Here is a 63,691-nt window from a genome sequence, read left to right as displayed (position 1 = left end):
CAAGCAGACGGAAAAGCTGATGGCACAACAGAAGAAACGTGGTAAACTCGGTTCTGAATTTATAACTCTTGCTGAATAGAAATTATCTTCCTGATTCCGTGGTATTTAATATGCGCTATGCATTCCTTCTTGACTTTACAGCGAAGCTGTATATGGCTTCTATACCTTTCTCGTCCGTCAACAGAAACACACTCACCTTTTTGAGGAAGAAGGCGCCATTGGCTCCCTCGATTCTTGGTAGTAGAGCTGCGGGGCCTGTATCATGTTTAAAACGGCCTCTGATTTCGATAATGACAGCACACACCACGATGTTTGTTTCGCTCGCGGAAGAAGCTCGGAACTTAGGCTCGAGTGCGGCGCACGCTCAGAACGCATCGAGAAAGCATGCATTTTATTCATGCTACTTACTTAACTAACGCGATGAATTCGTCCGAGTTCGGGGCGGAAATTGGCTAGGGTTCCGTGCGTTTTTGTTCCGGTGTAAAAACGCCTTGCGGCAGGGCCAACCTTATCTCAAACGCTCAGCAGAAAACGGTTGTAACTTTAGTTTTGTCCAAACTTTACTCAAAACAATTACATGAAAGTTGGGCGATAGGATGCCGCGAACCAGGCCTCCTGCTCCGTTTGGTTTACGTATGTGGTTTGTTCTAAGCGTCTGCCTGCGCTCGGCTGCCTTGTCTGTGCTCCAAGCTAAGCGCGTGCTTCCTTCCCTTTCTTATGTATGTCACACAGGCTACCTTATTTAATAGGGAGAGTGTTTCGCACGTAATCACTAAGGTAGAATCTTCTTCTTTAATCACCAGTGTTTCTGATCTAATTCGATGGTTCAGGAAAGATTAACGCGGAGAGATTAATGCTTGCATTTTAAACGCCGACGCATTTCTATTCGCCGACGCTTACTTCACGTGTCGCTTTGTTGGCCGCTCCTTCGTAGCTGGTTTGTTCCGGAGCACAAGTTAAGCCTTCTTTGCTGAAAGAACCCCGCATCGTTCTTGCCTCTCATTACGGCGAATTTCGTTTATTTTGGTAGTTCGCAGTGAATTTCCGAAGGTTGTGGAATTCCCACCTGTTGTCGATATATTGGTTTCTACGGGAAGTAAATGGGCAGCCTCCCCGTGTTCGCCTGCAGGATAACACTACAGTACTTCCACGTTGCATTAAGTAATCCCAAAAATACAGCCACTAACATAGTCAGTAGGTGAGACAAATAAAAGCCAATAAATTTTATAACCATTTGTGATATGTTTTTTTTTATACGGCTTCGCTGATCAGCCACCTTCGCGGAGTGCGACGAATACCTTTTTTTTTTGGTGAAGTCCCTTAGGGGCTGGGGCTGTTGGCGTCTCCTGTCGTCGTCGTCGTAATCGTTGTCTCGTGTAGTCACGGTACTAAAACACCAGGAAACTCCTTTACACTCGCGCTAGAATGTAACGCGTACTAAAAAACACCGGGACACTCGTTTACGCCTCGCGCTAGAGAGCTTCGTGCTTCAAAGACAAGAGACTTTTACAGCAAAGCTGTATATATTGCCCCAGCAGTTTCATCTCCATGGCAAAAACGCCAAGGCGCCGAATACACGTATACACTGCATGCTTCGCCACTCCCCGGGTTTCACGTTAGTGGAGTAGCCCGGGAATTTTTTTGCAGCGTGAGCTACACTGGCCGAGGTTGAGCAGTTTCGCGTGGCTCCTGGAGAGCTGTGCTGCGCAAGCGCAAGGAGCAGTGACGTCACACGGCGCACACAACGTTGCTCGCTTCCCGGCGTCTCTCACACACCCACGCGACTAGCGTCTTCTTGGACGACCTCCGTTCCGCACGTGGCGGCCCGCCGGCCCGGTCCACTTGATGATCATGCGAGTGGTGGCCGGGTGTGGGACCGATGGCTCCTGCGTCGCAGCAACACCGGCGTGCGCCTGTGGAACCAGCTTAGCTCTGGGGCGTTTGGTGACGCTGCACCGCGGAGCCGCTTGATAAATATACATGTGTCACATAATGCGTATTCCGTGAGTGTGTGATTGAAGCAGCAGTAAGCATGATAATCAAGCTAATCCTAGACAACCAGGAAAGCTAAGAGTAACCAGCTGAACCTTAGCTCCCGCTTCGTATATCCTGGCATAGCCGAGCTAAGCTGAGCTTCGTATATCCTGGCATAGCCACTGCTATTTTTTTTTTCTTAGAACTGCCGCGCCTTCAGTCCATGATGCGTCGATGTAAACGTACGTAAAATTTGACTCACTCGCAACACTTTAGAAATCGTGTGTCTGTCTGTTACGCTTGATGTGTCACAATTGCGCAGCACAAGAAAAATGCTCATTATGAAAGGCACTAGGGCCTTCATACATTCGATATCAAACTGTTTATATTTCCCCTGAAAAAAAAAAGTCCCATTGAAGAGGGCTCGCTGTAATGCGCTCCACGGGGAATTGGATACATGAGGTCTCATGTCCTAGGACTTTTACACTGATATCAAACGTACAGATTACATTGCCCCTGATAGATGTCTTCCCGCAATGCATGTATGTATAGTAGTGAAGCTGAGTTTAACTTTGTGTAAAATATGTTTTGAGAGGAGGTTTAGAGCAACGTATCAACGTAGCTGGAATGCACGAAATATTCTTACACCGTGGTGGAATGCTAAAGTATTTAGGAATCAAAAGCATCTACACGCAGTGGTCAAGGAAAACTAGAAGACTAACGATGAAATACGGAAAGAACAGTGGAGAGTCCAACACAGCCAAGGTAACCAAAAATGAGGCAAGGCAGATAGAAACGAATAAATGGAGAGAAAAAAATGGCAGCTAAAACTTTGTTAGAGATGTATACAGGGCTGAGAAATTGGACATCAGACAATTTCTACGATAATTCCAGGGGCAGTGCTTTGCTTTTTTGAGGCTAAAGGAGGTTGCTTGCGAACTAAGAGCTTTGTGGGGAAGTGTACACAAAATGATGGAGATGCGTGGTCTATGGAGAGGAAACAGAAACTATGCGGCACATTGTGTTGCAGTGAGAGTGTATCCATCTAAATCTACATGAGGGAAATATTCGGCTTCCAGAAGCCCTAGGATTTAAGGGTAGCACAGAGGGAGGTAACTTCAGGGCTGTCGAAGCGACGAAAAGATTAAAATACTGGTGGATGAAAAGAAGAGAGGGGAATATTGCCTAGGACAGCTACCACCTGTAACAGAAAAAGTAAGTATTTTGTGCCTGTCCAAAGAGCAGCGCTAGTATTAAACGAAGAGTATAAAACATAAGTATATTAGTTTTTTGGCATGTCGTCACCCGGATACAAAGGGGATACCGCTAGCTATCATCATCATCAAGTGGAGTTTTATGGAGGCATTTATGAAAGCCCCTAGGTCCTTCATGCCTCCATATCAAAATGCTTATATCCCCCCGAATAAATGTCTCAGCTAAGCATTTGAGTATGGTAGTGAAGCCCGCTTTAAAAGGGCTCAGTGTATAGCAAACCTGCTTCATTCATCCGGCTATTCCCACGTGCAAGTTTCCACAATTTCGTTCGCTCATTAATCCAGCAGCTAGCCATCGGCCTTCCCCTAACAACTACCGTCTCTCGGTAGCCGCAGTCGTTCATGTAGTCCACCTGTTATCGGTCTCCAACTGGCACGTCCTGCCCAACTCCACTTTGGTCTCGTAATGTCCAACTCGAGTTGTTCCCTAATCCAAAAACGCTCGTTTCCTACTCCTGAAAGCGTCACCCCTGTCATCTTTTTCCTTCAATGGCTCGTCGGCGTCACTTATAGAGTCCTGTATGATATTTACCGACCGGTACCAGTGTTACGTACCGCTCAAGGCGCAGAGTGGCCGCTCCCAAAGGAGGCTTTCCTCAAGCGCTTGCGTTTGGCTATGAAAACGGCCATTCACGGCGAACAGTCCCACGAGTTGACGTTGAAGCCTCCTCGGCGGCGGCACGGGCCGTTGTCGTCAACGCACGACACTGGAGAGCGTGTCTATTTAAGCGAAGCTTCTATGTTTAGGATCTGGGATTTTATGGCATCCCCACGCGCGCGTGGGAAACGCAGTGTGGGAAAGCCAGCTTACAAAACCAAGCTTATCGCCAAAGCAAACGCATACCATCACTCGCATCGGAGATACATCTCTTCGTGAAAATATGACGTAGTGCGTGACGTAGCGCGCGACGTAGTGTACGCCTGATAAGCCGACCGAGCACGTGGCGTTGGAAAACGAACGTCCCGGTGTGTGCGTGCTATTAGAAAGCGACGACCGTCAAAATCGCACGTCGTTCAAAACATGTTTTGGACTTCGTCACTTGGACATGTGTTTGGAGTGGAGTAGGCATTATTAATGGGCACCACTTTTAGGGGCGAGGCACCTTAAGGCCGAGCCATGTTCGGCGTCCGTGGTCACGACACAGCATCGTGTATGTAAATCGAAACATCTGTGAACAAAAGGTTCACAAGAACAAAATAAGATGTTCACAAAAGGTTAGAGAGAGATAGAGAGCTTCTGGAGAGACGTGCTGCGCATGCGCGAGGAGCATTGGATTGTATTGAAATGGATTGGATTGGATTAAATTGAATTGTAATGGATTGGAATTGTATATACCGTACACACGCGTTGTCACTCATTTACACGCGCGAGTGGGCAATGCCACGGGTGATTTACGGTAAGAACGATTCCCAGTGCTTCGCCCACTCGTCATGATTCACTTCGTGGAGATGCGTGAATTTTTTTTTTATGATCAGTAGAGTCAAAATAAAAGTGTGCGTGCGTATGCGTCCTTCTTAGGGATTGCCACCGTCAGCGCTCAAGTGAAATAAAATTACCATGTACCTTTCACCTAACGTCTGTGTTACCTATATGTCACGTTCTCGCTGGTCATCTAATTTTGCAGGGCGACCCCTCAGCGACGTCCTGCTGAGGGGTCGCTTCGGAAAAGGTGTGCTGGCGCCATTTCCGTGACGGATATGAGGTCAGTTAAATCTTGGTGTATCCCGGCATAAAACACTTTCATGTTACAATGTAAAACCCGAAAACGAACAACCCTAAGTACAACGTACTCTTTGTTCTAAAAGTTGCTTCCCCACAAGAAGACCCTGTGTGCAGGGGTGCACCCTTTACAGGCAACTTGCTTCGTTGTACTGGCGTCATTTCCGTGACGGATGTGACGTCACTCAAATGTTTGTGTATCCCAGAATAAAACGCTTTCGTGTTAAAAAATTAAAAACGAGGATTTCTCTTTAGAAGAACGTCAACGGTTGAAAAGTACCTGGTGTGGCCGCAGAATGCGAGCAGACACTGTTTTATCAAAGCGCGAAGCCAGAAAAGAAGCGACAGTAGCGGAGCACACGGCGCGGAGACGCGTCTCGAACGCGTGATTTCAGCCGCTTATAACTTTTTTGTATGAACAAAATTATGGAACATGTTTTTCAGCCGTACTGTTGACCCTCTTGAGGAGTCTCTTTTTCCCAACTTTGAAGAAAATGGAGACCGGTAAACTTACGCTTTTTCAGAAAAAGCACAGCAGTAAATCTTTTTTTTTTGCTATAGTACTTATATTTTTTATAGACAAACAATATTTTACAGATACGTTTACAAAAAAAAATGAAGGAAGCTTACACTGACGCGCAAGACTTGAAGGTAGCGAAGCTGTACGCAACCTGCACGCCATCACGCGACGGTTTAAGTCCACGATTGCAGCCGATTTGCTGCTGCTTCGCTGCTGCAACGACCATTATTCCATCATTGTTGCTATAAGTGTGGGCTTCTTTCATTTTCATTTTTCTTTCATCACCTTGGAGAGGCGTACGCTAAAACGTGTCTTTCTCGTTCCGAGCAGGTGTTGCCGCGATTACGACGAACGCTCCAGTTTCTTTTTTTTTTTTTTTGTTTACTAATCTTTGCCAATATCCATAAGTGGGTATGCTTGGCTTGACGAACGTGCACCCGGGACGCTGGGTGGTCGCCGCGAGGCACGCACACACGAGCGCTCGACCTTTTCTTGGTTTTGTCAACTGCCGGGCGATCGCCGCAAGGACCGCGCCCACGTGCGCCCTTCGGGCAATTTCTTGGTATTTTGAACAGCGGACACGAAAAATTACGATTTGCTAAACAGCTTCGCTGTTAGTATCTGGTCGACATGTTAGCTACCACCTACAAGTTGGTCACAATTACAGATACGGAGATACGGGGCTTCAAAGTTAGCGGCAATCCAGCGTCTGACGCGATTTCACATTTTTTTCTTCACGGAAGAACACAAAATTTGTCATTTTGACCTGTTTGACATTTTGGTGGTTTTTTTTTTTAAGCAAATTTTTGTAAGAACAATCAATCCTTGCCGTGCGCAAAGCCCCGAAGTTGGAAAAAAGTGCAGTCGCCGGAAATAGCCCGCGCCACCTTTGCAAATCTTTCTCGCGAGGCATGCATGCTAGAGGAATACGGATTGCAGTTTTAAGCTATTCTCTGGCTTGCACATAACTCATAAAAATATGGGGAAAAACAAAAAATGCGCGAGTCCACGCATGTTCGTTCCCTCGTGGAATCATTCATGGTTAAAGCGCGGACATACAATACACAAGTAGAGGACAACACGAGCGCTTATTGTCCTCTTGTGTATCGTCTGTTCGCGCTTTAAACATGAATCAGACCCAACTAGCTGAACTTTCCGTTCTACTGCGTGGAATCATCCTGTGATGCTTCATCTCCCGATGGGATCAGCAAGGGTGGTACCCTTGGTCCGGGGCTCCAATGGCCTCTGCTGCCTAGTGTGCCCACTGCACCTGCCCAAGCCGGTCTTCACAACGGTCACTGGCGAGAGGTGCCCTCTACTGCTGCACGTTAGGGTTTCTTATTTTTGGGACAGCCTCACTATGGCGTTCCCACGTGGATTGACCAAGTGTCAGCTTTCGACTGCACTGTGGACGTGTATACGTATCGTGGACACTTTGCTATAGGTATGTTACGAAATATACCCGTCCGGAGCTGCCTAGCAGCCCTCATAAGTCATTCATGTGGCGGAGGGGGATTGGCGTGCGTTCCTCAGGAGCTAGGTTTGTAGTATAGCCTCAAACTACCCTCTCCGCCTCCATATTCCTAGTGCGCTATCCCCACGTGCCACAGTGCACCTTTCGCCTCAATAGGTACACGGAGAGTGTGTTGACTTAATCTCCTATTTGGAAAAGGCTGTTTAGAAAATGCCTACAGGCCTCTTGCGGGCTGGGAATTATAGTAAGCAAGCATCTTTTGTTGCTTTACCTGAGTCACGTGCTCTACAGCAGCTGGTTCATAGGAAGGCTGTGGCCCATAGAGAGTTTCGTACCCCAGGGAGTTTCCTCGCATGCAGCACCTAAAAGTGTAGCTTGACTTATATCTATGGATGTTAATTCTCTGTTGGATCAGGCGTGCACACCTATGGACCTATCAGGCGTGCCATCGATCTTCAGCGGTTCTCAGGTGCTCTCCATCATAAGTACTGCTGGAGGTGTGAAAGTAAGTTAGCACGTAAAAACTAGGCCCTCCTCTCAGAGAAAGACGAGAATACAGGTTGTTACTGCTAGCACTGCAGTAAAGCTAGTGGAAACATTTTTTGCAACAATAAGAGAGCTAAGAGAGCAAATCTGCTTTTAGGAGGGACTTTTCTCCTTGGTTGGCAAACGTCTTGGGCCCGTCGAGATATCGGACAAGTTTTGCTGGCAAAGGTTACCCAAATGCATTTACAAAGACTGTACTAGAATTTGCTGAAATTTGAACACCTGGTAGCTGTTAAATTTGATTCAGTGGAAAATCGAGATTGAAAGGCCCAACAAAAGCAAACGCATATTGCCGTTCGTGTCAGAATTATGTGTCTGTGAATCTGTGACACAGTGTGTTATTTAATGTGCACTTTAAAAAGCGGTCAAACAGCCCGGCATTGGAAAACTGGCTTTTCGGGGCGTGTGCTATTACAACATGGTCACTGCCAAAGTCGCATGCCATTCAAAGCAGGATTTTCACTTCAAGCTTATACGTCTCATCACTTGGATATGCATCTGGAGTGGATAAATTATCATTATTAGGCACCATTTTCAACATTTGTAGAGTCAAATTAATTCCTTGTGCATGTATGTCTCCCTCTAAGGAATGACCACCGCTAATGCCAAAAAGAAATAAAATTTCCTCGTATGTTTCACCTAACTTCCACCACCTCTATGTCATGTGCTAAAACACTTCGCTAATCATCCACTTTTGCGGGGCCAGAATAATGAGTTATTTTAAAGTGGAGCAAACCCCAAGTACGACATTATATTTCTGCTTGATTTGCAGAATGTATGTATATATATATACAGGGTGTCCCAGCTATCATGCACCAAGATTTAAAAAAAGAGTAAAGGCGTAACTCGAAGAAAACCTAGTGCATAATGTTTGCAGTACTGTGAAGAAGCGGAGAGTATTTTTTTCGTTAATGAGACTTAATTAACTAATTGTAATTAATTATCTAACTCGAGAAATACTGTCCTAATCACTAAAGTGTCAATGAGGCACTAGTAGGTAACCACGAGGGGCATCTAACTGCGGTATTTTCAGCGATGAACTAATTGCGTACACATTTATTTTGACTGATAAAGGAAACCCGCGAAATATGAAAAATACCACGTGACGGCGCCTCCGCGCGCACCATAAAGCAACGCCCTCAAACAGGCTGCCTCTGAGTTAGCCAGAATGAAATGGACAAAAGAAAGAAAGAAGAAATCGCGACCGAGTTTGTTCCTTATCTGCACACGCGTCCCGCGAATCTTGCTGCTGCTGCTCCTTCCATGCATGCTATTATCAAGGTGATGCGCTGTCTCTTCGGGCGGCTAACAGGCGAAGCAGTTGCTTTCAATCAGCTTTGTTTGGGGACGCTGCTTTACAATGCGTGCGTAAGCGTCGTCACGTGGTATTTTTCATATTTCGTGGGTTTCCTTTATCAGTCAGAATAAATGAGTACGCAATTAGTTTGTCGCTGAAAATAGTGCAGTTAGATGCCCCTCGTGGTCACCTACAAGTGCCTCATTGACACTTGAATGATTAGGACAGTATTTCTCGAGTTAGATAATTATTTACAATTAATTAATTAAGTCTCATTAACGAAAAAATTACTCTCCGCTTCTTCACAGTACTGCAAACATTATGCACTAGGTTTTCTTCGAGTTACGCTATTTCTCTTTTTTTAAATCTTGGTGCATGATAGCTGGGACACCCTGTATATATATATATATATATATATATATATATATATATATATATATAGGCTGGTGATGATATATATATATATATATATATATATGTATCTGCTTTTTTCACTGAGTCCCAATTATGGTAACAAAATAAGTGTTTATTTCAAAACTGAACACACTTTGTCTTCTCGCTACTACAAAAGCAGGCTGAACTCGGTCAGTTTCGGTCGCAGTGCAGAATTGAGCCGGTGTAGCCAACCACGCCATGCCCTTGCTAGGCTAGGATCCAAAAAGGCTCACTCGCAGGCAATGGGTAACAAGTGTTCAATCAATATTGTCACTCTATCCCATGCACCCTCATTTCTTTTCATCGAGACCCACAATGCAGCTAACGAAGCTAGTATCCCTGTCTGAAAGCTATGTTTATTTTGGTACTGTATGCTACCGTAGCACTGTTCGGCGCGTTCTTTCGCAGCTGGCAGGCGCACAACAATGAAGTCTGGATTACCTCACAATGAAGTCTGGATTACTTTGTCATAACCACTGCTTTGCTGTAACCGCCACACATGTCCACTCATGTCTGCTTCAAATACCACAAATGGGAGTCACGATTATGACAGGTATTCAAACATAGGTTAGCTTTCTCATTTTTTTTTTCCCGAGGAGACTTGCCCAACATTAGTGGCAGTCAACCTACAACCTACAAAAGAAAGGTTTGTGTACAATCACAACGAAAGGAGGTCTGCAGGTAGTTGTCCCCAAACATGACTTCGCAAAGATACATTCCTTTTTTTTTGTCCTCACATGGCCTCTAACGTACAGAACTGACCTAGAATAAGCACGACCTTTTGATGACCACCGAAACATGATGTCGAAGCCAATTCCATTACAAAAAGGCCTAATTGAACACAAACAGAAGACTATTTGTGGAACATCACGAACATTACAAGCAGCACCTTACTGCCTCAAAGCAGCGCCAAATAAAAACAAAAAATGACAAATGTACAGCTTTTTTTAATAAAAAAAAAAAAATTTCTTTCACGCAGGTCACCCATCAAGGCCGTCAAACAATTTCGGACTGATGGTGAGAACAGTAACAGTGAGAGGGGGAGGCTGCGTCCCCAGAGCTAGGCGCCCCTGTTTCCTGCGTTGTTGCCCCAGTCAAAGCCCCCCGGCCTGTCCTCGGGCAGTGGGTTGTAGTTGGGGTCTGCCGGCGGTGACTCAAACAGGTGTTTGCTGCAACAAGAGAGAATAATGTCCCCGTCAAACTCGGAGGAAACACCCACCGGCGGTGCTAAGTATATTGAAAATAGTTTATTCAAATTTCGAAACCAGTTGTGCGATCTCTGCAGTGTTGCAAGCATTTAAATTGGCACGCATTTTACGTTTGTTTGTAATAATTGAAGAACATTCACATCACAAATGTTTGTTTTGGTGAGACTGACTTTAAACAGACCATACCACTGCATACGACTTCACTTCAGCCAAAAAATAACCATGGAGTGATAGCAAATATGCCAAGCTTAATACAAGCTACAAACTATTTTGCTAGATAATTAGGGAAGACGGTGCTGTGGTACTGGCTCCCCGAGGCATCTCCCACTCTATCGGTCACTGACCGGTTTGTGCGAGTCGGCCAATACTGCTAAAAACCGATTTATTTATTTATTTTAAATGCTCACCAACAGCGCAAGGGCCTTCTCGGGCGATGCACTGGGCACATAAATATAAGGCATACAAAAGACAACATATAGGAAGGGAAATAACTAAAAATGCTAAAATGCCAAAAATAAAACAAAAATAAATAATAAAAAAAAAAGCCAGGAGGCTGCACCAAGCACGGAGAGGCAAACCAGCACCTCCTTTTTCCACTTTCCGACTGTGCCATAAATGAATGGGATAAGGAGCTAGGACACCTCTGAAGGGGGAGGAATAAACAAACTAGGAAAGAGAAGAAAAACCAGTGGACTATTTTTATGGCCAGCGAAAGGTAACCAATAACACAGCGGCAACTGCATGCACCGTACGGAGTTGAAGCGGCCCAATACCGGCAACCTCTTCCTGCCACTTTTCATCACTTGAGCTGAGCCACAGACGTTCTTGCAACGCAAATCTCCGTAGTCCCGGACAGAAAGTGAAAAGAGCTTTCATTTAGGGAGAAGCAGGAGTTCTTAAGAAAGGTCATTGAGGATCCAAAAAGAAAACGCTCTGTTCTTGCAAACAACCTCAGCCTAGCGGCATCGACTTTGTCCACTTGGTCGGCGGGATCAGATCATGCGAAATAGGCGATGCTCCAACACGGGTGCAAAGGAGGGGAAGAAAGTGCATTATGACATGGCTTACAGAGGTTACTGCTGCTGGGGTGAACATAGCTGGCATGCTCTTTCAGCATTTGCAATGACAGGAGCAGATACGCCGCCAATGTCTACAAAGATAGTCTTTGTAGACATTTGCCAAGGACATGCCCCCCTTTGCTTTCCCGCTCACCTCTCATGCTGTTCCTGTACCGTCGCGTTCATTCCAAGGTAAACACACTAAAGGTTTGCACCAGGGTGTCGAACCGGAACCGGAACCGAACCGAAAACCGGAACCGAACCCGAATTTTTGCCCGGAACCGGAACTGAACCGGAACCGTATTTTTTTCTGCCATTTTGGAACTGAACCCGAACCGGAACGAATTGAAGGAACCGTTCCGAACCGGTTCCGGGGCCTCAAAATTGTGATTTCTAGTTTTCCATCTCGGTACCCTACCTTGCATCCGAAGATATTTTTACCATTCGTCAGTCGGCACCACGCAATATTTTGCATAGTCTGCAGTTCCCAATGCCCATAAGGTTCTCATCTTATTATTACCCTAAATTTAATGTAAAGTCCGTATACACTATTAGTTTGCTTTAGGTATTGCCCATCTCCCCAAATTATCTTTTTGCATTTACAATAACTTAAGTTAGAACGCATATTCCGTGGCAACATATCATGGGGTATTCTTTATGGTTTCTATCTGCAGTGTGTTTAAAATCGTGTGAAGTTTTCATGTTGTTAATTCGAATGCATCCGTGTCCGCTAGTGAAGGCCTTCAGGGACACCATCAACAATAAATCCGTATATTCCACTTATTTTAGTTTGAGTGGGCACTTATATAAAAACAGCACTGAGACACAAACACTCACAGTTCTCTACGTCACCATCACTTTTTCTTGTACAGTGCCGTTGTGTCCTTTGGTTACTACCCTAGCAGAACATGAGAATTGAAAAAAAAATTGGGGCCTTCTCATTTTCACTTTTAAAGTTAATGCGATAGCACTTCGATGCATGGATTTTAGTCGATTAACGCGGATTAGCCGGTAGACTGGGGTGGTTTAGTGAGATGAGTGAATGAACTAATGTGAATTAGTGGGACTGTGTGGTGATTAATATGGATTAGAGGAATTAGCGGGTCAGTTAAGGCGGATTGGAGGGTTGGACCAAACACGATAGATTTGGGGTCCTTGGCATTTGTAAATTTTGCAGCGTTCTTTCTCGACCAATCAGGAAATTTAGTTACGCACAAAATAGCTGGCAAGTTATGTGTCGACCACCTGAATGCTATAAAAGGCCTTTTTTATGCACGTATTGCGCTCTTATGTTATTTCTCGCGTAAGATTTAGATCTCGCAATGAAGTTAAAAACTGATTGCCTAATGCATGTCTTATATTCACCAAAAGGTTCTCAAAATGTGTATATATATCAGGTAAGACTAGGATGCAACTAAACTGAAAGAAAAAAAGGAACGATCAACTGGTTTGATGCGAAAGACACCCGATAGCATTCTCCGATACCTTCTCGTTCTTCGTGCTACCATTCTGCAGCCTTCCACAGGTGTAGCATCTCAACCCCCGAACACAGCCCCTTCCAAGCTGAGGAAGAGGCGATTGCACGTGCGCTTAGCCAAAGGGCCGCCAGAAGTCTAATAACAGACTCTTATCAGGCGTGGCACAACTTTGCCAACAGTCTATTGCATGTTACAACACTTCGAATGAACAGGCAGAGACCACCAACGAGACCAGCCAGGATTGTATGGGCACCAGCTCATACTGGTATCGCCGGCAGACAAGATCACCAACCTCGTGGCTGGACATTTCACCCGCTTAGCCAGCGCTGATGAAGCCGAGTCCAAGCGCATGCATCCTGTACAATAACCAGGAAATTAATTAGCACTATAGGCTCTCCCGTAGAACGTATTCCTTCCCGCACTAATCACTAGCGAATAACCAGGAAAGATTATTCCGTGCACTGCGGATTAACACCTTCCCACACATCACCAGTCTTCACCTCTTTGACCGGACACAATTCTCTCCATTTCGTCGCTTCTGTGGAGAGCCTGGGAACCTCATACACACAGTAGGCGGCTGCGACAAGTCCACCCTAGATCCACCCAGCCTACACGTTTCCATAGAAATTTGGGAGAAAGCCTTGTCCAGCTCCGGTCTGGAAGATCAGTTTCTCTTGAAGGAAACGACTGTCGACTCTATCCCTTGAATGAGGACGCCTCTCTGAAACTTTTCCTCGATTTATTTAACGTTCATTTTCCCTCTCTCTGCGAGGGATAATTACTGCTGCTTGTGACTTCACTCAGCTATTATCTTTCGTCGCTGAAGTGCCATTTAGCAAGTTTCTATCTCCGGTGGTTCCCTATCCAATGTCGTCCTGTACACAGCATCCAATGAGTCATTAAAGCCGTTCTTTCTTTCTAACTGGTACATTAGCACATGAAAGATGAGCAGAAGGAAATCGCTTTAAACGCCACCAGCCACGCTTGACAGTCGGAGGTTGACGCCGACGCGGGGCTGTTTTCGACTTCTAGCAGTGCTAATAATTTCGTGTTAAAGCTAAAGCGCCGTTGAAACAAGGGGTACATAAAAAGCGTAGCAGACCAATCAATTCATTTCAATGAAAAATTATTTGCCTCATTGTGCGAAAACAGGGGTGCATGCGCGCGTGCGTGCCTAGACATTTGGTGGAACCCAAAAAGATGTTGGGCGCTCAGGCTCTCCTGCGCGCCAAAAAGACTTTCCGCTCGCCAGTACACTACCTGCCTGCCTTGGCTGCCTGCCAGGCAGGCGATTCCTGCGAGGATGCGGGATTTCGGGACGAGGGGCGGCCCGCCACGAGAAGCCCGGGCGGAGGGGAGAGGCGGCGGAGACGCAAAATATTGTGCCATGGCGGCACTCCAGGGAACTAAAAAATTTCTGCAGAAATTCAAAAAATTATCACTAATGCGTAGCATTTCTATGCCGCTTGTCCTCAGTGTGAGTTTCTACAGCCAATTTTTTGGTTTTTATAAATCCTGTCCGACCAGTTATCTCAATTGACGCTGCTATAATTACAAATGGAATATTCGCGAAATCTCCATTATTGTGGAAATGCAGGCAGTTATACGGTTCCCCATTTTCCTGAATTGCTTATTATTTTTCTTATTTTATAGTTTTTCAAAATTTCTTTCGACCAATTATTTCCATTTGCGCTATTATAACGATTACATTTGTAACTCCCGAAATCTGCCTTATTGTGGAAATGCAGGGTGTTACACGGTTTGCCAGTTTCCTCAATTATTTTATATTTTTTTATTTTTTACATTTATAAATTTTGTTCGACTAATTATCTCCCTTTACCCTACCACGTGCCATCGAAGAATGGAACAAGCTGCCACACTCTGTTGTCCGTGAACGCAATCCCACGAAATTATTGTTTTCTCACCTTAGACTTTAATTTATATAATTCCCAAGACTTGCCGCTGCTGCCTTTTTTAGTTTATTATTATTTTGGTTGTTGTTAAATTCTCTAATGAAATTTGTTGTTGTTTAAATTGTCTAATGAACCATTGTACCCAACCGTATCTTTCTTGTACCACATATGCACTACTGATGACTCTGCCCCCCCCCCCCCTTATGTAATACCCCTCTGGAGTCCTTAAGGGTTTAATAAATGATGATGATGATAACGATTACAGGTGGAAATTTCCCGAAATCCTCATTATTGTGGAAATGCAGGTTGTCACAGGGTTTACCAGTTTCGGTGATTACTTTTTTTATTTTTTAGTTTTTCAGAAATTTTGTGCGACCAGTTATCTCTATTTACGCTATTATAGCGATTACAGGTGGAACTCCCGCGAAATCGGTATTTTTGTTGAAATGAAAGGGGTTACACGGTCCTTGCTGGGGGCAAAGAATGGTACGCATTAAAACGATTGTGGACGGACGGGTCGTCTGCTTAGTATGACGGGGCAATAGGCAGTCTGCAGGGAGGCTGCCCATTACCAGAAGATTCTGGCGAAGATGCACAAGGGGAAGGCGTCGGAGGCACCCGTGTGCTGCCCACTGGTCAGGAGGCTACCTGTTTGCCTTCCAGAAGACTGTGGCGAGAACGCATTATTTGGAGACGATGTGCGGCCCGTCACTTGTCGGCGAAGGGAGTGGATCACATGGCTGCACAGCGGCTACGTCGAACCATGCGTTAGAGCACAGCCCTTAAGCACCCGCTCCTGTGGTTTCGCGTAGTCCCTTAGCGTTGGACTCATTGTAACCGAGAGAACGAAGACGCCACCGAAGATAGAGCTGGCAGGAAAACGGAGGTTGCAAGTATGACGAAAGTGTAAGGGGGAGGGCGTAATTCCGTGACCGTGCGAGACGTGCTTCACAGTGGACACCCCTTACGAGATAACGACAGAGTATGCCGCGCGCCGTCGTGCATTAGCTGATGACGCGATCACTTCCTGAGTCACAGCTATAGCATCTATGCGCCGTCGCCGAGAAGACTACAGCTCGCGCTGCACTCAAATTTCGCATTAGCGAGTGTCGTAATCGTCCGTCATTTTCTTCCTCAAGAAAACAACTGCGGGGTATAAAATCGTAGTGTTATGATCCAAGAATAAATTAAATTAAATTATAAAAATGAAAGAAACTAAATGAATAAAAATAAACTTGCGGCCATAAAAAGCAGGGCTTACAAATTCAGACAAATACGCAGTCTTATGTGTCCGAGCTAATTTTTCATTTCGCTTCAGTTGATGTTGTAATCGTGGACCTACTATAGAAAACATTTTGCAGTACATTTTACAGTTAAAAGAACTCTTCAACACTTTAGATCAACGCTCTCACTCTTATCTTCGCATCTGGAAGCTCTGCAAAAGTTATAGCTATTGCCAGCACAGAGGAGCAGTGAGGGATTTGCTCGTCCTAGCAGATACGCCTTCCGTTTCTGCTTCGCTGTTGTGGTTTCATTTTAATGTCGCAACTTAAGGAAAGCCGGCATATAGCCGCTACATGGCTGTAGTGACGTCATTCCAGCGGTAAAAGAACGGCAAGACTGGGGAAGAGAAAAAAATATTTCAAGCAAGTTTGTAAGTTATCTAATGGGGACAAAGCAGTACTTTTTGTCTGAGGGACTTTCCGACTCCCTGATCTAAGTACTGGATGTGTTGGTTGACTACTTTCTGCAAGCATTCAAGATTTCGAACGAAGTTGAAAAAAGTGTTGCAGGGTTGCTTATTTTTGGCCAAAACAAAACATTTGCACAAAAAAACCTACATTATGGCTTCGTTTTTGACAAGGAAACCTGACAAGGAAACGAAAACCGAGCACAAAAAAAATTAACAGAAAAAAACACGCTTGCTTTTTTTTTTCTCCGAACCCGTTCGAACCCGCCTGAACCGGTTCGAACCGGTTCGAACCGGAACGGAATGGTGCGCCGGAACTGAACCCGAACCGAACCCGAACCCGAACCGAACCCGAAAAAGTTCCGGTTCGACACCCTGGTTTGCACAAGGCAATTTGAATTTACCGTGTTCCACTGCTACAGGTCTGGCTCCTCGATGCCAGCGCTGCAGTACGGCGGAGATGCGCGTGAATCGAGGCGGCCGACTACAAAATTTATAAAACCGCGTGGCCGTGCTCCACATGTGTTCCAAGCAGAACGTGGAACCTAGCTAGTGGAACCTTTCGTTGCTGTTGCTGCGTGATTTTTCATATGCCGCCAGGAGGTGGCGCAGGCAACAGCAGGTGGCGGTTTTCTGCAGTAGATGTAGAATATCATTTGCTATCGGAAAACCAAGCATACGTAAATTTTTTAATAAAGGAACACTGTAAATATCCCTTGTGTACTAATTTCCTGTCTTATATTTGCGTAATGTCTTGTTCTTGTTCAACAAAGTTGACAAGTATGAACATATAAACCAGGCTTAGACAGTTATGTTTGGCTGTGAGTATATAAGACTATTGCGCAATATCTACTTTACTTTGGCTGGGTAGCTGAATCGAGTCACAGGCAGCCAGGCAGACCAAAATTTCTGGGTTTAAGTAACCCCAGAAAGACTAACGTCTTTAAAAGCCTACAGCATCGCATTATTGCCGGAGTGGGCCCTTTCCAGACTCCGGAGGCTGGATTTACTGCTTCAAGGCTGGGCATGGATTTTCTGGCTTTCTAAATGGCGATTTTGTTTGCTTTTTTGTAACACAAATTTCGGATGATACGAATATTTTACACGACCCCTGAGATTCATATCATCAAGCTTTTATTGTGCATCTGTGTGGCCCTCGTAACAGAGGAACACGAAAGCATCGCTTACTTTATCACAACCGTGCACTGTCAAAATGGAAGAAATAGCAAAAACTCGGAGTGCCCACTTCCTCGTTAGGAAGCTTCATAGCTCAGACAGGCTCAAATTGTCCAACTGTAGAGAAATCTAAACCTCAGCACGGGGTACATCATCTGAAGCTTGCACAGAGCTGATGGTCATGCTATTACACACATGAAATGCTCTACTAGGTTTTGTGGGCTAAAAAACAGGTCTGCCTAATTATCCTTCCATGATTCCTCAAGTTTCCAAGGTTTTCCCTTAGCACCTTATCAAAAATTTCCTGACTGATCAAAGGTGTGGCAATAGCTTAACCACTCGTATTGCTGGTACATGGTTATTTTTTGGTGAAGCTCTCATGGGATCCTACTGTGATCTCGTTTGTGCCCGTGTCATTCGTGGACAAAAACAATTTAAAGTGAGTGCCTTTGAGTCAAGTTTAACATGCTTACAAAAACGTGTAAAATCACTTAGGTTGCTGATTTGTGTCCTCTTTTTTTTTTTACTGAGAGACTGCATCGTTTTTATTTTTGGTTCTCATCTTCATACTGTGCTCACTTTTAAGGCAATCAGCTACAGGCTCAATGTACTGATAAAATAAACACAGAATATCTGTTCACCATGACTAACTCCTGTGGCATTTCTGTCGACATTGTAACATGTAATATGACCTCGGTTAGTCGCATTATTGTAAAGCTTGATTATAAAGCACAAGGTTTTCACCTTATGAGCACATTGTCGATGATATCACCAAATTTATTTGCACTACATGCTTTGAATACTGCAGATGGCTTATGAGGGCTTCGATAAGGAATCTAGAAAGAGTTGCGTGACGGAATGCGTGAGAACTCACATGAAATTTGGTGTGGCCAGCAGGCGAAACCCGCCTCTTTGGTTTGGGAAGACGTCCTCGAGGAAGTAATAAATATGACCCACAATCACGCCTGCAACAAAGCCAAGGGCAAGGAAGTCACGCACACAGAGCGAAGTGAGCGAGACAAAAAAAATGGTCGCGTATCTGCTTGCTTCACTGCAAATGTCATCGAAAGTTGATGCCCCGTAACTCCCTTTACTCTCCCCTTTCCCACCCCCAAGACCTTCCCTCCCCGTTCCCTCCTCCCATGACAAATACACAGAGGTTTGTTAAATCAAGCCAAATTTTCAGCATTTGTTATGTACATTGATGGGACTCCATGCTTTTATTTCCCAACTTTGACATTATTTTTAATGCATTATTTTTTTTACCTGCTATCATAAGAGCCAACCCTGTGTGTCTTTTTTGACTAAAATAACACTGGTATTCTTAGTTATTTACTTATAGTAAACTGTGCCTAAAAAATGCTGAACATTTCCTTTGCACTGAATAACTTTGCTGCTAGCCAAAAAGCCGAGAAGCGATCCTTTGCACTGAATAATGCGGGCACATATGAGCCATGGGAGCAGTACATTTGCAGCATAGATAGCAAACATATACGTGGCCAAATTTTTGGCCGGGCGGCGACTAATCGAGCGACAGACACGCAGACCAAAAATTTTCACATTTAGGGAACCCCCCAAGAAAGACTCTCATCCTTTAAAAACGCCAACCACGCCGATGCTGCTAAGACACCGTATGCTGTTTTCAGTGGGAATTTAAACAAACAATAAAGTGCCCCCAATAGTGCATCACAGATTCAACGGAGTGAATAGCCAATAGCACAACCCATCTATGTACTATTAAAACAATAAATTCGCACTTTTGTCCATTTAACACATTACTGGGCTAAGCTGTATATACATGATTTTGATGCTAATTTCATCTCAGCTGCCTTTATGTCCAAAGCACACATGCCTGATTACCTGTGAAGACACACCACCACCTTTATGTATATAATGGTTCGCTTGGTCATAACGAACAGCACATACTAACCTAGGCTCACACCTGTTTCACTAGGTGCTCTGAGGAGGGCAAAAAAAGTGCCGCCAGACCCTTTCCAATCGTACACCACTCTTACAAGATTAAGTTCCAAGTGCTCCACATAGTGAGCAGTACCAACAGAATTTAAGCAAACACGTTTGTGGCTTTATTGCCGAAAAAAAAGAAAGAAAGAAATGCCTAAATTATTCGAATCTACATAAACTCATGGCAAAGACTACAGTTGTAAACTAATGACACTGCTAAATTTTAGCTGCAGGGCACACCTTACTGCTTACTACCAACAAAATGATGACTTCCAATAAAACTGAGTTTGGCTAGGAAAATGCTGAAGGAGACCATTAAGACCAGGTTGACAACAAACTTGGCCGCCGGAAAAAGCCTTTAAAAAAGGGACTCGTTATATCAAGTGATTGTATAAATTTTGTTGTTTTCAGTAGGCACTGTATGCACGTGTGTCGTCGAAGTTTCTACTGGGTGCCCTGGCCCCGTCAAGCTGCGTCTAGCAGCTTTCACGCCAGGATGACCTTCAACATTGTAAGGCTGAGAATGAAATTGATTTGATTTGAAAAAAAAAAAGAGTGCCGGCTCACCTATGATGTCAACAATTACAGAGTTGCCCAGGAGGAGGGAGAAGCCCAGGAGCACCCAGGGCAGGTACGGTGCTTGGAAGTTGATCAGGCCAAAGAAGTTGAGCCGGAAGTATGGGTTGCGCCGGCTCCAGATGTACACCAGCATCGTGGTGAAGGCGTGCCCCAGGAACAGCTGGTTCACAAACATCCCTATCACCTGCGACGGCAGCGCTAAGGAACACCGGCCCCACAGCTCGAATGCAGCCACAGAAGATCATGCACGTGTAAAACGAGCTAGCTGGATTCTCGAGGTCCGTTCAGAGAGACCACATGCCTGCTAACGTAGCAGCAGGCAACTGAGAAAATCCTGATTTCTCTCTGACAACAGCTAAGCTTCAATCAGCCGATTGCAACAATACTGACAGTGTGGGCCTTAATTTCCGACTTTACAAAGTAAAGGCAACAATTTTAAAAGCCAGTCTTGCAGGGTCACTACCAGAAGGATACAATCATGAGTGTTCCGCCGAGGAGAAACATGTAGAAAAAGTCCGCCGTCCTGCCCCGGAACGATCCCTCCTCGAGCATCCGACAGTACCGGACCGTGAACAGCATGTTGAAGAAGAAGGCAAAACCCAGTGTGCCGAAGAAGAGGAAGGTCGTTATCAGCCTCCATACCTGGGAAGCAGAAAGCAATAGCGGTTTAAGTGCGTAAAGCTAGTAAAGCAAAACGGTGCCACATTCCGTCCCCACCTAAGCAGTCACATGACGCACTGAGCAGAGAATTGAATTCATTATTGAGAAGCAAGATGTACCGTATTTCCGCGCATATAACCCACCCCTGCATGTAACAACGCACCCCCACTTCTAGCCCGGCGGAAAAGAAAAAAAATACTTGCATATTGCCCACACATTTGATACAGGAAAGGCTGCACCAAAGCTACTGCTCAAGCAACACATCACATACTATGTAGACCGAAAAAGCGTATATTTAGCAAGTAGAATACTGCAAGGCAAAAGTCAATTCACTCAGTGTCAATGCTCTCGCTAGGGCTATCACTTGAGCCGCAGTCCTCACTGTTGTACATAAGGTCATCTTCCCGGCACAACGCGCATTGCCGTGAAGCGGCACTAAAGGAAAAATCCCGCATACTATCCGCACCCCTACTTTTCCCCAGAAATTTTTGCATTTTTGGTGCAGGTTTTACGCACGAAAATACGGTAGATTACATTTGAAAAAAAAAAAGAGTATTGCAGGTTGTAAAGTTTGACATAGGCCCTTTTTCCCGGCACATTGCAGCCACGAACTGTTACATACATTCAAAAACAGTTGTGGCAAATTAAATACAAATACCTCACGTCTCAACTGACACTTTCGTCACTACTTTAGCTTGTGTATGGTTCAAAATTCGTCTGGCAGAAGGTTGATTGATTGATTGTGGGGTTTAACGCGCCGACGCAACGCAGGCGATGAGGCGCGCCGTAGTGGAGGGCTCCAGATTAATTTTGACCACCTGGGGATCTTTATCGTGCGCCGAAATCTCGTACACACGGGTGTTTTTGCTTTCCGCCTCAATCAGAAAAGCGGCCACCGCGGCCGGGAATCGAACCCGCGACCTCGTGCTCAGCAGCGCAACGCCTTAGCCACTGAGCCACCGCGGCGGGTCGTCTGGCAGAAGGCTCACAACACTTTTCTGTAGGGAGTATCGGCTGCCCAGTGGTGCTTTATTTATGGAATGATGGCCTTTCGCCGGTTTCAGACCAAGCACCAACGACAGATTTTATTTGAACCATCTTCCCTTGCCCTTGCTCCCCTTTCCCACAAGGGCCTTTGGCTTGAGTCTGATATCTTAAATAAAAGCCATTAACTCGCATTACAGCACGAGGAGACCGGCAGCATTGTTCAGGGCCATGGATGGCCAATGAAGAGATGACATCCTTAATGGCCCGTTAGCTATTTACACGATGATGATGGTGATGACATACCCAGAGGGAGATACACGAACTCATTCATTCATCCATTCATTTCCAGGGTGTAAAAAAAAAAAAAAAAAAAAACTTACTTGATAGTGCTTTATTATCAAGGTAGGGTTGAAATAAAGTTGGAATGGAGAAATGATGTCTAGGTGCTGAAAAAGAAAAAAAGGGAGAATTATTTCGAAAACACTCTGCAACATACACAAGAGACTGTGAAGCATTTGCCACGAAGCATAATGAAATAAAGCTTGTCCTAACACAAAGATAAAAAAAGGACCGACTGCTGGGGCTCAAACTGAGTCAGTTGCATGTGGAAGCCTGAGGTGATACCTCCGTGTTACCCATCTGAATGGCATTATTTCATTATTCGGCAGCCCTTCAACCACTAGATTGTGCTTAGGGAGCAGCAGACTGAAGTTTACGACATCCTACATTTGCACCCGTGCCACACGTACACGAAAAATTGCATTAAGTGTTTAAGGCCTTAAGATACCGAATGAGATTATTCGGGCGGGCCGTGCTACACGCAAAGGTATTAAATGTGTTAGGCATAATGGTGATAACGACCAAAAAGAGAAACGCACTCACATTTTACAAGTTTTTAACATAGAGAAAAATGTCTTAGAAGGGTTCAAAATGTTTTTTGTGAAAAGAAACGTTATGGGAAATAGCGTTTTCTAAAAAATGGTGCGAGCCATTTCTAAAAGTGGCTTCAGCAGCTTACGTCGCCTGCCAGCGGTAGCAAAATCCGAAAAATTCAAAACGACGAGTAAAACGATGTTTTTCATTTTGCCAGCTTTTTAGTAAACTTTGTCTTCTTCAGAACTTCGCAAACAAGAGTGCACAAAAAATTGTCTTATCTCGAAGTTCAGCTACGTTTCCGCATCAACACTCTGGCGCTGAGAGTTTTGTTGTTTCATTTGGTGCTCATCGTGTTTAAGAGTAGGATTTAAGGCAGTCATGAAGGCGAATGAGTTGTGAGAAACTCCTTAGACCAAAAATGACCTTGGAGCGAATGGCATTAAATTTTTTATGTAGAAGCAAATTAACGGCATTAAAACTTAAGGCATTAAGCACTTAATGTCATTTTTCATGTGCGTGCAGCACAGGTATAACAGTGGAGTGTGTGGCATACGCACACTACGCACAGTTCTCAATACCGCTATTGAACTGTGCTTTTATGTTATACCACCTAGACTGCACACTGCGAAACAGCTACCTAAAAAGCAGGCTTATTTATTCAATTTCTACACTTTGGCTAAACTACTCAATTCATACTCAAGTCTCACATGGAAGTCAGATTTATGTCTCAGGCTTGGATGAAACAGCATTTCAAAAGAAGAAAAAAAAAGGGGGAAAGTGGATGCTGTTGACAGTAAAGAGCCTTAAAAAGTAGGCATTTTGTGTTGATTAGTTGTTGCTGTTGGTTTCTGTTTCCACAGAAGAACCTCACTGACAACCTCAATGCCATTTGAACGTAACACCTGAGTTGTACCAAACTTGACCATGAATAAGCCAGCAGTTCGACCAAAACACCTGGGTTTTTGACAGAACAATACCGTGATTCCCTATAATTTTATAGAAAGCAGCTTGGATTACGTCGCCTCTTCAAGCTCTTAATTAAAATCCCCAGGTGCACAAAAGCAACAACCTACACAAGGCAGCGCTTACTAATGGAACAAGGTTTTTTGTTGTTGTAAACAAAACAGTCATTTACTGTTTCCCCGCATGGTGCTAAAAGAAATAGCCTAAAAAATGACATTTCAGTGCGCTAACAGCCAACCAATCTTGTTGGCAAAAATGTCAGCGCCCGAAAAGGTTTATGCAGAAAAACAGTATTACTGCCTAACCATGACAACATGGCTCGGACCGCTGTTTTGACATGTGCACATTTTATATTGAACTACAGCTTTTAGACGGATAGGCGCTAAGTTTTACTCCGTGTATGTGTGCGCGCGAGCTTTAGCGGCAACCTTTTAGTAGTAGATCTCTACCCATTTTTTGCAAATTTTACCTAACGATCGCAATGGGGTAGTTCAATCTCCCCTCTGCACCTGGCAACGCGTGATTTACTACGGCCGTTGCAAGCATTTGAGACAAGCGGTGGCCACCGTGCGGCAGGTGACGCAAAATGCGCTTCATAACAGCTGGACGACGTCAGCTGCAAAAGCCAACAAGCGGAGAGAAAAAAATAAATGAAAACAAAAGGCCAATGACGCGCATAACCGGCGCCACTGCGGTGGCATATAGCGTTCAAAGGTTGTAAAAATTTGCGCCCGGAAACACCAACGAAATAGCTGCGAGTTCAGCGCGATCTGGGCTCGCATCTCCAACAAAAGGCGCAACGGAAACCCTGACGCCTGTACTGAATGCACGGCGAGGCTTTACTAACGTCTTGGCTACTTTCCTGGAATTTTTTTTCCTGTCTTGAGCGCTTGGCTACTAACGCGCGCGTGTTTACCATTCAACTTTTCCCTCAAGTTAAAAGATGGTGACGCACGCACTAAGCGGACAAACGCCGGTCCACAAGTGCAGCATCATCAAAATTGCAAACAGGTTGCGAGGAAAGCTAAATAAACGCTTAACGGCAGTGTAATAGGCAGGAAATTATTAATCGATCCATCGCTCAAGCAACTCCCGTCCATTTACCACCTCTACAACGAGTGTGTGCAGTCGACCAAGTGGGTTTCGTTCGCAACGATATCTGTACACAAGGCGGATTCGGGTCGCCACAATTTCACTCTGTGCGCACGTAGATGTCACCGCACCCTGTACTTACTACTGCCGCCGTCGTAAGCACACACGCCACTGTGTATGTCCGAGTGACGACGGGGATTTGCATGAATTCTTGCGTCAACATACGCAGTGCCATGACGTCTCGCTCAGTGTTCGAAGGGCCAACGAGTTCACGCACATGTGTGGGGCCACGGGCTACAACACGGGCTGTGTCGGTGGCATAACGCCGAAGTCCCCTTCACCACAATCAATACAGACTAATCCACGTGTAATTCACTGCTTCTGGGGACGCAGACCTTCAACCGACATCACACCAGCAGCTAGCCGGCTATCGGCACGGCTACAGCCGTTGCGCAGCCAACACTAGTCGATAGTCTTCTTTGCGAAACGAAAACTGCCAGAACCAGACCATGTCGCTGACGCGCTTCTACCTCCTCCAGCGCGTGTTGCGCGAAATAATGACGAATAAAATATACGCAGAGCATTTACCCGTATTATATGGACAGCGAAGCTGTTGAGCAAATCGTTTGTGTATGGTATTCGCAGTTACAAAACCAAGAAAATGCCGAGCGCTCGTGCAAGCGTGCCTTGAGCGCACGCCCGTCAAGCTAGCATACCAACTTCGTGCACGCGTGCCTTGAGTGCACGTTCGTCAAGCTAAGCATACCCACCTGCGGAGATCGGCCAATGTTGGGCGAAAAAAAAAGAAAACTCAAACATCAGCGTTCGCCGCGAGTGGCAGCGAAGAAGAAGCAAATCGGCTGCAATCTTAAACCATCGATCGTGATGGTCGTGAAGGTTACGCACAGCTTCGCTACCTTCAAGTCTTACGCGTTGAGCTTGCTACATTTTTTGTACTGCTTCGCATGCATCAACGAAACATAAAAATAAGGAAAACGTGCTCGTGACATGCGCATTCACTCGCTCGCGCGCCTTCGACGAATTCGACCAAGGCACGGCACTTCGTTGCACCTTTAGCCTGCCCTTTTAGCGAATCTGAAGTAAGCTGCCTCTTTACCGTAATTATACAAATTCAATTTTTTAGTGTCGTCGATTGTTTGATTCGCTCCCCGTGTCTCGGCAAATTCCAGCGCAGTTTTTTCCATTGAATCACCATGAGCACGAGGTCAACCTGCACGACCGAAAGCCTCATTGTCCTCGCCTCGTTTTACGTGGTAAGCAGCAGAATGGTGTCGATAATTTTTTGTAATACTTAACTGCTATGCAATCTTAAACCGTTTTCCCGTTTCAGGCGTGCAATACCGGCAGCATCATCATGGGTTACGGCAGCATGGTCAGCTACACCGCTACTCTGGACCACACTGGTACCTGTCGTGCTTATCGCAATTGCGCGCAAATTGCTTCCATGTGACCGTTACACAATCGATTTTACAGAACGGCCAGCCGTGCACGCCATGTATGGATTAGTCGTCGCAAATCGGCTCATGAATATTGTCGCCTGCCTGGTCTGGCTTCTTTGCCTCAGCATGGTAAGTGCGCAGGAAGGCGTTTAATTTTCCCTCGTTTTCTAGCAAGGGGCTTTATGTAAAAGTGAACAAAACTCTACTGTTTTAACTGCAAAGGCTCTGAAGCAGAGAAAAACTGCTGTCGTGGCAGAGTATTCTGCCCTCCGTAGTGGTATGGTTCCTTCTTTCTTGACCTAAATCTCGCACTAGGGGGCTAGACAGCGTCTTGGCGCGGGCGTTTTAAATTCAAGTAATCTAGGACCATGGCGGGCCACGCTGTTCGCGGCTCGGTAGCAATGTGCAAAAACGGTTTTTCAAGTTGACTTGCGCAGTTCTTACCTTAATTACATTTGCACACTGTGCTTAATATAGTTTGTCATTTGATGCTACGAGAACGAAAACATGCAGATTAATTTTGAATGGTATACGTACCCTTCTCTCGGTGCTGCTTGTAAGTATAGATCTGCCTTCTTCGTACCATAAAAGCAGGACATAAAAAAAATATCAAAATGCAGCTAACGCTATGCCAATGCACCCATATGATAACACCCAACTCGTGTACAGCTGGTAATTGCCAACAAAACGTGCAAATGAATGATCGTAATGCCATGTCAAAGTGAAAACTTATAGAAACTTTTTATCGCAGGGTTACACCTCAGGACTACGCTGGATCTTCATCTACTTTCTTGTCCATTTCAACACAACCATCCTGTCAATGATTGCTCACTTGTTCAAGGATGTGATCCTGGTAATTTCTAAATCCCTGTCCTACAACCAGAGTAACATGCACTATCCTACATTTTATTATTTCTCATCCTAGTGTTATCATGGCAAACATATCTCTACCTCTTGCATACGTAATGGGGTAAAGTCACTCTTAAAACACTCCTCCACTATAGTCAGCAAATGTGCTCAGCAATGTAATTTAAACAGTAAATATCTGAGTGGCACATAAGTTAACGCTTGATCTTAACTACTTTGCTCACCTTTCTGGCCTTGTTGCGAACACACAAATGAATGAATTTTGTTTTGATGCAAAAGTATTACCATTACCGGTGAAAGTACTATGCTACCAATGTTTAACAAAATGGTTACTCAGTGTTGCTGAAAATTTCTTCTGTGAAGCAAAGTTTGACATCCACCTCAATGCAGCCGTACGGCTACAAAGGAAAGCTATACAGCTTCCTCAGAAACTTCGCAGATGAAGGAAAATTTGTCCTGGTCCAGGATTCGAACCCGGGACCACCGCTTAACCGGAGCAGTCACTCTACCAACTGAGCTAACCAGGAGGCTAGTCGTTTGTAGCGCTCTCGCGCGAATTGATCAACAACTCGAAGTGAAGGACGGGTGTTAATGGAGCTTTCTGTGCATGTTCAACCAGCTTACATAGTTTTCGGGAAAAAAAAAAAAAAAAAAATACGCCAGAAAATAAGGCGGTGTGCAGGTGCTAACTGTTAATTGTGTGAATGATCCCCCAAAGGCGCCCCGCTCACACTACTACACTGAAGACGAGGTTGACACCGTAAGTAGTTTGCGTGCTTTGACATTCCTACTATCATTTGCCAACGTCCAGGATCGATTTAAGGGTGAAACACAAGTGCGGAGGCTGACGTGTTTCCGCACGTTTCCCTCTCTGCAAACAGTCCGGCAGCCGTCAAAAACCCGCATGAAGGCTGCGCTACCGGTTTCAGAGGCAGAAAATGCGTGTGGAAACGCGTCACTCGCTGCACATGTGTACTGCCCTTTAGCCACGTGACAATAAAGCACAGGCACTTGTTGTCAATTGAATAACGTTAGAGTGTGTCTCATGTGCTGTATAGAGAAGAAAAAATGTGCATATAGATGGTATTCGCTGAAAAGTTTAGCTGTCAGTTTCTTCGCTTGGCAACACTGGAAAGGGCCACAAGCATGGCCGAAGCGCCATGGACATAGCGCAGCTTGTGCCACTTTGTCCGCATACCGCAGGAAAAAAAAAAAAAAAAAAACAGCGTCGCGCATTGTCTGCTCTGTTGAAACCCCATTCTCAAAGGTGGTGTCAACAGAGATATTATTAATCGCACTCACATTGGAGTCGAGGCATTACTTTGTGTTCGGTGGGGTAGAGTTTGGAACGTCCAGCACAAATCGTGTGCTTAGTACGGACAAGTACCGCCATCCTGCGGAGCCCAATGTAACCAGTGACGGCGCACTCGCATGGTTGGCTGCATGCGTGCCTCGCCAGTGAATACAACCTATATGTATTTGGCAGGTAATGATTTGCGATAATAGTGAGTGGAAAATAATTTTCTTAACAGTAACAGCTGCTGCTTTGGGTTAAGCATACCAATATATGGTCAATTTGAAGACCTGTGGTAATGTAGTTCTAGATTAAAGTAATGTGTCCTTGTATGCCATGCACTGATTTGTGCAGTGCAAGTCCTCCGTCCTCGACAATTTCCTTTTTGCTAGGAAGCCAAACCTATTGTGAGAATTATTTACAAAATTGAGCTACACAGCGAACTGCTTTTTTTTCAAGAAACAGGCAGCATGTAAAAGTGTAGCTTTTTCATTTCTTACAGTGAGTTATATTTCTGACATTTAATTGCCTACACATATTCTGAGTTCATCAATCCTTTGAAAATTATTAAATGTTTTCTCCAGAAATTAGTTCAACATGAAATAAATAGTGTACCAATCTATTTTTTTAAAACACCAAAATTATTGAATGTTTACTCAACAAATTGGGTCTACTTAGAGCACAAAGTGATCAATTAGGTCTACTTAAAGCACGCAGTGATTATGACAATCAGGTCAGCATGTGCTGGTCCTACCGAGAAAACTCATTTAGGTTCTTTCAGTATATTTGCTTAGTTCGTAATTATGACTCATTAATAGTGCACTAAAGCACAAATCATTGCTTGCACCTATAAAGTGAACAATCACGTCATGCATTCCAACCTAATTTTCAGCGTTTAATGTGATTAGAGCTATGTTCAGTAGCTGTAGTCAGCTTCCGCTAAGTAACAGCAAAAGTAGATGGCACTGGTGATGCGAGTGTGTTACCGACTGTACTCGAGTTTCTTTTGCAGGCCAGCTATTCAGCAGAAGTGGTCCCTACTTACATCTGGATAATTTTAGAGGTAAGGAAAGCATTGCTTATGCTTTGCTAAAATAGTTTGTCATTAAAGTTGCCAAAACAACATAACAGAGCTATAAGAAATGTATAAAGACCAAGAAATTGAGCAACAGTGTTATTGCAGCCCCATCTGTTTGGCTATGCTTGCTGCACATTAACGACGTGAAATACGGTACTAGTTGTAAGCTGAGCTCTAATTGAAGCGGTCGTAGGTCAGTATGGTATTGCGGTATCGTTACAAGGCAACGTTTGCGTAACCTAGCCCTTAATCACAGCTAGCAGTACCGTCCTTGGAATAAGCGTAAGCATGCAAGGTGTTATGTTCACTTGCATAAATACGAAAAGTACTTAGCAAAACCACAGAACTACACCCCTCAAAGTTTTAACTGGTTTCGTGCGGTAATCTTTTCACAGATCGTCATACTCTACAGCATATACACGTACTACTCCAAGCTCCAAGAACTTGAAGCTGAAGCATCCAAGAAAGTCCAGCAACCAGTGTTTGCAAGTTCCATACAGTGACGAACTGGAGTGGTGCTTTGCGCAGAGTGAAATACATGTAACTTTTGCGTGTGGCTGTGACGGTGCTGTGTTTAGTATCAACATCAGCAAAGCGTGCTCCCCACTTGTCTAACAGAGTGATGTGTCATGCCCATGATGCCATGCTGTCCCCTATTTTTATTTGTTTTCCCCTTGTTGCCCTCGTGTATTTCTGGCAATAAAAATTGCATATCCTCGCATCAGATAATCTTGTCTCTCTTTCCACCTGTGCTTATGCTACAGCTGATGGCAAAAAGGAGAATCCCTAGTGACCTTTTAATTGGCGGATGCCTCGGAAGGCAAGATGGAGAATGGTGGACATTGTACTGCTGCTCTTTATGTTGCTTGGAGGGGGCCCAGGATCCCACATTTCTCCTGGATCTGCCACCACAGTAGTGTTTTATCCTCACTTACAGCAACTACAGCCGAAACTCGTTAGTATAACGAAGTAGTATCGGGACAGCAAATCAGTTCATTATAACTGATATTCGTTATAACAGTAGAAGTAAAAATTGGCTATAACAAATCGACAATCTGGCTCGTGCAAAAATACTTGATACAAAAATGCATTTTGCATTGTTTGAGGCTTCGAACCCACTATACGCAGGGTAAAACTTGCTGCATTTCGAGCTCAATGAACCGGAGCATGAGTATATGAAATTACAACAGAACAAAGTTCACTTTTGACAAAGGATGTGATCTTCGTCTGGTGGCTACTCACAGCACTGAGCAGCATGAAGTTTTCCGCAGTGCCCACGGACAAAATGGCCTCTATACTTCTGCAGTTTGGAACTATGGGGAGTTTTTCCAATTAGCTTCTAAGCCTCCTGGTCAAATATTTCTTCGGTATACAGTCGAACACGGATATATCGAACACGGGTATATCGAATTATTGTCTATATCAAACTCATGAATTATCCCCTTGAAAATTCTGTGTAAAAGTATAGGAATTTGTACGTTTATATCGAACGGTATTTTTCCCGACATTGGGTATATCGAACACCGCACGAGCTGGAAGGTGCTCTTCGGCGGTCGCTGCACCCCCGATTTCCGCGGTCGCTTAGTGCCTTTAGTGCCTTCACCGAAACCCAACAGGGACAGAAGCCGGGGCGTTGGAGCGTCACGCTTGCTTTCTCATGGATAACTGCTCGGCCAACCAAACCACCTGCGAGCTCGACAACATTGAGCTCAAGTTTCTGCCTCCGAACACCACAGCCAGGCTGCAGCCGCTCGAGCGTCGTTCAAGGTTGGGTACAGGAGGCGACTCCTTGATAGGCTTTTCATGAACCTCCGCGTGGGCACCGAGCTTAAAGTTGACCAGCTGGGGGCCATACACATGATTACGGGTGCCTGGAACAGCGTAAAGCAGAGCGTGGCCAACTGCTTCCGGAAGGCAGGCTTCGTGACGGCCGAACATTCGGAAGCTTGCGAAGACGGCGACGACGACGAATAAGACATGGTCGACCCGTTTCGCGAGCTGTCGTCCCTTTTCCCGGCTGCTGTTCCAGCCGGACTGTCCGCCTGCGACTTCGTGAACGCTGACAGCAATGTTTAGGCTGTTGCGAGCGTCGGTGACGAGGATATCGTAGCTGCGGTTGCAGGAACCCAGGCTGATAGCTCGGGTGGGGAAGATCGTCCGGACGAGGATGCGGCTACACGATCGTACTCCGCCGGTGAACTGGCGGCTGCGTTCAGCTTGATTCTACGTAGTTGCGGCGGCATGGGAGGAACTGGGCTGTCACACCTGGATAGCCTCGAGAATATCGAGACCAGCATCTTTAATTCCATGTACAGGACGAAGAAGCAGGCCAAGATCAGCGATTTCTTTTCACGCAAATAAAGCATCCTGTTGCGTCGTTAGTGCAGAATTAGTTGTCATTCTTGAATGCGCCAATCGGTAAGTGGTCGTCCGCCACAGGTGAGGTCTCAGAGCCCAATTTTTTATATCGAATTTTTCATATATCGAACTATTTCGCGATCCCTTTGGAGTTCGATATATCCGTGTTCGACTGTATTTGATATCGCACGGCTCTCGCGGTTTCAGTTTCATTATAAAAGAATAAGTGTCATTGAAATAAAGCATTGCCAACCAAAGATAGTATTTAGTTCACTATAGACGATAATTCGCTATATCAGTGTTCGTTATAACGAGGTTCAACTGTACAATAAGGGCAAAATTCACTTCAGAGATAGGGGCAAGCCAGGAACTTCAGGTGCGACGCCAAACGGTAATTAAGCGTGTTGGTATGATGGCTCTGCCCATAAGACGACATAAAAGATACCAAACCACCCTTATTTACGAAAATAAGGCGTAGAATTGAGCCAAGAGAGCCTTTTACAGTAAAATAAAGATCACAGATTTTGCAAAAACCTTTTGCACTGCTGGGGCTTGAACCTGGGCCGTTCGTTCCAAAGCCCGTTGTTCTACCCAATAGGCTACTGAGGCCAACAGGTGGGCTCGTTTAGCATTTGCTCAAAACAACAATAGGAGTGTTCGAAGTGCAACAGATGGCGCTGGGTGCGTACAGGAAGTGGCGGTTTTGTACCCACCAGGGAACGGAATCGCACTCAATAAGGCAATACACATTACCTCTTAAAGGGGCCATCAAGACAAAACAGAAGTTTGGTTCATTCGAAAAATTGCCTCGTTAGAATCATACTGACACCACTTTTAATGCATACTTCGCTCAAATAAGCTATATTATTACGAAAAAAGGGAATGGCCATGCGACACACTAGCTCATTTCCCACAACAGAACCTATGATGTCATATGTTCCCAGCTGCTGTACAATTGGCTGAGGCCGGCAAAAGCAAAATGCAAATTAGGCATGGCTTATTAGCTTGCCGAGCGAGCTATTTGCGCTTAAATATAATGCATATTCATTTTCCAGCAGTATGAATGGTGGGGTAAACAATGCAATTTACGAAAGTGCAAGAAAACATAGAAGTACCGATGCACACTGGTGTTGGTGCTGGATGCACGATGCTGTTTTAGCTACACAGCAGTCTGCCGCTTTGGAGTTGTCTTGCATGACACTGGCCAATTGGCATCAGCGACGTTGTCTTAACTCTTTCGTTACCACACCTATTCAAAATCGTTCAATTTGAACTATACCTTGGGAGCGCCTTTTCATAGCGTTCCAGGTGTTGCTCGAACAAGTAAAGCTGTTTGGAGTTAGGTCAGAAAATGGCCTTTCAAAATCAGTTTTGCTTTCATTTTTGCAACAAAAACGTGATTTTTGACACTCGTTTGAATCACCTGAGTGTGGAAAAGGGGCGTGGCCATCGCGCGTCACTGCTACCAACGAAGAATGTGTGCAACTCGTAATTATTCTGCATCAGCGTTTGTTTTTTTGTTATCAGGCCATGAATGATGAACCAGCAAACGATTTTCAATCGTCAGGTTTGCACTCTGACAGTAATAATCCCAGAAATTGGCTGGAAATGTCAAGCAGTGCCTGTTTGCAAAGGTACTTTATGATTTTAGGCAGTTTTATTGCCTTTGCGGACGTTGTTTTAAGTTGTGTGGTAGTTCTACTTACCCCAGGGCCATTCGCGAACAGTTTACAACAGTTTTTGTTTCGTTTCTGCATCGCGAAATTCATATTTAGCGCTACTACGCAGTTACCCAACTTCAAGGCTACCTGCCATGGCGCCTTGAGTGTCCGCGACTGATCCTCGAACAAAGCCCACAGCTCCTGATTTCCCCCCACCCTAACCCGATTTCTGCGATTAGAACTTCAAATGCAAGTCAAAAGATCACACCCAGTCGCCAGAGATCTGTTCCGATGAGGACAGCGCTTCAAATCGGCCTTACACACTGCCAGCTGTTCGCCTTCCAGTTTTGTTTCCATACGAGGGTATTTCGGTTGTCTAGTGTTGCTGCTTAGTTGAACTGTCTATTTGGACGGAGTCTCCGATAAGTTTTTGTACTGTTTCATTTTAAAAACGTTAGGTGGCGCTGCAATGGAGGAGGTTGGTTGTGCTGATCTTTTTTATTGCGCAACAGCTACTTGGCCAAAGTTTGCAGGGCACGATTCTAGCGCATCGCACCTCATTCCTGCAAGCAAAGCTACAATTGTGAGTCAGAAGATGATAATAAAGCTCAACTTTACGTTTTGAGAGATAACTGACCGCGAACGTCAACAAGCATCAACCACGGAGTTGTTTTCAACTTTATGCATGTTTTTCCGCATCGCGTGCTTGTCCCAAATATTGTGCTGGCTGTAAATGCAAAGTCAGTCATTTACAAGATGTTTTTATGTTATGTGGTGACAAATTGGTGCCTCTCATAATGTGAAAGATGGAACCACCTTCACATTATCAGAGGCACCAGATTTAACATTATCACAGCACCACTTTCACATTATCAGAAACATGCCAGATGGAACCACCCGAAATTGCACATTTTGGATTGGAGGTTGGGCTTCACCGCATGACACGAGCACCATGCGTGCTAACATTTTTTTTATATCTGAATAACTGTTCCGCGCATGTCGACATTTTTTCTAGGGCGTATTTCTGAAATGTTTCCCTACAAAATGTATATTCTAATTTTTTCCTACTACCGGTGGTTTGTTATACACAACTCCTTTTTTTATCATTTTTTTTGACATTTTGACAAAAATTTTGATTTTGATATTTTTTTTTCAGAACTATGATTTATGAAAACATTTAAAAAACTGATGTTATTGGAAAGGCTGTTAAATAATCTGCATTGTGTGTTCTTGTAGTTAGTGCCTAACCAATTTTTTTTAGCAGAAAAAAATGTTTTCTTGGACCCCTAGAAATCAGTCAATTTTACCGCGGTAACGAAAGAGTTAAGTGTCCCTGTTTGTCGACCATACACCATGTTTCCCGAAACGATTACTTTCTACCGTAACAAGAACAAGCCAGGTGCAAATACGGTCAAAAACAAAGCAGTGGTAGACTATGGTAGTGTCATCTGGGATGACTGACAGTAAGCAAGGCTGCAGAGCCTAATGACTCACTGGATGTGCGTAATACCCGCCCTCATGACTTCATGGCAGACGTCACGAAAACACACAATTTGGCGGGTGAATCAAAATTTTAACCTAAATTAATTTCTCAGTGAATACGACACTGTTTGCTGCCAGACAAGCGCTGGGGGAGCTATAAAACACAAAATCTTTCGAATAAAAAAACCTGTATTTTGTCTGAATGGCCCCTTTAAAATGTCCCTTTTCATTGTTCGAAGCTTCGACAAGCTCGATGTCATTTGAAGCGCACCTACACGCGGACCAATACGGACAGCAGTGATGAAAGGGAGCCCACGGAGGCAGCCGTGTATTCTTTGTGTAACAAACACGAAGATCCTATCTTGCGGCAGAGACCGCGTGTCTGTCAGCTGATGTCCTTCTTGACGGTGCCCTGGGCAATGAGGAAGTCGTAGAGCTTGCGTGTCTTGTTCACGTCGATCTTGATGATGGCGCGCGCGTTGGCGAGCCGCAGGGAACCCAGCTTCTGGTACTCGTTCACCAGCAGGCCCTTGAAGTGGATGTACATCTCCGGCACGATGCGCAGGTTCGCGCACAGCTGCAAGCACGGCATGGGAATTCAGGAACACTTGTGAGATCAGGGAAACAAAGTGCGGCACTGGCTTTCTAAATGCATGTACCACTGCTGTCAGAAGCGATGGTGAAGCGCCACAAAAAGAAATGCCAAGGGAAGAAGGGCGACACCAGGTCAAAGTAATAAAAATTGAGAAAAAAAAGTACCTGCACCTTTTTTTTTTATTTGTAGCTCCATTCAATGCACCGTATTTATTCGAATATAAGGGGAGTTGATCCTCAGGTGGTCAAAATTAATCCGGAGGTTTCCACTATGGCGCGCCACATCGCCTGCGTTGCGTAGGCGCGTTGGAGGCCCCTGTCACTCCCATTGTAAAGCAGGCAATGCGTTTGGCATTGAAAAAATACAGGAGGCAGTGGTTGAAGGAACACGAAATCGCAAGAGAACGTAACATCCCACACTAACATCCACAATGTAACATCCACAGCCGGGTGCAAAAGTACATGAAGGCCGGGTTTTCCTTGCGCAGGAAGACCTCTGTGATGCAGAACTTTCCCAGGGTCTATGAAGAAAACCTAATTTCTTTTCAAAGATATGTTACCGGCCTGTGATGCAACCATGACGTCTTACTCGGGCAGACTGGCAAACACCAACAAAACTCCAATTCTTTTTTATATGCCACCGGCCCATACCATTCACCAAAAAGGTGATCGCCCAAAGAGCCTGCGCACTACAGGCAACAGGAAAGCTAGGATAACTGTGATGCTAGCCTGCACCACCGATGGGCAGAAGTTGCCCCTTTTCATCATCTAATGGCGAATTCCATTGGGTGAACAGGAGCAAGTGCAGCGAGCAGCCAGAGCAGCACACGGGAGTAACGGGGACGTGTGCTTTCGTTCCGCGAATGAAACATTCGCGCTGCTCCGGGAGCAGAGAAAAGAGAGGGAGGGCGTGATGTCAAGGGTCATGTGACCAAACTTTTCCCGCGCTTGCTTCCTGAAGCATTTCGCGCGCTCGCGTTGTCTGCACGCAGTTATTCCGCGCCAGTTTTGCCAGATACGTGCCGGTGGTTTTGTGTCTGCCTTCCTCACGGCGACGAATGATAAAGTAGGCGATGAGTGTTAAAGTAGCAGCAATTCCTTCCCTGACGGCGGTGCTTAGCTGCTGCTGTACGCACTGAACGACTATCGTGGCTGCTAGATTGCGCCTGTTTTCCTCCGCCACCCCGGGGATAAAACCAGAAGTGACGTAAAAGAGGTCATGTGACTTCTTCGGCAACCCCTGTTACTCCACCGCTGGCGACGGAGTACCCAGAACTGCTCTCGGCTGTTCTGAGCACCAAAAAAGTGCTCCTCCTCGACCAATGAAACACAACGCTCCAGCTCCTGCCTGACCACTGGAAGACGCCAGACCTCGCGAGAGCACTTTGAGTGCAGTTAGAAGTGCTCCTGTTCGCCAAATGGAAAGCGCAATAAGGTTGCCACCTGCCCGGTTTTGACGTTTTTGACGTTCTGCCCGTTTTTTTAGACCGTGGACTGATTGCTGGTCTGTACTGAAAACTGGCTATTATTAGCCAGTTTTCTGGTGCCCATGCCCTGATTATTATTTCCTTTGCATTTTATAAGTGTCAATTCAGCAACTACATATAATATGTGTCCACAAGCTGCGCAAAGACACTGAGCAGAGAAAATATGCAGGCGAGCACATTCCTCGAGCTGGAGGGAGACCAAAGGGAGGAACAACACAATGAAATGCTGCCGCTGCGGCCAGCAAGTGCTGCCACTGTTGTCGTTCTGCGTTTTTGGCGTATTGCACACTATTCAGCGTGCATGTTTATTTGAATACCCGCTGCGGTGGCTCAGTGGCTAAGGCGTTGCGCTGCTGAGCACGAGGTCGCGGGTTCGATTCCCGGCCGCGGCGGCCGCTTTTCTGATGGAGGCGAAAAGCAAAAACGCCCGTGTGTACGAGATTTCGGCGCACGTTAAAGATCCCCAGGTGGTCAAAATTAATCTGGAGCCCTCCACTACGGCGCGCCTCATCGCCTGCGTTGCGTCGGCGCGTTAAACCCTACAATCAATCAAAATGTTTATTTGAATATCAAATCATTATGCTATGCGCAGCGAATACTATTTAACGTTCACTTGGTGGATTCAGATGCAAAGAAGAGTGAGCTTTTAATGGACAAAGTATGTGCGATTACTTTTCAGGGCAGCACATTCAGAGCAATAATCAAAATCTCAGTCAATGCCCAAGGAAGCGGGTTTGATTCCCGGCCGCAACGGCCACTTTTCTGATGGAGGCGAAAAGCAAAAACGCCTGTGTGTACGAGATTTCGGCGCACTTTAAAGATCCCCAGATGGTAAAAATTAACCCAGAGCCCTCCACTACGGCGTGCCTCATCGCCTGTGTAGCGTCGGCGCGTTAAACCTCATAATCAAACGAATCCAAATTTCAGTCTCTGTCGGTACAAACATTGTGTTGGTTCCTCTCCAGCAAAACCCTACAATAAATGGCATTGCATGTCAAAAAACATGGTGTCTTTTTTCAACACAAATTCAACCTTCTGTATACCATGTCCCACCCCCGCCCTGAAAGGCCAGTTCTTTTTTTCAGAAAAAGGTGGCAAGTTGGCATCATCCTAAACCAAAAGGCTGTTGAAGAACGAGGTGTTCCCGCAGAATGTCCACATTTGTTTTCAGGAGAAATGGTGGATGACGGAGGAGACTTTTCTCAACTGGATAAAGTAAGTGTGGTGCTGAAAACCAGGGGCACTGCTCACCCAAAGGCCATTGCTTCTGCGGTCAATGCTTCTCCAAGGTCAACACGGTCAATGGAAAAGGTCAATACTTCTCCAAACTGCACCGTCGCCTTATCATCGAATAAATACAGTAGTACTGCAACTGCGCCTCAGTGATGGCATTCGATGTTGTGCAAAAACGCACTGCAGGAAAGCAAACTTTAAACATGGGTTTCACAAAATTACGATGATTAGGTATGACAAGTGAAGGCACATCATGAGCCTTAACTCTTTCGTTACGGCGGAAAAACTGCCGATTTTGAGTGCTTCCACAAAACTTTTTTTTTTTTCTCTTGAGGTACTGGACACACTTAGCCTTGCTATGCATGAAATTATAGCTTATAAATTGCTCTTCCAAACAGAAAGCAGCAGTTTTGTTAAAGGTACAATTACCTACAGTTTATTCGTCAAGTAACCAGAAAAAAGTCCCCAAGAAAAGTATACGAAAAACACAAATGGGCAATTTTACCAAGACTAAAAATTATTTCAGGAATTTTAAGATACACAAATTTTTCCTAAGTTCTTTGGCTATGATTCAATATATATAAATCAACAATGTACACCACGTTTTCAATTTTTGAGGGCCCGTCAACCTAGCGAAACTGACGGCTGTACCACGCCGCGAAGGCACTCAAGGGTGGGTGAGTCTCTGTAAAATGCGCATCCAAGTATGCTCTTTTGTGTTCTCGCACAAATCCTCATCAGTTCGGTGGTAAAAAACAAGAAAAAAAATCCAGCGCTCTCGAGAACCGTCGCACCTGAATCTTGCAGTGCTAATCTGACACGTCCGCCAGGTTATCTTGAAGGTAATAGCGCGATATGGTGCGGTGCATTTGGCAAAATATCCTGGCCGTACGTTGTCGAGACCCTAAACACAAAATCAAAACCGCAGTTGACAGATAAGAAGCACGTTTTGTTTACAAATACAGCGCAGAGTCACAACAAAATTACCTGCCAGCGCTTGTTGAAGTGCGAGGCACCTGAACCGGAGCTTCGTCATCCGAACTGAAATCCGAAGATCCCACATCATTGCTTGACCCCTCACTGCTGCTGGACTCAGAAAAATCGACAGCAGGAGCTGCCGAAGTGCTTGCTACAGCAGTCCGACTGTGCGGAGCGCGGCGCGAACCCGACGCCATTTTTTCTCCTGCTCCCTTCCCTCTACCTTTGGTTCATATTTCTCTCGCTACACCGCCACCACACGAGACACATAAACCAACGAAACCGAAATTGAAAGAGAAGTTGCCAATGAACACACCAGATGGTGATAGTTGTCTGTGGAGCGCGCGTTTCAGATTTTGCGGGAGATTTGAAATCATCGAACACCGCCTTCCGATTGCCTATGGCGCCATCGTGAAAGAGCTAAGAAAAAAATGCTTCCTGTGGTCGGAATTTATAAATTATGCGGTACGCTCAAAAAAGAATCTAGAAGTGGGGGACAGTGTACTCACCTCTTTCTCCTCGCTGTTGAGCTTGTCGTAGCCAGGCAGGCCTTCGATAGCGAGTGGTGGAGCAGAACGCCGCACTGGGAAAACATAGTCGGGCACTTAATATTACTCACAGCAGTATGAACCAATGCTAGTCAATATTGCATGAAACTGTTCGCTAGTGTGGCGAGAAAACGAAGAACAGCTCACCCAAGCCCTTCGAAGATGACGGGGATAGGGAGACGTCCTTCACAAGTTGCTTGTGCAGCCAGACTTGCGTCGATGCTTCGTTCTGAAATAAAATGTTTAAGTACAACAAGCTCTCCTTAAAAAATCATCAAAATCGCAAGCAAAGATGGATAAAAAGTGACATCACTTGGCTGGAGTTTCGAAGGCCTAAAGTACCCCCAATACCATTTCCCAAAGGTTCATGATGACTGTGGTCCACTAACATGCAAGGTTGATGCCAATGCAAGAAATTTACTTGTATCGTTTTAACTCTTTCGTTACCACGCCTATTCAAATCGATCACCGGTGATCGATGATTTATATTGCCTATTTCGACATGTTGTAGTCGTTTCTCGTACACCTAATGCAGCCAGTGATTAGTCTAGGCATTGCCCTTTTAGAATCAGTTTAAATTTTCCCGCTCCGGCGACATTGAGATTTTTGGCAGCGTTTTTTGCGAGCTGAGGTGCGCGTGTTTTTGACGAAGGGGGCGTGGCTGCTGCACTTGAGAAAAAAGGATGCAGGTCGTGGTTAGGCTGCATTACCGTAATATTTTTTTTGTCAAAAGGCTGCTGGCAAGTCAAATACCAAATAATGGGGTCAGCTTTGTAATCCGACAGCGTTGAGAGGTGATAATTACTTGAAAATGGCCCCAGCTATTCACTAATTATCTTTGGTTCGGACAAAGGGCAGCTTTATTCTCCCAAAGCTTATTTCTGATGGTCCCCCGCATGTCTAGCAAGTGTGCCTGACATTTTCAACCAGTTTCCAGCAGTTTCGGTTTCGTTTTCGCATTGCGAAATTCATATTTGGCGCTACTACGCAGTTACCCAACTACAAGCTCATTTGCCATGGCGCCTCCATTGCCCGCTACTGCTCCTCAAAACAAGCATGCCGCTCGCGCTTCCACTTTATCTACGCCTTGCTTCTGCGATAAGAGCTTCCCCTGAAAGTCAAACGATAACACCAAGTCGTCGGGTATCAATTCAGACGAGGAGAACGCTTCCAATTGGCCTTGAACACCGCCAGCTGTTCACCAGCCAGTTTCGGTTTCATACGAGGGTATTTCCGGAAGTCTAGTGTCGCTTCTTAGTAGTACTGTTTATTCTGACAAAGTCTCCAACAGCCTTGTATTTGTTTATTTTCGAAATTGTTAGGTGGCGCTGCAATGCAGTAGGCTCGTAGTGCTGAACTCGCTTCACAGCCCGACGGCGGCTTGGTGAAAGCTTGCTGGGCATGATTCTAGCGCATCGTACCTTATTCCTGCAAGCAGGGCTACCATAGTGAGTCAAAACATGATAATAAAACGCAAATGAAAGTTCTGACTGATGAGCGATCATCAGAACGTCAACAAGCATCCACCAAAGAGTTTGGTTCTCAACTCCAAGCGGATTTTTTCACATCGCTTGCTTGCCTTCAATATTGTGCCGGTCATAATCATTGACAAGGTGTTTTTACATCACGTGGAGGCTAATTTGGGCCTTTAATAATGTCAAACCACCAGATTTCTTCTAGAGAACTATCCAAAATAGCAAAACTTGAAATAGAGGTTGGGCTTCACCACATGGCATTGGCACCACGTGGGCTAACATTTTCTTTTGTATCTGACAAATTGTACTGCGCAACTCAATTTTTTTTTTCTAGGACGGGTTTTTGAAATGTCTACCTACAAAATGTATATTCTGAATTTTTTCTACTACACGTGGTTTATTATACACAACTTACTTTTTTCTTTTTTCTTCGACGCGCGGATAAAAATTTCGAATTCGATAATTTTTTTCGGAATCATTATTTAGGAAAACATTAACAAAACTGGTGTCGTTGGAAAGCGCGTGGAATAATCTGCATTGTATGTCACTGCAATGTGTGCCTAACCAATATGTATAGCACAAAAAAATGTTTTATTAGACCCTTCAAAATTGGTCAATTTCCCGCGGTAACGAAAGAGTTAAGGGGGGACACTGGTCTTACACAACTTCTTTTAATTTTTCAAGTAAACTTTTTGGAAGTTATCACTCTTGCTGCTGTTTTCCCACTGATTTCAAATATGACATTATTTTTTCAGTTGGTCAATTAGTTCCCGAGATAATTAGCGATAATTAGTCACTTTTGCTCAAACAATAGACAAAGCAGTGTTGGCCATAAAACTGTAATCTTTATATTTTCCAATGCTATGAACCCTGGTGAATGCAATAATTGAAGCAATTTTTTGATGCATCGCTTGGAACTAATTTTACAGCTCATTAAACTTCGGTGTTTGAAATGGGCACTCAAAATGGTTCCTTGCCAGTGGTGCCACCAAAGTTTAATGAGCTGCAAAATTAGTTCCAAGCGATGCATAGAACCAAAAACAAAACCGGTTTGAATTCTAATCTTCGACATCTTCCAATCATGTAGACCCTTGTATTGACGTCACTGCTGTTAGTTGGTGCGGCCGCCGCAAACCGCACATGGTAGTTTTTTTCTTCTTTTAGGGTTTATAAAATAAATACCGCATTATCGCCCAGCAAAACGATGAAAAGTGTGTTTATTTGAGCCAGTCTACTCAGTTCAAGAAAAAACAGGATTTTGACAAATTCACTTAAGTGCCCCTTTAAAATAATAATCTCGAAACAAAAAAACAAAATGCACTGAAATTCCTCAGGGGCGATATTATATTTTCTCTGGTGCTTTATCTACTACAGAGCTTTAGGAACAATGAAATAAGAGATTAAGAGCCACACTCGTGACGAAAAATAAAAATACCTTCAGGGCACTTGAGTTCCCTAACAGTGCTTTGAGCATTACAGTTTCCACTGGCAATACTCATCAAAGGCCACTTTACTGCTACACAGTGTTGGCACCTCTTTCTTCGTCTGTTGGCCTGAATCATTTCGACAAGCAAACTGAGGACACTTCTTGCCACAGCGTCCCGAGAGTCATCGTTCTCTATGACTGGGATCGACATTTAGGCGAGTTGGTATTGGTTGAACATCTTTGAACAACAGCGTAAAAACAGACACTAAGGAAAAAAAATGACAGGATGAATGACGCTGTTGTCATGTCATTTCCAGCGTCATCCTGTTGCCCTGTCATTTTCTTCCCCTAGTGTATGTTTTTACGCTGCTGTTCAAAGATGTGCTGTCACGTCCATCTGTCGCACTCGACAAACTGTCGTTCTACCCCTGGCAACATGCTGAGGTGACATGGTGGTAACGCATTCGGTTCCTACTCCAGAGACACTGGTTCGATTCTCATACAAACTCGAATGTATCAAATTATTTGTCAAGCTAATTAACTTACTTCATCAAGATTAACCCTCATACGCACTTTGGCATAAGTACCAACGTTTTTGTACACAGTCCAACCCTTTACAGCAGCGGCTATTTTCTGTACTAGACAACAATGACAGCGCTGGTTTTCCACACAAAGGGTGCTGAAGAATTTTGCATTAACCCTTTGATGCCCAAAACATTAATTTTTTTGCTTAGGACTGTGAAAACATTTTTACAATTTAAAACAACTTCCGATCACAAATATGATGTAAGAAAAAAATTTGGTTCATCAGCACGGATACTGGGACCCACTGGGCACTGGGAAACAATGGGCACTGGCTGCCCACATATCAGTTGAACAAGAAAGTTACCTCGATCAGCATAATTTATGGTTCAAGTGAAGACAATAACATAAAGTTTGTATTGCTCTCATTTGTACTAACAATGTAATTGCATAATTTCACTTACCTGTCACTAGCCCATTGAGCCCCCAGGCTCAATGCGGATTGAATTGCATAAATAAGACTTTTTTTAGCACACAGACGTATGTGCTGCTCTCTCTTTTCAATTTTTGAAGGTCCAGGAACCTTTGCCTGTCAACAGATGGTGTTAAATGTAGGAAAAAAAAAAAAAAAGAAAACCACAAAGTGCGAGAGAAAAAAATATTGTCTGAGTTTTTGCTCCTGAGCAATGTTGGGCATCAAAGGGTTATTAATACAACTTTTACGAGGTCACGTCCCTCAGGGCATCTGTCAGCCACCCGCTCCGCCCCGTGTTGGAAGACACGCCGCACGCCCACCTTGATGTGTGCAAGGAGCTCGGTGAAGGCGGTGTGCTTGGGCCGGTGGGCGGCCCTCCACCGGTTGCACTGCCTGAAGAGGGGAATGCTGTCCAGTCGGGTGAGGCCCGCCCGTCGAGACTCCTGCAGAAGGTGCACATGCTGCCGCAGGAGCTGCTCGCCTGTGCACAAAAGAACACGGCAGGGCATGCACTGCTGAGGAGGCCAGTTCCAGCTGGCATCACTCACTACAATGAGGCGCTTGCAGCGCCTTATTGAAAGGAATACTTCGGTGAGCCAAATGAGATACGGAGAAACGGACAATGGGATAGTGTTTTTAATAGAAAACGAGGGTCCAGTATCAGAGGACAAACTAAGGTGAAAGACATCATAGCTCAAAGTAAGAGAGGTGGATATTTGGGCGGGATATGCAATGGGGAGAAGTGACAACCAGTGGAGCACCAAAGTAGCAGAGTGGGTGCCACGAGACCATTAGCAGACGGAGGATGAAATCAGAAAATTCGGAGGCAAATGAACACTAGGGAATCGCAAGACAGGAACGATCTAAGGAACATGGAAGTGGCCTTCATCCTCCAAAGGACAAGAATGGGTTAATGATGATGATATGAAAATGAATGCTCTATGGAACAGATGCTGTTTGTAAACATCACCCGCTGACACATATCCTTTTGCGTGGCTTTTGGAAACAGGGAAAGCTCAAAAGGTACCTCAACGAATGCCAAATTACTGTCAAACAGGTGCCACTGGTTGAATGCACTAAGCGCATGCTCTACATTTCATTTCTTTGGTGGCAATGGTAAGCTGCTCTTCCGTCATGTGGGAGTGCGTCTCAAACGCACCCCACCTAAAGCTGAATTCTTTGCTAGATCACACATCAAGGGATAAATTTCAGTCTCCTTGTTTTACAACAAACCTTTAGTTTGGCTATGTCACAACTTTTGTACCCCCTGTAGAAGATAATATGCCAAGAAATAGTGCAAAATATGATCCTTTCTCATTATGCACTTCAAGCAAGTTACATGCACTGTAAACACACAGTGCCGCACCAGGGGGGCTTCTTGAGTGACCCTTTAGGAAACTGTAATGGCCTTCCACCTAGGATGGCCCAATGCTACAGGCAGAGACACAAGTGTCACTTCTGCTCACCGCTTATCTATGCTTTTTCACAATCCAAAACTACCACATTTACTCACATAATTTGTGCACTTTTTTCTTGCGAAGTTAGGGCTTCAAAATCGAAGGGGTGCACAAATTATGCAGGGACTTCACGAAAAAGTCCAAAATAACATGTAAATGGTCCTGAAGCAGAATATACATTTAAGACGAAATGGAGTATGATAGTACAGTAAAAGCTCGATAATTCGAACTTGGTTAATTCAAACTTCCGGTTAATTCGAACTCACGTCCTGGTCCCGGCACGGCCCTGTATATTTCGATGGGGGAAAACTCCCGATAATTCGAAGGCGTTGGTATCCATAACGGTTAATTTGAACTGTGATCTCCTGGTTTCCATCGCTCATCGGAGAAGAAGTCGGCCCAGAGTGATTACAATGTGTTGTAAATTTAAACCAAACCAAATTTACTAGAGATGCATAACAATGAAGCAGAAAAACAATAGTGTGGCACACGCATGCTACGCTCCTGCAATAGCTTATTTCGCTTCTACAGAGGGCGCCGTGCCACCGGCGCCAGTGCTCTGACACATGCCATTTTTATTTACAAAATCACCTGCCACAAAGGTGTAATAGCGCCTAATTCGTGATAACGAGTTCAGAGGTGGCTTCTTTGTGTTCTGCCCGTGCAGTGTGGTGTGATGTCCCTTTGTTCTAGCGTCCGACCGCTAATTCGAACTCTGCTTAATTCGAACAATTTTATGGTCCCCTTCGAGTTTGAATCAACAAGCTTTTACTGACCAGCGACTGGTACTTTCACCAGTCTGATCCCGTTGTTGTCTAGTCCGAACAGCTGATCGAGAAGTCTGACTAGGAGTCACCATGACGGCAGCCGTCACTGTCCTCCCGAAGCGCATCCAAATACCCCACGTGGCTCCCATTCGCATTGAAGTACTGTGCGGTGTCACAGTTCCCATTTTCCTCGGCAAACTCAATGACACTGACTTTGTATTTTGCCATACAGTGTTTGTAGCCCACCGTTGCTGAAGCAAAACGTGACAGACTGACAGCGAACCATAAGCACCAAGGGAGGATTCTGTCGCAGTGCGAATGCAGGAAAGCAGGGGTGAGGTTTGTGCGACACTGCGGCAGGGCTGATACGCCTTCGTGCACCTCTGATGCAGAAATTCGTGCTTCTGACTCTGCGCCTGCATTTGCATATGTTGTGTGTGAATTCTCGCAGCGGAAGAGAAAGGAGAGGAGACGGGAGGCACACGCTCGAGCAGTTCCAACTCCCCATGGAAAGGATGACAGGAGGGGTGTGCATGTGTCGGGAAGGGCGAAGAAGGCACAGTGTTGCCAGGTAGGGTGCCTGGATGTTCCTTCTCACTTCCGCTCTGTCACGGAGGAGGAGCGGGGGGGGGGGTCGGGGAGCATCCAAGCACAGGAGAGTAAAGAAACAAGGAAAGAAGAAAGGGACTATGCATGCACAGTCTTGCTGTGATTTTCCATGTCGCTGTGCTGCCACCCAAAGCGTGCTTGTTTTTGCATGCCCACCACGGCTGCCTCAGGCGAGACAGGGAGCGCAAAATATGCGAGTTAAAGGCCAACTGCACTCAAATTTCAGCTCGACCAAATTTATTTTTAATGTGTGGTACCTACCACCAAATCCGCTGGGACACGAGTGGTAACCCCGTGAAATGACTCGTTAATCAGTCGGAAGCGATTAAAAAAGCTCCGCCACAGACCACGCTGCACCTGCCGGCAGATCGCGCAAACAGCTATGATGCACCTGTCACGCTCTGGCCAACGGGGGCTTCTTCCTCTGGCCAGCCACACAGCTTGAGAAGCGGTCGAGCTCTGCTGCGAACGCTTTACCCACTTGCTGCCCCGTGCGCGCATAGAGCTTGTGCGCAGGCCTGCTCCCAACCTGCTGGCCGTCCGGCCACTAGCTGGTCGACTGCAACGTCACTTCAATGGCCGCGCTCTCCTCAATTTCAGTTTCAAAATCACCGATTTTTGCTGATCGCTTGCGGCGTCCATGCACGTATATCAGCTGCTGTATTTTGCATCTTGCTTTCTTTTTCAGCAAACTATACGGAAATAGTTGTTTTCATGAGGTTGAAATTTTGAGCGCAGTTAGCCTTTAAAAATTTTTTTTCTGTAAACCTGGATAAAAAACTTAGAGGTGCGCAAATTACGTGGGGGCACGAATTATGCGAGTAAATATGGTAGCTTTTAAATGCAATAGCATGCAGGGGCATGATGGAATGTCCACCAATTTTAAAGCACAGAACCGCATAGAGGGTCAGATATGGTAGATCCCGGATGGGATGGGTAAGTTTGTGCACAGGTCTAAAAGAAGTCCGTATAGGCCGGACCTGTTCAGTCAGTCAGATTTAGTCTGGCTCAGTTCCGTTTCATCGTGCTTATTTCAATGTGGGCTCGGTTGGTGTGCATGTGTGTGCATGCATCAGCACAATATCCACGCACACTGCTCAACCGAGAGCGGGGTCCACATGATAGTGCAGCTGACCGGTGGGAATGTGTAGACCACAAGCGGAGGGGAAGCCCAACCATCGGCATCATTCTTTTAACAGCTAATGCAGCCAACTGCGTAGCTGCTTTCCCCCCCACATCCCAAGTCCCCCCCGAGTGGAGTGGAGAGAAGCCCCTCACTGTGCAGGCCCTCGCAGAGGAAGTCGAAGTCCTCGGGCGGCAGCAGCTGCATGAAGCGGCCCAGCAGGGCCGTGGTGGCCTCCCCGAGGGTGGTGCTGTACCGGCGCCAGCTCAGCTGGTTCCTCGGCCCGTGCACCAGGCCGTGCTTGCGCACCAGCCACTTGCGGCGGGCGCGCTCCCGCAGACGGCTCCGGTAGATGGACACCAGGGCCAGCTGCAGCTCTGCGCTCCAGGCAAAGAAGGAAACAGGTTAACTGCGGTACACACTGCAGAAGTTTGTTAGTTCCCTTATCACTGTGAAACAGCTGTATGTTAGCAATTACATACAGGACATTGTGATAATGAAACAGGGAACATATATACAGGTGAGGTGGGTTCTCTACAAAGTGCAGTGCAGCTGGTCATGCATCTCTGTTCCACACCAAGTCTTTGAATGTGGCAACACTCTTGGCCCTCCTAGCATCAATGCCAACCTCAGTATCCATGGGAGCCAAAAAAAGCATGTTGAATAGAGAGCACGAAAACAAAGCGCTCAATGCAAATCAGCAGTTTACGATGTCATTCTTGTTAATGAAACCCACAATTAAAAACCAGCCTGCAAACTGTCACCAGACAAGAATAAAAGTAAGCGGGCACTTCGCAGGAAGGAGCAGCTTCCTGTGTCTGCGTACCAAGGGGGTCAGAGGAAGAGACGGGCAACGGCAAAGATACGTCTCCAGCTGCTGGTCTCGGGACAACAAACGCCTGCAGAATAAGAACTAGGCAGCACCGCAGGAGAAGAGAGTGGCCCCTCACCCCGGTCGAGGTCATCTTCGCACTGGTCAAAGTCCAGCTCAGCCATGTCCATCTCGGCATAGTTGTCGAACTCGTGGGAAAAGTCTCCGCGGGCCGCCATGTAGCCGGCCATCTCCGACTGCTGCTGGGAGCACAGCACGGGGCGCGGCGGGTCCTCTGACACTGCAACGACACAATGGGGTCTCCCTCTCACTCAAACCGAGGCATGACAGATTGGTTTGCAAAACACAAGGTGGTTTCACACCACCCAATTCGGCTTGATGCAAAATAAACAATTGGTCGGATTGGCATACTTCTGTGGAACAAAATTACTCACCTCGGTGGTTGCTGATATTTGGGGGGGGGGGGGGGGGGGGTATTCATTTTTACATTCTACGAACTGGCTCTATTAGCACAAAGTATGTTTGGGTTATAACCCCTGTTCATTTATTTTTAATTGGCTTTAAACCTGCCATAACATTGCTGGAGTGGGTGTTGTTCCCCAGGTTATTCTTTTTATTTTTGGGAGCGGGTGGAACATGGAAAAAGAATTGCAAGAATTGGCCGAACTCGCAGCCTCAGCATTCTGTGAGCTGGACTGGTTTCCCTTGCCCTGAATGGTAGCGGAATCCCCCTAGATGACACCGTAAAAGTAAAGACAGCCTTGTTACGTTTGTGTTTTACTAGCAGTCATTTGTACTCGGAATGATAAGGAAAACAGTCCAAAGGCAAGAGAATGTGAAGAAGGGCACAAACAAGACTACTTGTCCTGTTTTTAGGAGCTGTTTTAGTCATCATTATGCTACCTTATCCCACCCGAACTTCCATCTTCACCAAACCTATTTAGAGTCCCATGTACCGCCAATTGTCACTTACAAATTCCAAGGCCACTGTTCCTGAAGACATCCCATTCTATTATATAACGAAAGGCTTACATACCAAGCTTAAAAAACAAATAACAACCTTGCAATTGAGTACACTTGCTCACTCACCTCTGTATGGCACGGGAGCCAGCTGGCAGTAGCCCTCAAAGCTAGGTTCAGGTGCGATGCCTAAAATAAAGAGACATACGTGTATATTATCAGCCAGGATATGACAACGCCTCTTCAACAAAGCTGAGTTTATCACTGGGCCTGCTGGTACATCACTTCTAGCATAAACAGTACACAAAGACAAGACGAAAAGGGTGACAAATGAGGCCACACTAGTGAAGCCTCTTTTTTTTTTTTCTCTCGTTAATTCTCCGGTCGTCAAATGAAGGCTCAACAAACAAGGCATGAAAATGGGTTGGACGCCCAGTAGTGGCAGCTGACTGATGTCAGTAAAGTTTGGAAAGCAGAGAGACATTTGTGCACTGTAACTGCCCCATACACAAGGCAAGCTTACACACAACTGGAAGTAAACGAAGAGCCCTCAACTCCAGCAAAGCAATGCAGCTGTTGACACCTCTAGATTTTAATTTGTAAAAATACAGGAGCATTCATGCTCTGGTAATTAAACATATGGACTTAGTCGGAACTAGACATTGTGCTACATAAGCTAATCGTCCCGATTCATGTCGCAGAAAAGTGCAGTATCAAAAGAATCTGAAGAAAAGCACAGGAAAACTAGTGTGCTTATATTACAGACGTATTAACAGCGTCTATTATATCCGACTGTATTCATCGATAAGAAAGGCAGACATTTGTCTCGATCATTAAGTGCAGCATGCAGATACAACCGTTACTCCAAAGGGCTGCTTGTGTGGCGATTTGCCAACTGTTATTGATCAACACCATTAACATTGCAGGGTGTGGCATAGCATGTGCAAGCTGAGACCCTTAATCTATCAATTAGACAAAAGGAACAAACGTCCCATTAATGCTTTAATGCTGACATTATTCAGACGCATGCAGCCTACTAACCAGCAAGCGCAAGCATACACGTTACCATCAGCTTCTTGTGGTTAAACAAGATGTTTGTAACACGAACCTTTGAGCTCACTTGTCGGTGCATAGATGTAATGTTGCAGGTAGTGTGACTCGCATTCCTTGGCAGTCTGGGTGCCCACATGTTTGGCTATGTCAGTCCTGGAGAAAGAAAAGAGAGCTGTCATTGCGTGGAGACAAAAAAGTTGCAGGTCACTTTCATGAAGGATACAACTGCGGGTAAAGCACGAGGAAAAATTTGCTTGGCCTGTCCTCTTTTCGCTGCATCAACATTACAAACCATGTGCCACTCAATAGCACTGGTGGTCATTAGCAGCGTTTTGTCAGAACGTATGTTCTTACATCCGAACGATGTCAGATGCACGCTGATGATCATATATGCTGTTTTTCCAAGGCGCTTCAAGGTAATGCCTTGTAGACATCCTCATGGAACCGCTTTATCTGAGGTGCGAGGTTATAAACCAACAAAATTGGCAGAGAGACAATGCCGTACCAGTTTCCAATACCGCATTCCAGGAGGGCATCCAGCAGCTTCAATTCTTCTGTGGCGGTCCACGTTTTGCACAGCAGGGGGAACTCTGTCGTCTGCAAAGTCCACGACAGCTGAGGCATGTTTCTAGAGGCAAATACCGTACGTATATATCGAGATGTTGACTCCGATAATTATATTACCTAAGCTTACTTTTACCACACTATAAGGACACAAAGCAAAGCTGAAGGCAGCTACGCTTACCTTGACGGTGTATCGGTGGTCATTCTTGTGAGTTAGGGACTCCACGCCCTTTGAGAAGCAGCGAATGCAGATAGGCACTTTCGGATGACAGTCCATGCAGAGAATGTGGACGTCCGTGAAAACGTAGCTGCAAAAGGAACACGACTCCGCCATGCCGCTGATCGATGCGTTGCCTTGCTTGCTATGTCTTACAAGCCTGTGTGGCCTGTGGTGAGGAAAGCGAGAAAGACTTCAATGTAACCTACAGTTCAAGGGGTCATTACTGTTCAATGAATTAAATTCGCACACACACGTGCGTGCGCATGTCCTCAAGTACGCAACCAGCGCCGCTATAAGCCGCACCAAATGCTGCATAGCCGTTCGTATCTATTAAACCGGTAACAACGGCTACATTTTCGTTTGGATGCTTAAAAAGTATTTACTCTTTTTTCCTGTACTTTCAATTTTCACATGTAAACAGATGAAGAAATAAACATCTGCCGGATGAAATTGGCGGCATCTCCGGCAAAGTGCAGCCACCATGGGCGTTCTCTTATTTTTGCGCGCAAATCGTGGCGCTAAGTTTCGGTGGTTTCTGCCATAGAGTTGTTTCTGCGTATGTTTTCCGCTGCTTCACGCGCATGTAAAGGGCGCGTTCTGCCCGTGAAGCGCAAAAATGCAGTGCGCTGACGCCGAATTCATCGCGGAAAAAACGCTCGTGACAGTCGTTCCCTCATTTAGTCACGACGTGATCTATTTAATTACCGGCGACGTCGGTCCCTTCCTCCCGTCGACACCGGTCCAAGTTCCCCTCTGGATGGCCCTGAACATGAAGCAGCGGAGACAGTGCCACATTAGGCCCCCGGAGTGGCTCTCCAAGGAGTACCTCGAGGAGAAAAAGCGGGAGGAGATCGACTCGCCGGTGTTCACCAAAATGCCGTGCGAGCACTACCTAGAAGTGACGCAGATGCTCTTCGACGTCGCGGCAGCCGACATTCCGGACGCGAGCGAAGTGCGGACGCTGGTCAAAGACATTTGGGACATCCGCCAGGCCAAACTGCGCAGCTCGGTGGACGCGTTTGTGAAAAGCGACGAGGTGCACGCCAAGGTCGACAACCTTACCCAGATGGAGGTTATCACCGTCCGCCGCCTTCTCTGCGGCGCCCTCAACCACCTCAACAAGTTGCGCCAGGTAATCCGTCAAGCCCGTCATTTATGCTGCTTGCATAAGAAGAGCCCTTTTTATTCTTTTTTTTTTCGATGTCTTTGGGCTCTGGCTTCGTGTGCTAGGGTATTCTCATTCATTCCAGTTTCGTTCACACTTGCGTCTGGAGCGGCAAAAGCGACGCGCTTTCTGTCGCTCTAGTCGCACCGCACAAGTCGTTCTTGTCTTGACGACAAAAGAGCGACGCGACAAGAGCGATGCCGGGCGACAGAAATTGAGTTGCTTTTGTCGCTCCAGTTGGAAAGTGTGAACGGGCCTTTACACTACAAACCATTGCACTACGTGTGTACTCTTCGTTGCTTTTTTTTTTTCTTTTTTGTTCATAAGCACAATTATTTGGGTGCACGCCGTGGGGATTCACAACACGTGTCCCTGCACTTGTTCAGTATGACTAAACGCAGTGACCAAAAGCACTGTTGGGAAGTGCGCATTGCCACAGAAGAAATGGTTTGCTCAAGCCAACCATTTGCAGATAAGTATTGCGAACTCGTTCGCTTTTGGTTGCCGTTGGCATCACCTTCGTATCAGGGTGCTTGCACGTGCCACCTCGCTGTAGCTTCTATTGTGTCCACGTAAGTAATATTGTTCAAATTTTAAATTTTTTTCACAATCTGCCTACAGACTGCACGTCTCACCATTTCAGATACGCTTCGTTACGGAGCCATTTGCTTTTTAACACGAAAGTGTTTTATTCCCGGATACACAAACATTTTACTGAAGTCATATCCTTCACGGAAATGACGCCAGTACAATGGAGCAAGTGGCCTGTAAAGGGTGCACCCCTGCACACAGGGTCTTCTTGTGGGGAAGAAACCGTTAGTGCTAAAGAGTATGTTATACTTAGGGTTGTTCATTTTCGGGTTTTATATTTTGACACGAAAGTGTTTTATGCCGGTATAAACCGAGATTTCACTGACGTCATATCGTCCTTGGAAATGACGCCAGTACGCCTTTGCAGAAGCAACCCGCCAGCAGGACGTCGCTCACCAAGCACACCCACAAGACAGCCACCTCCCTGCAAATCATGCTCAGCTGCACATTTCGTTGCGCATTTCACTTTTGTGTTTTACCTATTTTTGACACAGAAATCAACCACATTTTTCAAACAGCTGGAGGCACTGCTTTGGAGCTGTCAGGTTTTCTTTTCTATCGTACTTCCAAGCCTGGTACATCTCCAACATTATTGTTGTGAAAACAATAATGACTGTTTGAACAGTACTTTCTGTTTTATTGATCTTACTGCTTCTGGCTATCTTCTTGAGTTTGAAGATTAAATTGGTATGGATCAGTTCTGAGAGTTTCTTCATTAGCATGTTGGCTGTAGGCCAGAATCATTTCAGTGATATTGCTGAGAATTATATTGCAGCACAGGGTGGCCTGGCTCACTGGGGACTCTTGAGCCGTTGGGCGAGGTCAGTGAAGAATGTGTGCAGAACACCGGACGGTAGTCACAACCACTGTACAACTATGCTTTCTACATGGCTTTGGGCATGCCAAGGCTTTGCCTAGCCATGCGGTTCTTGTTTTCATTAATGTCGCTTTGCTGCCATGTTAATTTAGGAGCTGTTCACTGCCACAGATGCCATTAACACCATCATTTTTGCTTAATAGGTCATTTAATGCTTCTCCATCAGCACTGCTTCATTCATGTCTGTAGTGCGGGTTGCAGACAATTCACCAAACGCCGTTGCATTGAACGCTGTTGGTTCGAAGGTCGTTTCATCGAGGCCATTTATCGAAATAGGATGTGTACAGTGGAGCAGAAGCTTTGTCCTGCATGGACAGAAATAAATTATTGTTTTCCCCCAAAAGCTTCTATCGTCAGAACAACTGCTTATTATGTTTATTTTTTGTATGCAAGCATGTATTTGCTTCAAAATGTTTCCAAGTGCATCCAGAAGATCGGATTGGAAACTTTACGGAAGCAGCGCTAATTTCTTAAATTTCGATAACTCTGCACTTTGGCCTTTTTGGCAAACGTCCCCCCTGAATAGTTCGGCGGTACATAAATTGACCAGGGTTACTTCGGATTTCTAAAAAGTTTTTGGCTTGCAGAAGTTCGAAAAACGAAAGGTTCCCATCAGCTGCCTACGAGGTGATATGCTTCTTCAAGAAGAATTATGTCTTGTGGAACGTATGCCAGCTACCTTGAGGACTGCTGATCTCCGCTCTACCTTGATTTCTCTCTACCTTCGGTTTCGTTCTGTCTTTATTGGAACAAGGGCTGCCGCGAGGAAATAAATCAGTAGAAAGTTAGCTCGGTAGGCTTTCGAAAGCTGTCAGAATTTACGTCTCGGCTTTTGGCGCAGTTCTTCAGCCATCTGCAACAGGAGCGAAAAATCTCCGGACGGCTAAGCACTTCTGCAGAGCCAGCAGCCGCCAAAGCAGAGAAAGGCTGCATTGGTCAAAGAGGCGGCCCTTTAGTCAGTCTTCAGCTACCGGCCAGACATGCCAGTGAAAGACTTTTGAGGGCAATTAACCAACTGAGCTATTCTATGCTTTTATGCCATTGTACAATGTAGCTGCACATACAGCTCATTTCTCCCTTGCAATAGAAACTTTTTAAATTTCTGCTAGGCGGTTAAAGAATTTTCTGTGTGTACCAAAAATGTATGCCTTCGGGCAAATTGTGTTGTCAAATGCTTAGTAGAAACACAGTTTTGGAAAACAAAAGAAAAAAGGGCGGGTAATAGAAGGCAAACTTCTGTAAAGATAACACTAAAGGCAGCATCACTTGAAGCGCGTTCATTCTGTTGCACATTGCTGATGATCACCAGGAAATGGGCAGTGAAGAATACTTGAGCTTAAAAAAAAGCGCAGTTCCATGCGGCCCTAAAATTGCTATTTCACACTTCAAGAATTCCTTGGCAATTAAAGGGCTTGAAATTTTCTAGCAGCAATTCTGATCACTCCTGAAGCTTTCAAACAGCATTCGATGAAATTCGCGACGTCACTTCGATGAAACAGCATTCGATGAATAGGCTTTCATGAAATAGACTTGCCTTCGACAAATTGACGTTCAACGAAACAACGTTCTATGAATTGTCGCGTATCCCTGTGGTGTGCCCCGGTGTTCGCAGCTTTTTGTGTCTATTTGACATGCGGTGGGTTGTTCACAAGAACATTGGGTTTTGATGGGTCAAAGCTACATCTAAGTTACGCAGCATGCTGTAATATTGTTAATTGTAAACAATACTTCAATTTTTCACAAGGCATGTTATGTGTAAAAGCGTACAATCACATCGGTTGCGCCAAAAAGAGCACAAAATTGTACATGCAAGAATATAAGGCATATAAGAATATAAGAATACAGTTTGGGTGCAGAAATACACCCTCTAAAAACAAGCAGCAAAAAGAGAAAAAAGAAAGACGAAGTTTGCCGGTGAACATGACAAGTATGGCTATCATTCGGTGGCATGCATCATTTTGACAAATGCAGAAAAGGTAGAGATAATTTTTCAGGCATCCAATTAAAGCACCCTCATGGGTGCCGCAAACAGTGTTGCTTGTGAGATTATTCCAGTCATTAATAGTGCAGCACAAGGAGGAATTTTTGTCAGTTGCTGTGCATGTTCGCATTTTGTTGACCTGAGAGGGTGGCCAAGGCCTTGAGGCGTATGTTGCCAGCTGCAGATAAACATGGTTGTTGGTAGTGATGGGTTACATGTTAGTTCCGGCCACCTGGAATTTTCTTAATGACCACTTTTCTCGTGCACAGTTGCTCTCCAACTATGACAATTGTTAACCAAATCTGTTGGTTCTTGTTCAGCAGCACAAGTTAGCCATTGTGGTGGTTGCACCGGCCTCTACGGCGTGAATTATTATGAATTCGAGAAGCCCAAGTTCAGTCCTGGATTTAAAAACGGTCACTGATTAAAGAAATCTAAGGAAAAAGAAAAATTACCACAGAGGCAAGAAAAAAAAAACGGAGCTGCTGATACTATAATGCAACTTACACAAAGGAAAGTTGGTTAAATGAGCTTGATATAGTATTATGCACAAGAACCAATCGGTGCTTTTACTGTCATGTGGCCAATGCTTCGTTATCTTTAACTTTACAATGTTTCATTTAACAATGCTACTGCACAGAAAACTAAATATAAAAGTCCTCACTTGCAATATGTTGCAGCTAAACTGTTATAGTAGTATGCTGGTCAAAATCTTGTATGATTCAATTGTCGTTCATGCAAACGAAAAAAAAAAAAAAAAAAACCGAAAGGTTTGGTAATTGTTCTCAATCTGTTGTTCACATTGGCAAGTGGGTGACGTTCTGCCCGAGGGGGTAACTATCTCTTTTAAGATTTGTCCATTAAATTGTGCAGTCACCTTACATCGTTATTTTTTAAGGTGTTTTTGCTAAAATTTATACAAACCCCTTATAGATTACCAGCACTATCTTGTTTGTCTGTCCAAATCAATAAAAAAGACACCAAAATGTTTTTTCATTCTCTTTCAGGGACCAGGTGGAGGGCCGTCGTCATCTCAAAGCCAGTTCTAGTTTTTTCAAAACTATGCCCAGTTTCACTTACAGACAGTTTCTTTCCTGAAAACACTTTATTTGGGCACTTGTTAGAAAAAAAAAAAAAAACAAAGGCCGTGCAGTTCAGTCGTCTTCCAGCAGCATCTCGACCAGGTCCTTCTTCTGGCACTGTGCGTCATCCAGCCTCTGGGTCTGAAAGAAAGTGCAATGGGAAAGAAGGGAAAAAAAAAAATAAAGTGATTTCAATTGTTGTTGCTCAATCCCAAAATAATTTTGTGAGATTCACTTGTGACTGCGTTTTGAAAACAAAATTAAGTGTTTAGTAACATTCTGCCAATAACAATCTGTGCATGGAAAATATGTTTCCTGTACTTTACTTACTGACTAAATACAACTCATAACATAAGGCTGTCCAGTAAAACATTGCATCCCCACTCACTACACATACTTTTCAGTTACAGTTGAACGTCGCTATAACGAACACTGATATAGCAAATTATCAGCTATAGTGAACAAAATACAAACTTTGGTTGGTCATGCTTTATTTCAGTGCCACCTATTCTCTTATAACGAAGCAAACCTCAAGAGCCGCGCGCAACATCGGATATAACAAAAAAATATTAGACAAGGAGGCCGAGAAGCTAGTTGGTAAAAAACCTCCGGAATCCGAAACGCGAAGTATAAAGGCCCTTTTGTTCATGAACACTGTGGGAAAACTTCATCCTGCTCAGTGCTGTGAGTAGCCACGAGATGAAGATCACATCCTTTATCAAATAAATAAAGACGCAGGCCTGTTTTTTCAAGTAAACTTTGTTCTGTTGTAATTTCACATACTCGTATTTCAGTTCGTTGAGCTTGAAATGCAGCAAGGAGAAAGGTAAGGGCTACCTTATCTATAGTGGGTTTGAAGCCTTAAAAATGTATTTTTGTACGAATTATAAAATTTTGCGACAGCCAGATTGTCGATTTGTTAGGGCCGGTTTTTACCTCTACTGTTACAACGAATATCAGATATAACAAACTAATTTGCTGTCAAGATCCTACTTCGTTACAACGAGGTTCAACTGTATCTAACGTGCAAATACTCCAGTGCTTCAATTCCTACGACCGGTGTTCAAAACACTAGACATCAAGTAATTGTTATTCAGCTTGTCGAGGTGAACTACCATTCTGTGTGAGTTGTGGCAGTACAAACGGACGTTCTGTGCTAGCAAAAAAGAATGGAATTTATAAAACTTGGCCCAATTAGTAACCCACAAAGCAAGGTTCCAATACGGTATAATTAAGGAGCATCAATAAAAAGGGTGTTAAGAGTGCTTCAAGAAGACATGCAAGGGTTTGTGCCCTGCACACAAAGTACACTGTAGTGAAGAAAGTGCCTTGATATATACTTAGGGTTGTTCATTTTCGGGTAAAACCTGATTTTACCCAATTTTTACGCCCCGAACATGTTTCAGCAGAATCGGGTTAAACCCGATTTCTTCCCAAATGTACCCTTTCAAAGTATCAATGTGCACAATTGTGATGTGACAGTCTGTTGTTGTCAACTGCACTTGCCGGAAGCAACCCCCAGAAACACTGCTTTCGAACTCGTTGAGTATTGGCATGACTCTACCGCTCGCTACTCCAGGTTGGCAAATGCTGGCTGGCAAACCAAGACTGATATGTTGTGATTGCTTATGATAATGCATGTAAACAAGGATGTTCAAAAAATCGATGACCAGCTTTTTGTGAATAAAATGTTTAATTTCTGGGAAGTTATCAGTGCTCTTTACTGTCATATTTACTCATTAATGTCTAAACGAACGCCAAATATCGGAGAGCATTTGCTAGAAAGCCCTGATGTCCCCCCAATTACCAGCCTGAAACTAACACCAATTTTAACGCATTACAGAAGCTCGTAACACCGTCTTATAAAATAAACTGAGCGTATTACATAGCACATATGTAGATTTAACCCGAAAAGACCCGCATTTCAGAATGCTATTACCAAAAACCCGATTCTCCCCGATTGTCTGTTTGAAAAATAGCACCCAATTTCTACGCCCCCCCCCCCCCCCCCCTTTTCCCCAATAAAAAAAAAACACGAAACCTGAAAACAAATCGCACGCACGGAAATACAAGGGTGCATCGCTGCTGCCCGGGTATGCTTCACGCACATCACCACATTTAAAAACTGATAATCTCTGCAGTACTTGCTAGAGGCACGTTGAATTCACTCCACTCGTCCAATCGCTAACGCAATTGAAAGGGGGCCTTTCCTGCGGTGAAACTAAGTGTGTGCAGGTTGCTCACATGTTGACACCGAATCCTGCCACGCAGTAGGCTGAAGGCAAGGACATGCAATGATACATTCCAGTTTCTCTCACTGCTTTTAAACTGTCACAAAATGTAGCAGCACCACTGTTCTACACAGGCTGCAATGCTTGATACGGCCCCGGAAGGTGTTGCAGCAGTCGCCACTTTAATACGGATGTCTTATCTACTAACGTCCATGCAGCCCATACAAGCCACAATGCGAACGGCTAGTATCACAGCCATTAACCTCAACGCATTACATTCTGGCTAGCTGTACATGTGACTTGTATAGTACCAACAGTGAATGGCAGCAAGGTTATCTTTTAAAAAGGAGCATTTGGAAAGTATGCTCAGCGCAACGACCAGACGAATTTTATACTTACTGTGCCCCATTTAAGTAGCGTAGGCACGCATGTCAGTTTCAATTTTTCATCCGTCCTAAATGGGTTCTTCATGTCCTTCCAGCTGTGAGAAAAATACAAGATCAGAGATTCACTTTACGAATGACTGTGCAAAACAAGAAAATCTGGTAGGATTTCACTGTTCCAGACACACAGCAAACTTTCTCCTGAACATGCAATCACATTCGACTGACTGACTGACAGCAAATGCCAATAGCTTCACCTGGATCGTAGCCAACCCATTTGTTGACACCGTAAATTTAAAAACAAGCGCCTCACTATAGCAATACCAAAGTTGGTTCAAACACAGCAATTCAAAGGAATGCGCAGGAATGTTGTAGAATAATTCTACTTTATTAACTAGAAGGTTCACAAAGACCGAATTGTTTTTTTTTTTCCCCTTCTTTAATAAAGCACTGACCAACTGTCGAGACATACGTTCACAATTTCGGCACAATTCTACATTTAAAATATTAGCAGAGCGCATTAGTGTGTGGTTATTTTGATTTAAAAAAATGGCAACAGTGTATAGCGTAAGACTGGCCAAGTCAAACACAAAAAATATGCAGTTCAGGGATTAAAGTATGTCACAAACTGCAGGCCAGACCCTCCATTTTTATATTCGGGCGGCCGACATGACGGCCTCCCGGACGGAGTCGGCCATTTTGCGACGTGCTGAGGAATCCGTTGTCTCCCCTTCAGCTTTGTGCTCACATTCTTTGTTCCGCCCTGCCAGCTCTGAGGACAATGCGAGCTGCTACATTCCAGCGTGCAGGTGCGGAGGGTGACGTCACGATCGCTAGCTCGGACGCGCGCGTACGATCGTGGCGAATTGCCAAGGGCCCCGAGAGGGGGGAACAGAGGAACAATGGGGAAGACTTCGGAGTGGGTCTACGGGACGGCCAGCGAAGGTTATTTAAGGGGACGCAAGCGGTCGCTTGGGGCAGTCGGCTGGAGATTCGTGAACGTGCTACGCGGGGAAGGGTCCGGGGGTGACGCGCTTTAGCAGAAGTACATCGGTAGGCTCGCGACGGAACGGTCCCCGCCTCAGCTCAGCGCTCGAGTTCGCCCGTCGCCGCGAGTCCCATGGCCGACCAGCTTCTGCACCCCGGAGCCCCGAAACACGTAAGCGGCTGCCCGGCGAGGTCGGCTCCACCTCGTCGTGACTTTCCGTCGGTGAACCGGCGTGTTCTCCTTGCCTCGTAGAGACTTTCTTTTACAACGCCCCTCCCGCCGTATTTTGTTGGTTGCCTCAGATTAAGATATCTGCATCCTTCCGGGTTTTTTTTCTAGCGTCACTTGTAGCTAACGAGCTGAGAGTTGGTTTTTTTGGTGTCTTGTTTGTAGTAGTGTTGTTGGTGAGGGTAAGGATTTTGAGGACATTTTGAGTGTCGCGTACAGCTTGCAGAGCTGTTAGATGTTTCTTATAGTGAGTGCTGTTGTCGGGGGTTAACGATGTTTGTCCCATAGAGTGTTATGCGGGTTGCGAACTCGTTAGTATTTTTTTTTGTAGTTGCGTTACTGAGGTGTAACAAGTGTTGCCTCTAGAGTGTTTCGCGTGTCGCGTACAGCTGTCTGAGTTATGTTTTCGAGGTCGAAGGTTAAGGCGTAGGCCACGGTGGATCGAGTGCCTCCGTAGTGGCCACCTTGTGTATTTGGTTGTCCTTGTTGTGTTACTATCTAGTTAGCGAGCGCGTGCGCTTAGTGTACAGTCGATTAGTGCCTGCGCGCACAAGGCCGATGACAGTGTGAAGGTTCCTTTTTCTTGTGTCGGGCGTTGCCCTGTAGTCTTTTTGTTTGTGCAGTAAACCTATATAGTTCAAAACGTAGTCGAGCATCTCCGTTGCGAATTTATTCACCCCAGCAATCTCGGCACACGTGAAAACTCACGGGCCGGCCACCCTACTAAAATATAAATAACTGTTGTCTCGCGCCCTTCTTTGGTTTTAGCTAGCGGACTCAATTATCCAGGGGAGGAGTTTGACAAAGTAAAGTCGCACTCACATAGCACGTTCAATGTAGCACATCACCAGCGTTGTATCCTCTGGAGCTTTCTTCAGTGCATCCTCCAGCACGGGCTTTGCTAAAAGTGAGCAACCGAAGAAAAGCACGACATGTCAATAATAACGTACTACCTACCCATAATAAAGCCTTGCAGCTACAGTTGTTCTCTATATGGATATCGGTATTCATATATGCCGGACAGAAACTATAGTTCATTCCAGACGCTGCATGCAGCACTGTAGAGGCTACATTGTTGTCAACACTCCGCCGACTCCGCCCACTGGGCACGCCTCACCGTGAAGGGGACCTTGAAAGGTCACTTCTCCCCTCTCGGCAGGTGGAGCCGCAAGGCCCAGGCGCCCATAGAGTTTCATAGTATATATTAGTATGAAACTCTATGCCGGCGCCTACTGTCGCTTTCCTTCACGGTGAGTTAGGCCAGGTTAGGCGACCTCAGTGGTCGGACTGTTGAGTTGACAACAATGTAGCCTCCACAGTGCTGCAGGCAGCTTCTGGAATCAACTTGTACGCCTTGTGGCTCTTTTCGAAATGTGCGCCTGCGTTCGGCGTCCAACACACAGGCACATTACTGTGACAAAACTTCATTGAATTTGAAGCGTGTACGTTGAAAACTGTAAAGTATCCTTCCAAATTTAGCAGACACTTTCAGTCCCTACCTGCGACGCAATCCGGGCACCAGCTATTGCCTTTCGCATCTTCTGCACCAGCGAAGAAGCATAAGACCAAACCGCTGCTTTTCAGCGCCTTAACGGCGTTCTGAAATTCTTCAAAGGTCCTGGTAACAATTTTGTTCACCATGTTTAAGACGAGGACCACCAGACGCTGGCACACCGATAGCGGCGATAACCTACTGTTTGCAATCACACCACAGAAAACGCCCACCGGTATGTGGCTATGATACGGATGCGACTGGCTACAAATGACTTTTAAACGACTTTCAAACGCGTTTCCAATGCTAGAACTAGAAGTACAGTGCTCTAGAACACTATACTAAACGGGAGCGGTTTTTCGCACTTGATCTCACTCCCGCTGCTCTCTGCGCATAGTTCTTTGGGAGTCGTCTGCTGGGAGTCGTCTGCTTCCAGGACGCCGCGGCGCCAAATTCAAACAGGAGGGCGCGGTGTTGTCACGCGCCGTACGTCGAAACGCGCCGTCGGCAGCGAGAAGCATCGTCGCCGCATATAAATAAATGTGCACGTGAATCACGAGGCATTCGGCGCATTTAGCTCAGACCAGCGACGAACAGCTGATCTGACGATTCGTATCAAGTTTCGACATGCGCCGGCTGGGGCTAAGCTAGGGGTTAGGCTAAGCGGCGCTAGCATGAGCCTTTTAGGGCTGGGCACCGATTTAAAAAACCCGATTAAGCGACAGGCAATAAACAATTAATTGATTGCTATGTCCGACGAGCGCCATTTCAGTGTCACGGAAAAGAGTGCACACTACTCACAAAACCTTAACATGAAGACAAAATACAAGTTGGGTTTAATAGAAAGACTGCTTAGTCCTGATAAAAATTATACAAATGTCATCGCAATCTTCGAACAAATAACGGAGATATTAAAGAAAACGTGTGAAGCCGTGGCGACCCCCTAGCCAATTTCCCGCAACTTTTCTATGACGTCACGGAACCTTGTTTGTGCGATTGGCGGCCGCCTAACTGACCTGTCGCGACGACACATGACTGGACGTGTGTAATGGGGCCTCTAGTTCCATTTGACCGCATCACTTGAATGCTAACGTGCAGTTAACGCACTGAAAATTATGTTTTATTGTTGGCCCGTATGACGTCAGTCTTGCTCACTGTGTCGTCACTGTGGCGCAAAATTTGAAAGTTTTTAAATACTTCTTGCTTTTTTTTTTCGTTAAAAAACATCTTTTGTGGCTGTAATGGAGCTCGTTTCCTGGGCACTGTGC

General features: G+C 45.3%; 5 protein-coding genes across 7 annotated transcripts; 2 read left to right on the top strand and 3 right to left on the bottom strand.

The window, feature by feature from the left end:
• Window positions 1–9,310: 9,310 nt before the first annotated feature.
• Der-2 (Derlin 2) lies at window positions 9,311–25,329 on the bottom strand. The gene is made up of 6 exons (XM_077676704.1): window positions 25,025–25,329; window positions 22,332–22,397; window positions 20,779–20,946; window positions 20,293–20,488; window positions 18,638–18,728; window positions 9,311–10,409 (listed from the first exon to the last, which is right to left on the bottom strand). The coding sequence occupies exons 1-6, from the start codon at window positions 25,115–25,117 to the stop codon at window positions 10,301–10,303; spliced, it is 723 nt and encodes a 240-aa protein (XP_077532830.1). The 5' UTR covers window positions 25,118–25,329; the 3' UTR covers window positions 9,311–10,300.
• A 526-nt stretch (window positions 25,330–25,855) lies between these two features.
• LOC144147398 (uncharacterized) lies at window positions 25,856–31,048 on the top strand. Of its 2 annotated transcripts, XM_077679521.1 has the most exons (8): window positions 25,856–25,982; window positions 26,073–26,156; window positions 26,234–26,306; window positions 26,377–26,471; window positions 27,094–27,195; window positions 27,928–27,969; window positions 29,516–29,566; window positions 29,977–31,048. In XM_077679521.1, the coding sequence occupies exons 2-8, from the start codon at window positions 26,097–26,099 to the stop codon at window positions 30,082–30,084; spliced, it is 531 nt and encodes a 176-aa protein (XP_077535647.1). In that variant the 5' UTR covers window positions 25,856–25,982; window positions 26,073–26,096; the 3' UTR covers window positions 30,085–31,048. The 2 variants fall into 2 exon arrangements, with proteins under 2 accessions (XP_077535647.1, XP_077535648.1); XM_077679522.1 differs by lacking the exon at window positions 27,928–27,969.
• Window positions 31,049–35,380: 4,332 nt separating this feature from the next.
• Ada2a (Transcriptional adapter 2A) lies at window positions 35,381–52,359 on the bottom strand. 2 transcript variants are annotated; one of them, XM_077676701.1, is made up of 12 exons: window positions 52,298–52,359; window positions 52,111–52,168; window positions 51,367–51,571; window positions 51,127–51,218; window positions 50,677–50,774; window positions 49,698–49,757; window positions 48,727–48,888; window positions 47,932–48,153; window positions 44,141–44,301; window positions 40,070–40,151; window positions 39,884–39,957; window positions 35,381–35,659 (listed from the first exon to the last, which is right to left on the bottom strand). In XM_077676701.1, the coding sequence occupies exons 3-12, from the start codon at window positions 51,517–51,519 to the stop codon at window positions 35,468–35,470; spliced, it is 1,296 nt and encodes a 431-aa protein (XP_077532827.1). In that variant the 5' UTR covers window positions 51,520–51,571; window positions 52,111–52,168; window positions 52,298–52,359; the 3' UTR covers window positions 35,381–35,467. The 2 variants fall into 2 exon arrangements, with proteins under 2 accessions (XP_077532827.1, XP_077532825.1); XM_077676699.1 differs by lacking the exon at window positions 52,111–52,168 and having other exon boundaries at window positions 52,298–52,356.
• Window positions 51,896–57,071, top strand: Psf2 (DNA replication complex GINS protein PSF2-like protein). Its single transcript, XM_077676702.1, has 2 exons — window positions 51,896–52,537; window positions 57,027–57,071. The coding sequence occupies exons 1-2, from the start codon at window positions 52,022–52,024 to the stop codon at window positions 57,066–57,068; spliced, it is 558 nt and encodes a 185-aa protein (XP_077532828.1). The 5' UTR covers window positions 51,896–52,021; the 3' UTR covers window positions 57,069–57,071.
• Window positions 57,072–57,110: 39 nt separating this feature from the next.
• Window positions 57,111–62,696, bottom strand: LOC144145182 (thioredoxin domain-containing protein 17-like). The gene is made up of 4 exons (XM_077676703.1): window positions 62,431–62,696; window positions 61,754–61,832; window positions 59,732–59,813; window positions 57,111–57,242 (listed from the first exon to the last, which is right to left on the bottom strand). Exons 1-4 carry the CDS (start codon window positions 62,570–62,572, stop codon window positions 57,174–57,176), a joined length of 372 nt encoding a protein of 123 aa, XP_077532829.1. The 5' UTR covers window positions 62,573–62,696; the 3' UTR covers window positions 57,111–57,173.
• Window positions 62,697–63,691: the final 995 nt, after the last annotated feature.

This window comes from Haemaphysalis longicornis, unplaced genomic scaffold (genome assembly GCF_048455015.1).
Source record: "Haemaphysalis longicornis isolate Haplotype H1 unplaced genomic scaffold, Haemaphysalis longicornis Haplotype H1 scaffold_7, whole genome shotgun sequence".
In the NCBI taxonomy this organism is placed as follows: domain Eukaryota; kingdom Metazoa; phylum Arthropoda; class Arachnida; order Ixodida; family Ixodidae; genus Haemaphysalis; species Haemaphysalis longicornis.
This window is presented reverse-complemented; position numbering and strand designations above follow the sequence as displayed.

Coding starts and splice junctions, on each gene's coding strand:
- Ada2a (XM_077676699.1), bottom strand. CDS start 52,341: ATGTCGGCTGCCGCGACGTCGAAGAGCATCTGCGTCACTTCTAG. Junction 50,775..51,126: donor GAATGCGGTATTGGAAACTG/GTACGGCATTGT, acceptor TTCTTTCTCCAG/GACTGACATAGCCAAACATG. Junction 35,660..39,883: donor TCAACAGCGAGGAGAAAGAG/GTGAGTACACTG, acceptor CCGTGCTTGCAG/CTGTGCGCGAACCTGCGCAT.
- Der-2 (XM_077676704.1), bottom strand. CDS start 25,117: ATGGCACTGCGTATGTTGACGCAAGAATTCATGCAAATCCCCGTCGTC. Junction 20,947..22,331: donor TGATAATAAAGCACTATCAA/GTAAGTTTTTTT, acceptor TCTGCTTCCCAG/GTATGGAGGCTGATAACGAC. Junction 20,489..20,778: donor TCGGCGGAACACTCATGATT/GTATCCTTCTGG, acceptor CTGCCGTCGCAG/GTGATAGGGATGTTTGTGAA.
- Psf2 (XM_077676702.1), top strand. CDS start 52,022: ATGCAGTGCGCTGACGCCGAATTCATCGCGGAAAAAACGCTCGTGACA. Junction 52,538..57,026: donor ACCTCAACAAGTTGCGCCAG/GTAATCCGTCAA, acceptor ATTCTCTTTCAG/GGACCAGGTGGAGGGCCGTC.
- LOC144147398 (XM_077679521.1), top strand. CDS start 26,097: ATGAGCACGAGGTCAACCTGCACGACCGAAAGCCTCATTGTCCTCGCC. Junction 26,157..26,233: donor TCCTCGCCTCGTTTTACGTG/GTAAGCAGCAGA, acceptor TTCCCGTTTCAG/GCGTGCAATACCGGCAGCAT. Junction 27,196..27,927: donor TGTTCAAGGATGTGATCCTG/GTAATTTCTAAA, acceptor GATCCCCCAAAG/GCGCCCCGCTCACACTACTA.
- LOC144145182 (XM_077676703.1), bottom strand. CDS start 62,572: ATGGTGAACAAAATTGTTACCAGGACCTTTGAAGAATTTCAGAACGCC. Junction 61,833..62,430: donor GTGCCCGGATTGCGTCGCAG/GTAGGGACTGAA, acceptor GCTCACTTTTAG/CAAAGCCCGTGCTGGAGGAT. Junction 57,243..59,731: donor CGCTACTTAAATGGGGCACA/GTAAGTATAAAA, acceptor ACTTTCTTTCAG/ACCCAGAGGCTGGATGACGC.